Raw genomic sequence first — 72089 nt, 5'->3', positions numbered from 1 at the left:
CCAAACTTGGAATATGACTTCCTATATATGAATCTTATTCTCCGGACCATTCCGGAACTCCTCGTGATGTCCGGGATCTCATCCGGGACTCCGAACAAATATTCGAACTCCATTCCATATTCAAGTTCTACCATTTCAACATCCAACTTTAAGTGTGTCACCCTACGGTTCGTGAACTATGCGGACATGGTTGAGTACTCACTCCGACCAATAACCAATAGCGGGATCCGGAGATCCATAATGGCTCCCACATATTCAACGATGACTTTAGTGATCGAATGAACCATTCACATACAATACCAATTCCCTTTGTCACGCGATATTTTACTTGTCCGAGGTTTGATCTTCGGTATCACTCTATACCTTGTTCAACCTCGTCTCCTGACAAGTACTCTTTACTCGTACCGTGGTATGTGGTCTCTTATGAACTCATTCATATGCTTGCAAGACATTAGACGACATTCCACCGAGAGGGCCCAGAGTATATCTATCCATCATCGGGATGGACAAATCCCACTGTTGATCCATATGCCTCAACTCATACTTTCCGGATACTTAATCCCACCTTTATAGCCACCCATTTACGCAGTGGTGTTTGGTGTAATCAAAGTACCTTTCCGGTATAAGTGATTTACATGATCTCATGGTCATAAGGACTAGGTAACTATGTATCGAAAGCTTATAGCAAATAACTTAATGACGAGATCTTATGCTACGCTTAATTGGGTGTGTCCATTACATCATTCATACAATGACATAACCTTGTTATTAATAACATCCAATGTTCATGATTATGAAACTAATCATCCATTAATCAACAAGCTAGTTAAGAGGCATACTAGGGACTTCTTTGTTTGTCTACATATCACACATGTACTAATGTTTCGGTTAATACAATTATAGCATGATATATAAACATTTATCATAAACATAAAGATATAAATAATAACCACTTTATTATTGCCTCTAGGGCATATCTCCTTCGATCTCCCACTTGCACTAGAGTCAATAATCTAGTTTACATTTGTAAAGATATAACACCTTGGCCTTCTGGTGCTTTATCATGTTTTGCTCACGGGAGAGGTTTTAGTCAACGGATCTGACATGCTCAGAAACGTATGTATTTTGTAATTCATTTGCGTCTCAACGCATCACCCATTTCCAAAGGAGTCGGCATTAAATATGTTTGATCTTCTGGTGGACCTTAATTCAGCGGTCTGAAATATGTCACTAATATTGTCACACACAATATAGCTTCAAAGTTCTGACTCTGTCGGAACTACACCAAGTTCTGAAAGAACCTCTTGACTTTAACATCCTTTGTCATTGTCAAAACAATGACATATTCTGCCTTCTTTTGTAGAATCCGTCATAATATTTAGAACTCTTCTAAATCTAGCACAGACAACTTCTAGCTTATTTGTGCTATCTTTTAAACAACACTTAGTCTAATTTGAGATTGAAATTTTATTTTTTATATGTGACAAAACAAATATCGGTGCAACATCTTACAGCGATTTGTTTGTCATTTCCCATATAAAACTATATATATATATATCCTTAGTTCTTCTAAAGTACTCAAGAATATTCTTACTGTCGTCCAATGATCATCATATGAATCATTCTGGTATATGCTCATAACACTTTATAGTACATGACATCTGATTGTGTACATATTATTCGTGATCTATAATCACTCATGTGTTTTTACTTATTGAGTGTCAGATACACTCAAGTCTTGTTAAAACTTAACATGACAAGAATATTTTCTTAATATTTCTATATTGAACTATTTCAATATCCATTCTATGTACTTTGACTTAAACTTATTTTGTGTTTCAATCTATCTTCATAGATCTTGACACTAAATATGTTTCGATCCAAATCCTTTCATTGAAGTTAATTTTCAATGAAACCTTTTAATCAAGTATATAACTACATCATTTATAACCAACTATATGTCATCTACATAAGTATTATAAATATGTCTCAGCGCTCCCACTTAATCTCTTGCAAATGCAAGCCTCTTCATCGTCTCTGATGAAATCAAAAACTCTTTGACTATTTCATCTGGTGAAGATTCAACTCCGCGATACTTACTTCATTCAATTGAAGTTCGTATACCTATCTAGTATTCCACGGACCAGCAAAACTCTTGGTTGTATCTTGTATACACCTTTAATACACACTTCGATAAGTAATGTATTTTGCCATCCTTCTAACATATCTCATAAAAGAAATATGTAGTGATTACTAGAATAATCCATATAGACTATAAGCATTGCTACGGAAGATCTAATCTTGTCGTAGTCAACTCTTTGAACTTTGTCGTAAACAACTTTTCGACAAGTCAAGCTTCTTCAAAGATATTTCATCCAAGTCCATCAATTTTATAGATCCATTTACTTTCAAAAAGTATTCATCTATCTTGGATTTCATGGCGTATAGCCATTTTAACGGAGTCAGGGCCCATCATAACTTCTTTGTTTGTAGTTGGTTTATCATTTGTTCAAAATCAATCCTTTGTTCACAAATCATTTATTTGATCACAAAGTAAACCATACCTACAAGATTCAATATGTACTTCGATCTCCATGGCTAAAACACTTTGTAGTCATGGGAGCCATGATCGTTATGGCCGCTTCCGAAACCAATTCCGATGCTGCGCTACTCTGATCATTATGCTCGGGTTCATAAACCTTATCAAATTATATTGTCCTCCCACTCAAATACTTCACTAGAAACAATTTCTCGGAAATAAGAAACATTGACAAACACTTTTGTCTTTGTCTTGTGGGAAGAATTCCCAATTAAATCTCCGGGATAACCAACAAAGACATTCATCCGATTTTGGTTGTAAACTCTTAGACCAAAATTTAAAGAAAAGACTATTAGGGTTTATACCCATACCATAACTTGTATGGTGTCATTTCAACGGATCATGATGATGCTCTATTTAGTGTAAAAGCGGTAGTCACTAAAGCATAATCCACAAAAATATAATGGCGTCATAATATTTTATCTCATCATTAATCCAACAAGGTTTGGATACATATCTCGGATACTATATCATCATTATGATACTCCAAGAAATGTGAGTTGTAGAACAATTTCATAACTCTCTTAGATGTTCGCTAAAACTCGTAATTCTAATATTTCCACCATGATCCAATCATAGATATTTGACTTTTCTATTACGATGATTTCCACTTCATGCTGAAATTTATTTGAATCCTATTCAAATGTTTCAAACTTTTCCTTATTGAATATATCCACATATATACTCAATTCATTGTTTGAAAGTTTTCATGAAGTAGAAGAATCTTCCGCACACAACTATGCCCAGATGAACCACATATATCATTATGTATGTTTTCACTAAGTTAGTTGCCCGTTCAACTCTTCGGCCTATGAACGGTATTTCAGTCATTACCTTTTAGAAAAGATTTTGCAAGTGTCAAACGATTCAACAAATCGAATGACTCCAAAAATCCATTTGCATGGAGTTCCTTCATGCGATCCTTTCTAACATGACCTAAATGGCGGTTCCACAAATAAGTGGAATTCAAATCATTTGCCTTATGGCATTTTAGCGTCAGTGTTATGTATGTGTGTTTCACCATTAAGATTTATAATAACTTATCCATCGTATATGGAGTAATGTCATAATTTGAACAACTCATTGTTTTCATTTGACCAGAGCAAAATAACAATTATTAAGTTCTTTATTATAAATTCTAAGGGCTAGATAGAATGCCAACGACGAACATAATAACACTTTATTTTGTTCTAGACGTACATTTCTATCATATTCCTTGTCAGTCACTTAGGCCATTGTATTCTTGTATTGCGTTGTTTTGTATGACACTTCATACCAACCAATATAGTAATAATATCCAAGAATTTCATAGTGTGACCTAACTAGGAATACAACCATAACATGTATATCATTTATATACACCTGAGCTAGACTTTCTAGTCTTTTCTTTTCTTTTGCCAAAATATCTTTTGCAGTTTCTCTTTTAGCTTTCCTCATTATTCAGAAAAACATTTCAACATCAATAACTTCTAGGTTTGTTGGTCAAATACCAACAACCTTGAGGTTCTTACTTTGAAGTTGATCATCATATGACAAGTGTTTCAGATTTCACTATTAGTAAATTTGTAATACGATGAACAATTTCACTCATAATTTTATCCATCAATTCATGATAACTTTCTGAGACCATGTCCGTACATGCTAGGCTCATAAAGTTTAAACCTTAGTATTCGCATATGCAAATCTGGCTTGCACCCGTTGGAAGCACACGTAGAATCTATAACACCCGATCATCACGTGATGCTTCGAAACGACGAGTCTTAGCAACGGTGCATACTAAGGACAATCACTTCATGGATATGCGAATATCGTTAGTGCCCCAATAGTTGGAGGATTGGGACGCCTGGCGTCTTCAACCTTCATACATTCCCATAAAATATGAGTTTATGTAGTCTCACCAAAATATATTCTATCATCTTGCAATAAGGTCTTAGATATCACATATATCTCATACCTTGATTATTTCTGAAAACTAAATTTTCAGCTCCTTACTTTTCAAACAAATTTGAACTTCAAGTTTGACGGAGACAAGATAACTTTAGGTACTAATTGAAACCTTAGCTCTTTGAATTAATAATGTGAGGTTTACTAAAAGTTTGCAATAGGACTTAATCAATTCTTGATTCTTTAACAATACGGTACCAATCCGTAAAGTTTCTTGTCAGATTTTAACAGTATTTCTATCTCAATAACAAGACTAGCGCATAGTAGAAAACGGATGCCAATACTACAAAATTAATTCAAAATACTACTCAGATTATGTTTATGATAATTAGTTCATATTTTAATCTAATTACTAATGAACTCCCACTTAATACAACATCCCTCATAGTTGTTAAGTGGTACACGATCCAAATTCACTACATCAAAAACCGATCATCACCTGAGATGATGTAGCTTCAATGGTGAACATCAACATGTTGATCATATCATCCATATGACTCGTGTTCAACCTTTCGGTTTCCGTTGTCCCGAGGCCATGTCTGTACATGCTAGGCTCGTCAAGCAAACCCAAGTATTCCGCGTGTGCAACATGGCTTACACCCGTTGTATGTGAATCGTTGAATCTATCACATCCGATCATCACGAGATGCTTTGAAACGATGAACTGTTACAACGGTGCATACGAGGGGAGAACACTTTATTATCTTGATATTAATGTGAGGGATCATCTTATAATGCTACCGTCGCGTTCTAAGCAAAATAAGATGCATAAAAGGATTAACATCACATGCAGTTCATATGTGATATGATATGGCCCTTTTGTCTTTGCGCCTTCGATCTTCATCTCTAAAGCACGGACATGATCTCCATCATCAGCGGGCATGATCTCCATCATCATCGGCGTAGCGTCAAGGTTCATGACGCCGTCTTCATGGTTGTTCACCTCATGTAGCAACTATTACAACTACTTTGAAATACTACTCAACATGAAAATTAAAGACAACCATAAGGCTCTCGCCGGTTGCCACAATATAATAATGATCATCTCATACATATTCATCATCACATTATGGCCATATCACATCACCAAACCCTGCAAAAACAAGTTAGACGTCTCTAATTTGGTTTGCATATTTTACGTGGTTTAGGGTTTTCGAGTAAGATCTAATCTACCTACGAACATGAACCACAACGGTGATACTAGTGTTGTCAATAGAAGAGTAAATTGAATCTTCACTCTAGTAGGAGAGACAGACACCCGCAAAGCCTCTTATGCAATACAAGTTGCATGTCGAACGAGGAACAAGTCTCATGAACGCGGTCATGTAAAGTTAGTCCGGGCCGCTTCATCCCACTATGCCACAAAGATGCAAAGTACTCAAACTAAAGATAACAAGAGCATCAACGCCCACAAACCATTGTGTTCTACTCGTGCAACCATCTATGCATAGACACGGCTCGATACCCATCGTAGGATAACGTTGCATAGAAAACAAAAAAATTCCTACCGCGAACACGCAATCCAAGCCAAGATGCAATCTAGAAGACGGTAGCAACGAGGGGTTTATCGAGTCTCACCCTTGAAGAGATTCCAAAGCCTACAAGAGTAGGCTCTTGTTGCTGCGGTAGACGTTCACTTGCCGCTTGCAAAAGCGCGTAGAAGATCTTGATCACGATCGCTTCGGCGCCACGAACGGGCAGCACCTCCGTACTCGGTCACACGTTCGGTTGTTGATGAAGACGACGTCCACCTCCCCGTTCCAGCGGGCAGCGGAAGTAGTAGCTCCTCCTTGAATCCGGCAGCACGACGGCGTGGTGGCGGTGGCGGTGGAGATCTCCGGCGGAGCTTCGCTAAGCATATGCGGGAGAAGTGGAGGAGGAGAAGAAGCTAGGGTTTGGGGAGAGAGGGGGTTGGGCGCCGGCCCTCTAAGGGGTGCGGCCAAGGCTGAGCCAAAGAGTGGCTGCCCCCTCCCTCTCCTCCTCATTATATAGGTGGAAGCCCCAAGAGTTCTAGTCCAAGTCTTCGAATAAGACCCCAACACTAAAACCTCCCATATGTGGGAAACCTACTCAAGGAGGGAGTCCCACTCAAGGTGGGACTCCCACCTTTCCTTGAGGTGGGGTGGCTGGCCACCTCTAGGTGGAGCCCACCTGGGACTCCTCCTTTAGGGTTTGGCTGGTCAAGCTTGTGGAGTCCTTCCGGGACTCCACTTTCCATAGTGCGTTTCTTCCGGACTTTTCTAGAACCTTCTAGAACCTGCCATAAATGCACCGGATCATTTCCAAACTTGGAATATGACTTCCTATATATGAATCTTATTCTCCGGACCATTCCGGAACTCCTCGTGATGTCCGGGATCTCATCCGGGACTCCGAACAAATATTCGAACTCCATTCCATATTCAAGTTCTACCATTTCAACATCCAACTTTAAGTGTGTCACCCTACGGTTCGTGAACTATGCGGACATGGTTGAGTACTCACTCCGACCAATAACCAATAGCGGGATCCGGAGATCCATAATGGCTCCCACATATTCAACGATGACTTTAGTGATCGAATGAACCATTCACATACAATACCAATTCCCTTTGTCACGCGATATTTTACTTGTCCGAGGTTTGATCTTCGGTATCACTCTATACCTTGTTCAACCTCGTCTCCTGACAAGTACTCTTTACTCGTACCGTGGTATGTGGTCTCTTATGAACTCATTCATATGCTTGCAAGACATTAGACGACATTCCACCGAGAGGGCCCAGAGTATATCTATCCATCATCGGGATGGACAAATCCCACTCGTTGATCCATATGCCTCAACTCATACTTTCCGGATACTTAATCCCACCTTTATAGCCACCCATTTACGCAGTGGTGTTTGGTGTAATCAAAGTACCTTTCCGGTATAAGTGATTTACATGATCTCATGGTCATAAGGACTAGGTAACTATGTATCGAAAGCTTATAGCAAATAACTTAATGACGAGATCTTATGCTACGCTTAATTGGGTGTGTCCATTACATCATTCATACAATGACATAACCTTGTTATTAATAACATCCAATGTTCATGATTATGAAACTAATCATCCATTAATCAACAAGCTAGTTAAGAGGCATACTAGGGACTTCTTTGTTTGTCTACATATCACACATGTACTAATGTTTCGGTTAATACAATTATAGCATGATATATAAACATTTATCATAAACATAAAGATATAAAAATAACCACTTTATTATTGCCTCTAGGGCATATCTCCTTCAGATCTGTGTACGTGACTGGTTCGCCCACCACTTCATCCGCAGCTTTAGACATGGTTGCTGCAGATGTCGATGTGGTTGCTGTAGAGTGTCCCACCGGGCGTGCCAGAATGTGTTGCCTACCAAAACCCACCGGCGAGCAGCGACGGGCAACACGGAGAGCCGGGAGGCTCCCAGGACTGCTGGTGGATCCTGGTCCCTCGGGCAACGGCCCGCAATGCTCCGGCACACGTCCCGGCTGATGCAAGGGCGTGCCACCTGACCTATACCTGGTCAGGAAGGTGACGGATTGCTTCGATTAGTTTCCTGCATGGCAAACACGTAAACATTAAATACGAGCCCCGATCGGCTCTTAGGTTGCCTGTGGATCGGCTCAAAGAGCCGATTGCCCCATGGTTTATGTTGGATTTACAATGACATGGGGATCATGCTTAATCAATATCGAGTTAAACTAATCCACGATAGTCTAGGGTTTTCACCGCATAACCGGAACATCCTACGCGTAGTTGAGCCTAGCAGGTACGTAAGATGATGGAAAACCAGCCCTAAAGAGGCCTAAAAACCAACATGAAGTTGATCCCCGGAACAATCCCTCTAGGGCTTAATAAACCACACCTTACGCACTACCGGATCGTTCAACCCGTTTGTAAGGCCTAACCATGCGGATATCAAACCAATTCTTGAAGAACAAGGAACAACTATAACGGATTAGATCTACTAAATAAGAACAAGCAATATGCTGCCCTTACACCTAAGATAGGTGTAAGGGCAGCTAGATATCGAGGGGTAGCGTAGCTAAGCAAGTATATCGTGAAAGCATCGACGTCAGCCCCAAAACACCTAAGATAAGGGTGTTGCTCGCCATCAAAAAGGCTTCAACACGAGCAACACCAACAACGAATAAACTGATACTGCCTAGATTGCAAGATGCGATCTAGGCAGCATGTTGCTTACCCGGGAGAAACCCTCGAAACAAGGGGTGGCGATGCGCCTAGATTGATTTATTGTGAACGTGATCGTCCTCCTTTCTCAATAACCCTAGATACATATTTATAGTCCGTAGACTTTCTATCTTAGGAATAATCCTAGCTGCGTACGACTAAAGTCTATCTCTTAATGCTAAATCTACCATAATATACAGATACACGGGCAATCTAGCCCAAATTCCCGCTCAAGGCCGTGTCAGAGACACTTCGCTCGCATGTCCTTTAAGCCCTTCTTCGATCACGGCCCATCTTTGGACTTGTGTTAAATTCTGGTGATAACAATACCTTAATTTCCAGTAGATTCCCTAGAGGCCCGGCTGCCACCGGCTGGTAGGACAAAAGATGTTGTGCAAGTTTCTCATTGCGAGCACGTACGACTAAATATGGAACACATGCCTATTGATTGATTAGTACTTGGATACCGTTTTATTATTATCTGCAAATGCCCTATCTTGATTGTTACATGAGTTTCTCTCATCCATGCAACGCCCGTTCATCCATCCCTGTGCCTACAGTATTTTAATCCCGCTATTTACTATAATCACTACTGCTGTCTTTGTTACATCGCTGCTGATATTTCACTATCATACTTGCTATAAAACTGCTACTATCGATAAACTCTTGCGAGCAAGTCCGTTAACAGTGCAGCTGAATTGACAACTCCGCTGTTAAGGCTTACAAATATTCTTTGGCTCCCCTTGTGTCGAATCAATAAATTGGGTTTTACTTCCCTCGAAGACTGTTGCGATCCCCTATACTTGTGGGTCATCAGCAACCGCAGCGCAAGAGCCGGCTGACGCGTCTTCGACTGCTACACCAACGTCGGCCTACGCGACGGCGGCGGAGCAGACGGAGCATGCACATCACCAGGCAGACCGTGACGAGGTCATCGTGATCGACGGGCCTGCGTCGACTCAGGATACGTCGCCGTCGATCAACCCCTTCTTCTAATTTAGCATGCACTATGGTCTGTAATATGATCGCGCGCCTAGTACTTTGATCGCCGCTACTCTGATCGCGACGATTCGGCGGGAACGATCTCTTTTGAATGCAAAATTTGAATTCTTGATTGGGGGCGGCGTTTGGGGGACGCGACTGGGGAGTGCTGCGTGTAGTTGACACGTCCGTTGGGAACCCCAAGAGGAAGGTGTGATGCGCACAGCAGTAAGTTTCCCTCAGTAAGAAACCAAGGTTATCGAACCAGTAGGAGTCAAGGAACACGTGAAGGTTGTTGGTGGCGGAGTGTAGTGCGGCGCAACACCAGGGATTCCGGCGCCAACGTGGAACCTGCACAACACAATCAAAGTACTTTGCCCCAACGTAACAGTGAGGTTGTCAATCTCACCGGCTTGCTGTAAACAAAGGATTAGATGTATAGTGTGGATGATAATGTTTGTTTGCGAAGAACAGTAAAGAACAATTGCAGTAGATTGTATTTCAGATGTAAAGAATTGGACCGGGGCCCACAGTTCACTAGTGGTGTCTCTCCCATAAGATAAACAGATGTTGGGTGAACAAATTACAGTTGGGCAATTGACAAATTGTTATCACCAGAATTTGACCGGATCAGAGGTGGGCCGCGATTGAAGATGGGCTTGAAGAATATATATGGAAGAAATACATGAATCGGCCTTGTATACAAAGTTTGGGCTAGTTTGCCCGTGTATCTGTACCATAGTAGGATAACGTGTCGGTTAGACATAGTTTGGGCTCGTGCCCGGTTGGGATTATTCCCACGTTAGAAAGTCTACGGACTATAAATATGTATCTAGGGTTTATGAAATAAACAACAATCACGTTCACCACAAACCAATCTAGGCGCATCGCCAACTCCCTTGTCTCGAGGGTTTCTTCCGGGTAAGCATCATGCTGCCTAGATCGCATCTTGCGATCTAGGCGAGTACACGTTTATTCGTCGTTCATGCGTTGCTCGTGCTCGAAGCCTTTTTGATGGCGAGCAACGTAGTTATCATAGGTGTTTTAGGGTTAGCATTGTTCATCGTATCATATGCTATCGTCGTGCGACCCTTAGACATCTAGCCGCCCTTACACCTATCTTGGGTGTAAGGGCGGCACCCCGCTTGATCATTATTTAGTAGATCCGATCCGTTATGGTTGCTCCTTGTTCTTCAAGGATTAGTTTAATATCCGCATAGTTAGGCCTTACAAACGGGTTGAAGGATCCAGGTGGCGCGTAGGGTGTAGTTTGCTAGCCCTGGACGAGGATGTTCCGAGGATCAACTTCGTGTTGGTTTTTAGGCCTTGTCTAGGGTCGGTTTACGATCACCGTGCGTGGCCGCCGAGGCTCAATCACGAGTAGGATGTTCCGATTATGTGGTGAAAACCCTAAATCGTAGTAGGTCGTTTTAGCTTTGTTTTGATTAAGCGGGACCACCATCCGATCGTACACCTCGTACGCATCATGGGTGGATCGGCTCCTTGAGCCGATTCACGGGATAACCCGAGAGCCGATCGAGGCTCGTATTTAATGTTTACGTGTATGCCATGCGGAAACTAAGCGAGGCACATCCAACACCTTCCCGACCAGGTATAGGTCAGGTGGCACGCCCTTGCATCGGGATCGGACGTGCGTGCCGAAGGCTTTGCGGGCCGTCGCTCGGAGGGACCAGGGGCCAGCCGCAGTCTCGGGGGCCTCCCGGCTCTACGGTGTTGCCCGTCGCTGCTCGCCGGTGGGTTTCGACCGCAACACATTCCGGCACGCCCGGTGGGACCATCTTCGACATCAACCACATCGCCATCTACATCCGAGATGGCGGAAGGCACTCCGGTCAAGTACGAGGATCCGACCGAGGAGCTCAAGAAGAAGCATGACGAAATCAAGGCGGTCCTCGAAGCCGACCTCATCGGCTCTTTTCACGAGAACCCGCTCACATGGCATCGGGTGGAAAGGGTTCTCACCTGAAGGCGCGCTCGATGGAGTGGACCTGTCCACCCCGTCGGAAGAACGCACCAGGTCGCTGCGTCGGGAGATTAACTTCATGGTGGCTCATTCGCCGCACCGCCATTCTGAGAGCCTGGTGAACACTTTGGAGCGTGTCGCTCTGCGCGTGATCCAGGAAATCATGAGCCATCAGTATTCTCCGTCAGGACCAGCTCTCGGGACTCACCAAGGAGAAATGCCACTCCAGTCCCGTCCACCGCTGCCGTTCGCGTTGGCAGCACCAGAAGTGCCGAATTTACCGGCATCCGCCGTTAACATGGTGGAGTGCACTTACCCTGGAGGGTGCCAGCCAAGATTCTCGTTCAACATCAACATGATAGGGCTCGGGCACCACCCTGGTAAGGACAGAGACGAGGGCAGCTGCTCTCACAGCGAAGACAAGGAGGAAGTTGTTCCACGTGATCGGCCCCGACACCTCCAAAAAATCCTAGTTACAATCAAGATGAAGGCCGATTCCAGCGATCGGCCCGCATTATCCGTACCACACGCTCTCCCTGTATTTGGTGTCGATCTCACAGGTGACGGAAAGCTAGGATATGGGTTTACATCGGCTGATGAGCTAGAGGAAGTCGACATCGGTCCTGGGGATAAGCCGCGACCAACTTTTATCAGCAAGAAGTTAGATCCACATCTTAGGGGTCAGATGATAGCTCTGCTAAAAGAATACCCGGATTGCTTTGCATGGGATTACACAGAGATGCCTGGGTTGGACAGGAGCATCATTGAACATCGGCTTCCCCTTAAGAAAGGATTTCGGCCGTTCCAACAACGAGCACGTCAGATGAAGGCCGAAATTCTGGAAGAGGTCAAGAAAGAGATCGAGAAGATGTTGGCCGCCGGGTTCATTAGGCTATGCAGGTATGCTGAATGGATCTCCAGTATCGTTCCTGTAGAGAAGAAAGACGGCCGATGGCGTGTGGCCATCGATTTCCGAGATCTTAACAGAGCCACTCCAAAAGACGAGTACCCGATGCCTGTGGCAGAAACATTGATCAATGCAGCTGCTGGCCACAAGGTGTTGAGCTTCATGGATGGCAACGCCGGCTATAACCAGATCTTCATGGCTCCAGAAGACATACACAAGACTGCGTTCAGAGTACCAGGGGCGTAGGCTTGTTTGAATATGTGGTTATGACCTTTGGGTTGAAGAATGCTGGTGCAACGTACCAAAGAGCCATGAATTATATATTTCACGATCTGATCGGCAAGTTGGTGGAAATCTACATCGATGACGTGGTAGTCAAGTCTGTCTCCATGGAGGGACACTTGGATGATTTGCGACGCATCTTAGACCGAACTCGGAAGTTCGGACTGAGAATGAACCCAAAGAAGTGTGCCTTTGGCGTGACGGCCGGTCAGTTCCTAGGTTTTTTGGTTCATGAACGGGGAATTGAGATCGGCCTGAAAAGTTAGGAGGCAGTGCGTACCATGCAGCCGCCCACCACAAAGAAGGAACTCCAACGTCTTATCGGCAAGATCAACTTCGTCCGACGATTCATCTCCAACCTGTCAGGACGAATCGAGCCGTTCATGGCGCTGGTGAAGATTAAATCCGATGACGAGTTTCACTGGGGGGCAGAACAGCAGCAGGCGTTTGACGAGATCAAGCGGTATCTGACAACGCCTCCTGTGCTGGTTCCACCCCAACAAGACAGGCCGTTCTATATCTACTTATCAGTAGCTGACACGTCCATTGCTTCGGTGGTGGTGCAACTCCATGAGGGTGTTGAAAAGGTCGTTTTCTACCTCGACAGAAGGATGTTGGACGCGGAGACAAGGTATCCCGAAGTTGAGAAGCCGTGCCTTTGCCCGTTCTTCACCCGCACCAAGCTTCATCACATCCTTTTGACGGCAGAGATCATCGTCATATGCAAGTCAGACGTTGTCAAGCACATGCTGTCGGCCCCTGTTTTAAAAGGCCGGCTTGGTAAGTGGATCTTTGCATTGACGGAGTTCGATCTTCGGTATCAGCCTGCGAAAGCAGTCAAGGGACAAGCATTGGCCGATCTTATAGCTGAACGGATTAATACTAATATAGCGGCACTATCTGTACGTGCGTGGGCTATGTTCTTCGATGGATCGGCTTGTGACGATGGTTGTGGCATCGGTATCCTGCTCGTGTCGCCTCGGGGGGCAACATATTCTTTCGCCATCAGGCTATCTACCCCTTGCACCAACAATGTTGCTGAGTATGAAGCAGTGCGCAAGGGAATGGAGTTGCTTTTGGAAGCCGGGCGAGGCAGTAGAGCTTTTTGGAGATTCGAAGTTGGTGATCTCTCAACTCACGGACGAATACAAGTGCGAGAGTGAGTCACTTTTCCCATATTGGGTGGAGTGTCGTGAGCTGATGACACATTTTCGATACATCAATTTCAATTGGGTCCCAAGGTCTCAGAATACCGACGCCAACGATCTCGCACAGATGGCGTCAGGATATAAGGACATGCCGGACGGGACAGAAGTTCGTGTGCGGTTCCCGGAACAGGATGATTGGAGAGCCGATATCTTCAATTATTTGAAGGATTCGGCTCGGGGGGCACCCAAAAGGATAAGATACAAGGCTATGAAATATGTCCTTCTAGGAGATGACATGTTCTACAGGACGTTGGAGGGTTTACTACTCAAATGCCTGGGACCAACTGAGTCGAATTGGCTCTTACATGAGGTGCATGAAGGCGCCTGTGGAACTCACCAATCGGCCCATAAGATGAAGTGGTTAATTAGGCGATCAGGGTTTTATTGGCCTACCATGCTGGAAGACTGCTTCAATTACTACAAGGGATGCCAAGCGTGTCAGATGTTCGGGAAAATCCAGATGGTACCCGCGTCAGCCGATGAACCCCATCATCAAACCTTGGCCATTTCGAGGTTGGGGCATGGATATGATCGGCAAAATACATCCTCCGTCAAGCAAGAACCACGAGTGGATTCTGGCCATTACGGATTATTTCACCAAATGGGTGGAGGCCGTTCCCATGAAGAAAGTAAAATCGGAAGATGTTATCCAATTTGTCAAAGAACATGTCATTCATAGGTTCGGGATTCCCCAAACCATCACGACCGATGGAGGTTCGGTCTTTGTCTCTAAAGAATTCAGAAAATTCTGCGATGACATGGGGATTAAGCTAATCCGATCATCTCCATGCTATGCTCAAGCCAACGGTAAAGCCGAAGCATCCAATCAAAGCCTGATCAAGCTGATTAAGAGGAAGATTGAGGAGAACCCCAGGGTGTGGCATGAGACGTTGTCAGAGGCTTTGTGGGCCTATCGCATGTCATGCCATGGAGCTATAAAGACTTCGCCGTACCAGCTTGTCTATGGGCAGGAGGCCGTACTGCCTTGGGAAATTACGGCTGGATCGAGACGTGTCACGTTTCAGAATGACCTGACGCCTGAGGAATATGCAACCCTGATGAGTGACACTATTGAGGATGCAACGGAGCTTAGACTTTGGTCGTTGGAGAAGATTAAAGAGAACAAAGCCAGGGTAGCTCGGGCATACAATAAGAAGGTGAGACCGAAGGAGTTTCAAGTTGGTGATCTAGTATGGGAAGCCGTGTTGCCACTAGGAACCAGGGATAAAGCATACGGCAAATGGTCTCCTAATTGGCACGGTCCTTACAAAGTCATCCAGGTTCGAAGGGCAATGCGTACATGCTTGAACAGTTGGATGGTGTGAAGTTCCCGGTGGCCGTCAATGGCCAACATCTCAAGAAGTATTTCCCAAGCATGTGGGAGGATGGGCAAGTGAGATATGGAGGCCGATTCTAAATCGGCCGATAAAAAAATCACAGACCGACGCGCGGACATCGACTTGAGAAAACATGTAGAGACAACGATATGCGTACAGCCGATGCACGGGTATCGACTTCAGAATAATAAAAGCCGATGCATTGCCATCGACTCTAGAGGTACAAGCTCAATTAAGCAGATTAACAGATCGGTTCAAACCAGAAATCATGATATTTGGGATGAATCTCCTAGTGGTTGCTGAGGAGTTCAATCTGCACGCTTAAGATTGGGGGATGGTTTGGACGTGAGCTAGACCTGTTGGACCATGTGGATAGGCAACGGCTTGGCCTCTATACAGCGTTTATAGTACAAGCCGATGCCCTGCCATCGGCTCTCTATACAGCGACTTCGTTCGACGATCGGCAAAGTTGACAAGAAAGCAAGATTAATTGGGAATATTTTCTTCATTAATAATGGGATTTCTTACAAAGAAAGAGCCGATTGCCCGGGGAAGAAAGAACAAAAGCTGACTACTACTACTAGTCCCTAATCTAAGGGCCGTTGCTGCCCTCGTCGTCATCGCTGCCGTCGGCGCAGCTGCTGATAGGCTCCTCATCGCTGCTCCCGTAGCCTTCTACGGGAGCCTCGTCTTCCTCATCGTCGTCATCGCTGTCGTCGTCCCACCAGGCGCGAAGGCGCTTCGCCGGTGGGTATCCTTCGAGGGAGTCGTCGTCGTCCTCTTCCGCCTCTTCCTCGGAGGAGGTGAAGTCGTCCCGAGAGAAGCGGTCGTCCTCGCTCTCCGCCTCCTCCTCCCCGTCGACGAGGAATTGAAGGTCATCCTCTCCGTCGGTCAAGGATTTGTCATCCTCGGACCAGATGTAGGAATCGTGTTCCTCCTTGTCCCACGTCGTTGGGGCGAGGATGTCGTGCGCCGCCAACGAGCCCCACTCTGGCGTCGGCTCACGGAAGGGAGATGATACGTAGGAGAGGTTTGAGGAGGCAGAAGAGGAGGAGGAGGAAGAAGACATGGCTACGGAGGGATGGGGGTTTTTGCCGATGGCTAGTACGGAGCAGGAGGGTGAAGGGGCGAACTGCTCGACACGGTTAAATAATGTGATATTGGGGAGAGTTAATGTTACAGCAGTTTCCGAGGAAGTGGTGCCAAAGAGTTGTCGAATTGCGCATAGAAGTCAAGAAGGCAAGGCATCATGATGAAGGATACTGCGGCAGTTTTGCTCTGCCATGACATGACCCGACGAAAGAAAAGCATAATGATTTTGGAAATGTCATTTCCAAAACCAGGGGGCATGTGTTATCACCAGAATTTGACCGGATCAGAGGTGGGCCGCGATTGAAGATGGGCTTGAAGAATATATATGGAAGAAATACATGAATCGGCCTTGTATACAAAGTTTGGGCTAGTTTGCCCGTGTATCCGTACCATAGTAGGATAACGTGTCGGTTAGACGAGAGTTTGGGCTCGTGCCCGGTTGGGATTATTCCCACGTTAGAAAGTCTACGGACTATAAATATGTATCTAGGGTTTATGAAATAAACAACAATAACGTTCACCACAAACCAATCTAGGCGCATCGCCAACTCCCTTGTCTCGAGGGTTTCTTCCGGGTAAGCATCATGCTGCCTAGATCGCATCTTGCGATCTAGGCAGTACACGTTTATTCGTCGTTCATGCGTTGCTCGTGCTGAAGCCTTTTTGATGGCGAGCAACGTAGTTATCATAGGTGTTTTAGGGTTAGCATTGTTCATCGTATCATATGCTATGTGCGACCCTTAGACATCTAGCCGCCCTTACACCTATCTTGGGTGTAAGGGCGGCACCCCGCTTGATCATTATTTAGTAGATCCGATCCGTTATGGTTGCTCCTTGTTCTTCAAGGATTAGTTTAATATCTGCATAGTTAGGCCTTACAAACGGGTTGAAGGATCCAGTGGCGCGTAGGATGTAGTTTGCTAGCCCTAGACAGGATGTTCCGAGGATCAACTTCGTGTTGGTTTTTAGGCCTTGTCTAGGGTCGGTTTACGATCACCGTGCGTGGCCGCCAGGCTCAATCACGAGTATGATGTTCCGATTATGCGGTGAAAACCCTAAATCGTAGTAGTTCGTTTTAGCTTTGTTTTGATTAAGCAGGACCACCATCTGATCGTACACCTCGTACGCATCATGGGTGGATCGGCTCCTTGAGCCGATTCACAGGATAACCTCGAGAGCCGATCGAGGCTCGTATTTAATGTTTACGTGTATGCCATACAGGAAACTAAGCGAGGCACATCCAACACCTTCCCGACCAGGTATAGGTCGGGTGGCACGCCCTGCATCAGCATCGGACGTGCGTGCCGAAGGCTTTGCGGGCCGTCGCTCGGAGGGACCAGGGCCAGCCGCAGTCCTGGGGGCCTCCCGGCTCTACAGTGTTGCCCGTCGCTGCTCGCCGGTGGGTTTCTGACCGCAACACAAATAAAGAAGGCATAACAATGCACATACATATATCATGATGAGTACTATGAGATTTAATCAGGGCATTACGACAAAGTACATAGACCGCTATCCAGCATGCATCTATGCCTAAAAAGTCCACCTTCAGGTTATCATCCGAACCCCTTCCAGTATTAAGTTGCAAACAACAGACAATTGCATTAAGTATGGTGCGTAATGTAATCAACACAAATATCCTTAGACAAAGCATTGATGTTTTATCCCTAGTGGCAACAGCACATCCACAATCTTAGAACTTTCTGTCACTGTCCCAGATTTAATGGAGGCATGAACTCACTATCGAGCATAAATACTCCCTCTTGGAGTCACAAGTATCAACTTGGCCAGAGCCTCTACTAGCAACGGAGAGCATGCAAGAGCATAAACAACATATATGATAGACTGATAATCAACTTGACATAGTATTCAATATTCATCGGATCCCAACAAACACAACATGTAGGATTACAAATAGATGATCTTGATCATGATAGGCAGCTCACAAGATCTAACATGATAGCACAATGAGGAGAAGACAACCATCTAGCTACTGCTATGGACCCATAGTCCAGGGGTGAACTACTCACACATCGATCCGGAGGCGATCATGGCGATGAAGAGACCTCCGGGAGATGATTCCCCTCTTCGGCAGAGGTGCCGGAGGCGATCTCCTGAATCCCCCGAGATGGGATTGGCAGCGGCGGCGTCTCCGGAAGGTTTTCCGTATCGTGGCTCTCGTGCGTGGGGTTTCGCGACGAAGGCTTTAAGTAGGCGGAAGGGCAGGTCAGGAGGCGTCACGGGGGCCCCACACGCTAGGGCCGCGCGGGCCCCCTCTAGGCCGCGCCGCCCTAGTGTGGCGGCGCCCCGTGGCCCCACTTCGTATCTCCTCCGGTCTTCCGGAAGCTTCGTGGAAAAATAGGCCCCTGGGCGTTGATTTCGTCCAATTCCGAGAATATTTCCTTACTAGGATTTCGAAACCAAAAACAGCAGAAAACAGCAAGCGGCTCTTCGGCATCTCGTCAATAGGTTAGTGCCGGAAAATGCATAATAATGACATATAATGTGTATAAAACATGTGAGTATCATCATAAAAGTAGCATGGAACATAAGAAATTATAGATACGTTTGGGACGTATCAGGGAGCGATGTCCCCCAAAGGCGGCACGAACAAAACACGTCCCCCAAACGCTCAATCCGGCGCGGTTTGGGGGACGCTTTGGGGGACGCGGCTGGAGATGCTCTAAGGGGGTCTTTAGTCCCGGTTAGTAACACCAACCGGAACTAATGGTCCGGTCGGGACTAAAGGGTAGATCTTTAGTCCCGGTTGATGTTACCAACCGAGACTAAAGAGGCATGCGCCGGCCGCACCCTGCCATAGCTGGGATTAAAGGTCTACCCTTTAGTCTCAGTTGGTGTCCAACCGGGATTAAAGTTCTACCCTTTAGTCCCGGTTGGTGTCCCCAACAGGGACAAAAGTTTTTTCGGGTTTTTTTTACTCCCCACGCACTCTTCACCCCGCTGGATCGCCTTTTTTTCTTTGTAAAATATAAAAGAAAATGATTGAAATTTCAAAAAATAAAATCTTTTAAGATTCCTGTATGTTACGGAATCTACTATTAGGGAAAATTAACAAATTTAAATTCTAACTTTTTTTGCAAAAAAGTTTAGAAAAAAGTAATTTTGGGTTTACCCGGTTAGCCAATTTTTAGATTCTCAAAATTCCAAATGAAAATACGAAAGCAGGAAGATTTTAATTTTTGCTATAAATTATAGATTTTATATTTTTTTATTTTTCAAAAAATTAAAATTAATAATTGCATCCTGCATAAAGATTACTATCGCTTTTACCTAACTTTTCAAATTTTTAGGTTTTAGGTTTGCCAAAAAAATTAAAAAATAAAAAAATAAAACAAATTAAAAAGGTAATTTTTATTTATTTGTTCAAGATTATTATTACATTATTACTTTTGTTTATTAAAAGAATTATTTAAAATTGAAACAATAAAGAAATGTGATATCGACCCACATGTTAATATGATTGATATGATACTAGTATCACATACATGCGTGGGAGCACTTGGATGCGGGACAAAATAGAACTCGAAAATTAAGCGTGCTAGTGCTAGAGTAGTGGAAATATGGATGACCGAGTGGGAAGTTTGACCACGAGTAAGCAATTTGACTAGAGATAAGTATAGTTAGAGACTAAACTATGCAAATAACTGAAAAAAAGGAAAAAAAGGAGTGGAAAAAATAAAAAAAAATTCACCTGGAGGCATTGCCCCGACGCAGCCCACGTGGATGGACCTTTAATCCCGGTTCGTAAGCAACCGGGGCCGGCTTTAGTCTCGGGTATTTAGTCCCAGTTACACAACCGGGACTAAAACCCCTTATGAAACGGGACTAAAGGCTCTTTTTCTACTAGTGTAGCTTCTGAATTGATACATAGGTAGTTGCCGCTTCGGCCCCTCCGACGCTGCTTCTTCCTCAACATTTCCACTCTCTCCTTGCGTTTCCAAAGCACTGCCTCGGTACGAACCATGTGCAAGGGAGTATGGCTATGGAGGAAGTCGAAGGTCGTCACCGCAGCCAAAGAAGCAGCACACCCGCATCCCCATATGTCGCGTGGGCGTTGTACAACAATAGGACAAGTTGCGTGGGGTGGGATGATATCCACCTCCCTGGTGGCTTTTTTTAAACATAAGGCTTGAAAGCTCGAGTTTAAATTAACAAAGCCCTCAACATGCCAAGATTACACAAGGCCCTCCGTACCACACAACACCACACCACACCACACACTACGGCCGAAAGATACAAGGGAGCACTCTGAGAAGCTTACAACACTACGCTATAGCACAAGCAAACGCCTTGCAGAAGCGAAGACCGCCGCTCCACGGCACCAAGGTCGCCAAACCAGCGAGGCACGAGACGAGTCACTCCCAGGACCGAGAGGAGGTCTTGAGCGAGGAGAACAACCCGGGACAAAGAGTACCAAACCTTCCGGATCTCATGCCGAAGAGGGCCCCTACCCTCTCGCCATGGCTCGGAGGCGTCGAACCATCGGACATGAGAGAAGCTAACCCAAGAGCTGGAGAAGAGTGGGGCTCGAAAGCCAAGGACCTCCTGGAGCACGACCACCATGACAAGAAAAGCACACCTCACCGGCCACACTACCGCCACCCTTGAACAACCTAGAGCAGCAGGAAAGCCACCGGAGTGTGTGAGTACTATTTATGGGGACATTAGGACTCTGTTAATTCATATTGTCCTTCATGGGAATTCTGTGCTTTGAGTGATAATGAAATTCCCGACTTTAGATCTTTTTACGCATTTTGCATCCATTAAATTGGAATTGTTTTAACCTAAAGAATATTTCAAATGGTAAGCACCTAGCAGAAATATTAGTTTTCATATTTCTGTCTACACATGATGAAAAAGACCAGGTTCAATCTTACCCATCAATGTGTCATTGATATGCAAAAATGTGTGTATAGCACAGACTAATATATTGCTTTTGTGTATAATGCATTTAACCCCTCTGCATATCATATTCTTAAAATAGCTATTTGAAACTGACTTATTTAGATTTGGGAATGAAAGCTTGTCTTGAAGTAATCTGCAATTTGTTTGTATATTCGTAGCTATAGTGTCACTGATTTATGGAGAATGGAGACATCGGAAATTGCTGGCTGCACTTGAATATGTAGTTGCTTAAAGATTTCTTATAGCCCTTCCCAGTTTTAGTTTGTTCCCACATACAAGAGCAGAACAATAGAATCTATCAGTTTGCGCAGTGTCCTCTTTCTATGAATAATTGTTTGATCTATTTTTCTAGAGTGAACTGTATGATATCTCACTATTGTGTAGCTCCCTTTTTTCTCCCAGCTATTGTACACAATGATTTTGGTTGAGGAATGGTTACGATTTTATTGATAGTGCTAGATTTTAAAAACAAAAAGGTTTAGAGATATAGAAGAATCATGTACTCTTTTATTCATAATTAATTATAATGTTTCCTGAATGCTAATGTTCATTTGAATGATCACTATGGCATCTTATATTTTCCTGCCAACAAAGGAGGTATTATGTATAGTGTGAGTAGGAGCCAGAAAATACCAATGCATGTCAGCAATTCTCAAGAGGTAAGTTCACTACTAATACTGGAGTATGACTTTCGCTGTTTGATATATGAATGGTATCATGTGGCTTGATGTTATCCACAAAATTATTACTGTTGTACTAAATTACTACATGTTTGAATTGATGTAATGTATATGGACCTAAGATTTTAATTGTATCAAGTTTTCACCGGCAGGTAAAGACCATATAAGCACGGTGCTCTGCAGTTAAATCCTACTCCATCTCTGCCAAGACTCATATCCGACCAATCAAGAAGGTAGCAGCAGCTAGAGCAACTTGTTTTGTTTAATCTGGTTTCTTCATGTGGCTTGTAGAAGGATTCGTACCCATGTGGCTTGTAGAAAGCTGCTTAGACCTAGACTGATAGTCAATATCGGAAGCCTAAATTAGAACAAAGACATGCATGTTGTGCCACGAAAGGTTGAGATTATCTGATGTCAACAACCGAGCCATAAACATGCAGCTTTGATCTCACAATGCAGTGATGCTTCCTTTGCTGCTAGAAATGCCAAATATATGTGCACATGAAGACTGCACAATTCGAGTTTCCATCTTTCTCCTGAAGTTCACAACCTATAGTCCAAATAAATATCAGGCTCACAGGCTAAATCTCTGATGAATCTTGCATATAAGAAAAAAAAATTGAGAAATAATTGGCCACAACATGTAAATAGTTGTCCACGACATATTGTGAAATGAGTTTATTATTAAGTTTTTACACCATATCATGCGACTCTTCCCCGAATAGTTGTTGATTAAACCATGTAACAAATATAGTTGTTGAGATGGCAATGAAGATACACCTAGTGAACCTGTAGTGGTGCCAATGAAACATACCCAAAAAATAATCGTAATTAAACATGGGAAAGAAACGGTACGCATGCAGAAACGATATAAATTGCGCGCGTAATCTTGGTATCCTGGCCGGTTACTCGAGGCTTACATGAAACGTTTGTGAGTTGATTTGTGCGCAAGTTAATGATGAATTATCCTTCTAATGTAATATATAGTGTTATTTGGATTTTATTAATTTGTGGTTTCAAATCATTTTGACATGAGATTCATTCATATGTTTGCGAATCTGAAATGTACATCACCTGGATGGATGCACAGGATGGTGATGTAAAATGCAACATCATATCTCGTGGCGCACTTTCGGAGGAGAGGCGATGTATTTTACATCATCTGACTTGACTTTCGTGAGCAAAGACATGTGATGTAAAACTAGGAAAACGAGTAAAAACAGGTGACGTAAAAATACATCGGAGATGCTTTAAGCATGGATCTTACTCGCAAGCAGCAACCCGGAGGCAAACAGAGAGCTAGGAACCACCGGTGACCAGCGTCGGAAGGCTGGTGTGGTGCCCCTAGGAGAGGAGAGCAAGATCACTTTATCTGTGTAGCGGATGCCCACTTGGGATATTCACTTTGGCTCATAGGAGCATTTGCTCTCATTGTATGAATCCACATTTCGAAGTGTCAAAAAATTCTAAACTAAATTTTTTCATGTACATCTACATATTTTATGTTCGTACACAAGTTTTCAAAAAAAACTATAAAAATTTGTGACACCAGTAAAAAAGACAAATTTTGATGCTATAACACGACTACGTACAGGATATTTTTTTATCTTTTTTGTACACGCAACATAAAATGTTGTTTCTCCATGAAAACTTGTGCGCTAACATAGAATGTCACGATGTACAACAAAAAAATTATGTCAGAATTTTTTGACATTTTTAAAATTGTTTTTTAATTATTTTGTATAATAGGAGCATTTGCTCCTATGAGCCAAAACGCCACCTCCATGCCCACTTGCCCTATACATTCTAGAACCAATAGAGTCCCATGTTCTAGCTATTCCATGATGATGCTTTCAGCCATTTGTACTTACACGTGTTAAACATATATTTGTATTAGTTATTTATTTCTGTTTTAGTCTACTGTATATGGAGTAGGACTCCAATACGTGTAAGACTCTCCCTGTACAAGGCTTGATGGGCTTTACATCCTATATTAACATGGAACCGACGCCCTGGAGGGTACGTCGTTAAACCCTAGAATCATTATCGCTAATATGGTATCAGAGCGGCTCTTCCTCGACATCGCTGCCTGATCGCCGCCGCCGCCGTTTCCTGGCTACCGCCGCCGTCCCAAAATCAAAACACGCCGCCGCAGAGTTCTCCTGCCGCCGCCTCTACAACCCAAAACCAAACACCCAACAAACAGACAACCGCCGCCGCCGCAGACACTGCCGCCGCCGCGCCTTCCAACAAACTAGACAACCGCCGCCGCCGCAGTCACTGCCGCCGCCGCGCCTTCCAACAAAACAGACAACCGCCGCCGCCGCATATTCTGCTGTCGCCGCCTCTCAGATCATAACCAGCAGTCGTCTCCACTGCTGCTGCAATCAACAAACCCTAGATGGGTTCGTCATCAGCCTCGTCTGTCTCCTCCTTGGCTGCTGCCCTTGGTGCGCCCCCCGCACAACTCCTCACTCGCGACAATGCCTTGATCTGGAAAGCTCTTGTCATTCTGGCACTTCGCGGTGCCCGTTTTCTCAAGCTAGTTGAAGGAGAGGACAAGGCCCCTGCAGAAACTCTTGAAGTTGACACTGATGGCGTCAAGAGTGAAGTCGACAATCCTGCCTATGATGCATGGATAGCCCGTGATCAGCAAGTTCTTCTCTATCTCCTCAGCTGTCTGTCGCCTGACATGCTCTCCCATGTCCTCGGGCTTGAGACCTCCGCCGAGGTATGGAAAACAATTAACTCCATCACCACGTCTCAGTCAAAAGCTAGGGCTCAACATCTCCGCTCTGCCCTCAACGACACCAAGAAGGGAATATATCTGCTGAAAAATACTTTGCCAAGATGAAGGTTCTTGCATCGGAGCTGGCTGCTGTGGGCAAGCCGCTTGATGATGACGAGTTGATCTGGTACATGCTCCATGGACTTGATGAAGACTACAACAACCTGAAGACGGCTATTCGTGCAAATCCATCAACCACATTGACAGATCTCTACAGTCAGCTTCAGTCTTTTGATCAGATGCACAAGCTTGGAGATTCAATGGCGGAAGAATTTGTCTCCTCTACCAACCTGGTTTGTCGCAACTCTGACCGCCCGCCATCTTACAGTTCTCGCCAGGATGATCGCCGTCCTGATGAATACCGTGATCGCCGTGATGACAACCGTGACCGCCGTGATGATCAGCGCCCTCGCTATGATGACAGGCGTCCTCGTTACGATGACCGGCCCAAGCGTCGGGATGATGGCCCAAGACATGAACCTCGCGATGATGGGCGCCGCCGTGACAGAATTCCGACTCCCTTTGTTGATGTGGAGTGTCAGATCTGCAAAAAGCATGGCCATCCCGCCGAGGTGTGCTGGTGGAGGTTTCAGCGTGACAAGCGCAACGGTGGTGGTCGCCGAGATGATCAAGACAACAAGGGTGCAAACATAGCGTCTTATGGTGTGGACACCAACTGGTATTCTGATACTGGCGCTACAAATCACATCACAAGTGAACTGAGCAAACTGTCTACTCAGGAGAAGTACACATGACGTGATCATGTGCACACAGCCGATGGCAACGGTATGAAAATAAGTCATATTGGTCATTCTATGTTGCGTACTCCCCATAGTTCCTTTCATCTTTTAGACATTCTTCATGTTCCTAGTGCATCTAAAAACCTTATGTCTGTCCATAGATTCACACTTGATAACCATGTATTCATTGAGTTTCATCATTTTTTCTTTTTGATTAAGGATCTGGCCACCGGGAGCACTCTCTTTAAAGGTCCATGCCGTGATGGTCTATACCCACTAGTACCACTGTCGACTAGATCCTCCAAGCAAGCCTTCATTACAATAAAGCCAAGTTCATCTACATGGCATCGCTGCCTAGGACATCCATCCTCCTTTGTGGTGCAGCAAGTTCTTAGAAAGCATAGAATTTCGTTTTCTCCTGAAATAAACCCATACATCTGTGATTCTTGTCAACTAGCTAAGAGTCATCAATTACCATATCCTGTCTCTACTAGTGTTTCCACTATTCCATTGGAACAAGTGTTCACTGATGTATAGGGCCAACACCAATATCTGTTGGAAAACATTCATATTATGTAAGCTTTATTGATGATTTCAGCAAATTTACTTGGATTTATATGCTTAAAAAGAAGTCTGATGTCTATCAAATCTTTATTCATTTCCAACAGTTAGTCGAGCGCAAGTTTGATAGGAAAATTGTTACTATGCAAACTGACTGGGGTGGTGAGTATGAGAAGCTCCATGGTTTCTTTCAAAAAATTGGCATTACTCATCATGTCTCATGTCCACATGCTCATCAACAAAATGGGCCCGCTGAACGCAAACACTGTCACATAGTTGAAGTCGGTCTTACCTTACTTGCAAATGCATCTATGCCTCTTAAATTCTGGGATGAAGCCTTTCTTACAACAACTTTTCTCATGAATCTTCTTCCCAGCAAAGTGATAATCATGACACCCCAGTTGAGCATCTTCTCAAAACCACTCCTAACTATGAATCCCTTCGTGTTTTTGGTTGTGCTTGTTGGCCTAATCTACGCCCTTACAACAAAAGAAAACTTGCTTTCCGATCCACTAGATGTGTCTTCATTGGTATAGTTCCCGTCACAAGGGCGTTAAATGTCTTGATCCCTCCACTGGACGTGTCTATATTTCTCGAGACGTTGTGTTTGATGAGAATCTGTTTCCTTTTGCATCGCTCAATCCAAATGCTGGTTCTCGTCTTCGCCAAGAAATCCTGCTTCTACCCACACATTCATCCCTCACATCCACCCATGGGGAGACACATATTGATGACTATATGCCTTTACCATTTGTCCCTGTTGTTACTAATGATACTTCTGTAGATGTTGCTCCTGCAGATGCTCCTGATGAACAGCAGTTGACAGAAAAAAAATTGAGTGAAAATCATGAAGAATTCAGCTCAAATGGTGATTCTCCTAGTGCTGCACAAAACGACGAATTCGGCGGCAGATCCCAGTAGGATTGTCCCGCCCAGACGCCACAGACCTCTGATCGTGCGGTCTCGGATCGCGCGTCCACAGACACCGCAGGCACGTCTGGCGAGGCGTCAGGCGATCCACCTCGTGGTCGGCGCGCGCGGTCCTTGTCACCGCAGCGTTCTCCGCGGCTGTCAACTCGCCACGTCGCCTCCCCTGCACGGTCCCCCTCTCCGGCGCGTGCTGGCTCCACGCGAGCTGTTGGCGACAGCCCTACTGCATCAACGCCTGCCAGTCCTAACGCGACAAGTGGCAGCTTCTCTGCTGCTGATAATGACCCTACTGCTGATTTGTCTGGATCTGTTGTCTCCTCAGGATCTTCTGTGCACACCCAAGCCGTGGTAACTTCTGCTGCAACCAGTAATCCCCCTCCGACAGCATCTTTGCGTCCTCGCACACGACTTCAACAGGGTATTCGTCAGCCAAAACAGTACACTGATGGTACTATCAGATATGGGATGTTTGCAGCAACGGGGGAACCACAGACACTTAATGAGGCACTAAAAGATGCTAGATGGTGTGAGGCTATGTCTGAGGAATATAATGCACTTCTGCATAACAAAACTTGGCACTTAGTTCCTTCAAGTCCAAATAAAAACATGATTGACTGCAAGTGGGTCTATCGTATTAAGAAGCATGCTGATGGAACAATTGACAGATACAAGGCCCGTCTTGTTGCTAAAGGATTCAAACAGCGTTATGACATTGATTATGAAGATACCTTCAGTCATGTTGTCAAGGCAGCTACCATTAGACTTGTTCTGGCAGTTGCTGTTTCTAGAGGCTGGAGTTTAAGGCAGCTAGATGTCAAGAACGCGTTCTTACATGGTGTTCTGGAAGAGGATGTTTATATGAGACAGCCTCCAGGGTTTGAGGATTCTAAAAATCCACATTACTTTTGCAAACTTGACAAAGCTCTCTATGGACTGAAACAAGCTCCTCGTGCATGGTACTCAAGGTTAAGTGCAAAACTACAGTCTCTCGGTTTTTACCCTTCTAAAGATGATACTTCATTGTTTCTATACAATAAAAGGGGCATCATTGTTTATGTTCTTATCTATGTTGATGACATTATAGTCACCAGTTCGTCTCCAAAAGCAATTACTACGCTCCTTCAAGACCTCAACAGTGACTTTGCTTTGAAGGATTTGGGTGACTTACACTTCTTCTTGGGTATTGAAGTTAAAAAGGTTGATGATGGACTACTGCTTACACAAGAGAAGTATGCTACCGAGCTTCTTGCAAAAGTCGGCATGACACAGTGTACCACTTGTCCTACACCAATGTCTTCTACTGAAAAGTTGTCATTAACAGATGGTAATCCTCTTGGCTCTGCTGATGTCACCACATACAGAAGTATAGTTGGTGCTCTACAGTATCTTACATTGACTAGACCTGATTTGTCTTATTCAGTTAATAAGGTTTGTCAATATTTGCATGCTCCTACAACAACACATTGGACAGCTGTGAAAAGAATTTTAAGATATGTTCAAGGAACCTTGAAACTAGGTCTTACATTTCAGAAGTCTGCCTCTAGTTTGCTTAGTGCTTTTTCAGATGCAGATTGGGCAGGTTGTATTGATGATAGAAGGTCAACAGGAGGGTTTGCTGTCTTCTTTGGACCGAATTTGATATCTTGGAGTGCTCGAAAGCAGGCCACAGTTTCTAGATCAAGTACTGAAGCTGAGTATAAGGCATTAGCAAATGCTACAACTGAATTAATATGGGTGAAGCTCTTCTTAGAGAACTTGGTGTAGAACTCAGAGTAAGACCATGCTTATGGTGTGATAACATAGGTGCCACCTTCTTGTCTGCAAATCCAGTGTTCCATGCTAGAACAAAGCACATAGAGATTGATTTTCATTTTGTGAGAGAGCGAGTTGCTCGATGATCGCTAGATATCAAGTTTATCTCCAGTAAAGATCAAGTAGCAGATGGATTCACCAAAGCATTACCAGTGAAGGAGCTTGATAAATTTAAACATAATCTCAACCTTTCTCATGGTTGAGATTAAGGGAGGGTGTTAAACATATATTTGTATTAGTTGTTTATTTCTGTTTTAGTCTACCGTATATGGAGTATTACTCCAATACGTGTAGGACTCTCCCTGTACAAGGCTTGATGGTCTTTACATCCTATATTAACATGGAACCGACGCTCGTTAAACCCTAGAATCATTATCGCTAATAACACGAAGAACAATTATTAATTTTTTTTGACCAATAGTCATGATTTTTTTGTTGGAACCTGCCAAATAGCAATACATACGTGCGTGTTATCTCTACCACAATTTTAGCAAGAATTTGTTTCTCTGGTTTTGAACTAGGGATTGTCTAATTATCAGCTAGCTGATTTTCCATTTGGCCTCAAGTCACATTTTATTCGGGGTCAGTTCTGGCTTTTGGGTTTGTTCTTCCCAGTCTGAATCTTTTGGGCTTGATCTTCCGAGTCTGAGCCTGTTAGTTCATCCCTGCACCTTTGTCCTTCACACGTTTTGGAATTATGGGCTAGCTGATGATTGCGGTCCGTGCTCAATTGGTTTGTTCGGACCTACGGACAAGGCTAAAGAAGCTAGAAAACAAACAAAAGCACTGGCATCTCCTTCTCTTGCTCCTCATTTTGATTTTTCTTAGAACAACCAGTTTTCGATATAAAGCCAGATTGCAACCATGCTGAAATACGAAGAGCTAGGAAAAGCCAAGGCCTGAGCATTCCAACTACAATCCAGCTTGCTCGGACCGAGGCAAATTTTAGCTGCAATATGTGATGTCATGTTCATCTCTATCTTAACATATACACAAAATACTTGAGCATAATACAGCTGCGTGGTTCAGGATTGGTGATTCAGGATTGGAGTAATGCCTGCTCTGCTACACTCCATTGAGTTCCAAAAATGACACCAGGATCTGCGAGTTGTCTATTTTAAAGATTACCTTGTTCAGGCCAACATGGTGCACCAATTGAACACGTGAACCTAGTCCCTCCAAGACCATCATCTAAGTTGTGAGGGCACTTTTAAGAGCTAGGTACCAATGCCACCTTGCTGCAATGATGGCTCCCAATCTTTTCTCACCATAACACTAGAAACACCTTCATTTTCAGGAAAAATCAATTTAGACCATCCATTTCCAGGCAGAATATTCAAGAAGCTGAAGGAAGAAACTAAGAAACAAAACTAAAAGCAGAACCTTTCTACACTGTAGTTTCGTGGGAAAGGACACGAGATTGTCCCATAAAGACTCAATAAAGAGGGACTGATAAACCTGCTATTGCATGATGAAAAATGATTTGTACCTTGGCTGTCATAAGAAAAGCGGAAAAAAACCCTCCATCCAATGTTTGAAAATCTGCTGCAAGGCAGAGACTAAAAAGTACTGGAATTGCACCATAAGTGATACATATTGGCCATTGCTATGGATGATCAGAGGAACAAAAATGACAAGTTAGAAAAGCGAGTGTAACAACAAGAACATAGTGTTAGCTATTCAAATTAAATGGACACGCAAGCCTCATCCATGTCCAACTGAATAAAAACATAATTATTCCAAACAAATGCGATAGATATTTAGAAATGTTCAGTAGTTCCAAAAACCGAAAGATATAACAGGAACATTTTGTGTCATAGATTTGAAAAATTAGTGCACCAGTTAGTCTTCAAGTTGTTATGCGGTATCTTACTGAGAATGCTGAAATACCTCGACATTTCATACTAGTAAAGACAAAGTACTTTCTGGTATCTCACGCATAATAGACTGAACACAGTAGAATAGCTTCATTGAAAGAATGATCAAACTCACTTGAAGAAATAAGAAAACCCGCTTGAGCACTCAAAGACTGAGAAAATAACAATGAAAAACCTAGAAAATAAAGAATGAAAGACTGGGAAAATAAGAGATGACTGGGATATTAAACTGATAGAGGCTAAAGAAAGGAATACCGAGGGATTGGCACTGTACGTACTGAAGATGGCTGAGAACCGAACACGAACGAATTGACCGAGGAAGCGACTGAAGATAAACTAAAGAAATGGAACAAAAAAACGAAAGAGGACTGAGATAAGACTGAAGACTGACAAACAAAGAAAGAAGACTGAAGAATGAAGAAAGAGATACAAGTAAGATAAAAATGAAATAAAAAAGAATTCTGAGATAATACTGAAGACTCACAAAGAGAGAAGATGACTGAAAACTGAGATAAAAAGGGAAAGAATGATGTGATAATGAAAGAAGGATGACTGAAGAATGATAAATGATAAGATCACTGACTGAAGAATGAATTAGTGCTAGGAGGAACTAGACACTAAATGATATAGTAGAATTCCAGAAATTCGTTCCTGGATTCGAACTCTGGTCGTTGGGGTGCGCCACTGCGACCCCAACCACTGGGCTATGCCCACGTCCTCGCACTAACTGAAGAATGATACGAAATATCACTGAGGACACTTTTTCTGCATTGGAAAACTGAGATACTAAGTAAATGAAGAAACAAAGATTGAGATGACATGGAAATAGGGAACAAAGACAGAACACTAGACTGGAAAAATAAAGACTAAGAAAGGAGTAACTGGAAAGCTGAAATATTAAGTACTGAAGAATAAATGAGGATCTATTTTAAGTGTGAGACATAGTCAAAGTTTCCCTTCAGGCAAAGCAAGTGTTTGTGTCGATGCACATTTGCAGAAGTAGATAGGTAAACAGTAAGTAAATATCACTCAGGGTAGTATGAAATGGGCTTCGAAAGAGAGACCATTTTGTCCGATCTTATAACAGTACTCTCTTTTCCCCGCAGCAACAGCGTCAAAAACAAAACTTGTATTCAAAAGTATAATATTATCAAACAGAAATTGAAAAAAAAAAGAAATAAAGTTGAACGGAATCAGAACACATCAACCATGCAAGAAATAGTGGAGTGGTGACTGGTGGTTAAATGTATGCATAGAAAAAAGATAGAAAATGAACATGATCAGTTCTTGCTCCTAGTTCCTCAAATAAAAATCTTGCTTCCAATAGAGCACTATGATCTTTTGTCAGTATATTTTTTTTACAAGACAGTAGTAAAAATCATAAGAGAGCCATCACAAACCCAAACCGTACACACAATGACACTTACAGCCCGCTGCGATCATTAATCTGAACGAACAGTGATAAAGGTGCAGTCCAGTTCTCTGTTGCTAAGCAGATTATACAGGAGACGAAAATTTTGACGAAATGGAAACCTGATAGCTGAACTCACACATCACTGGAATGAGGCAAAACATAAATAGTGAAAACAAAACCTTGTATGTCAAATGACGAATGATGAAGCCAACATACCAATACTAGTTTGCATCTACTGAAACAGCCCGAGATTGAACTTCAGACATCGAGTTCATAGAAAGACATCAACTTAGATGATCACAGAGTAATGCACTGCACAACACAACCAACTAATCCAATCAAGTCCAACCAATTCGAAAAAAGCTCACCACACAATTGGCCTGCAGTAACTCCCGTCGCACTTCATCCTTCCAGCCCACGGAGCTGACCTCGCCCAAACCACTACCGGTAACCACTGATTAGATGCGCAAAGTGGCCACCAAGTTTTGCGGACAATACTCCTGAGGTGTACCCCGGACCCGGAGCCCCTTGGCGACTAGCCATACTCGCTGCGCGACGAGAAATTAGGAGATAAATCACATAGTACAAAGAACGCCGCTGGCGACGTAGCTTCCAGCTGCCACCCCCCTTTGCTCTCGCCGTGCGCTCTTGTGGAGTAATCGTCGACGACCCCTCCGCCATGACCAATCTCCTCTCCGACGCGCAGACTCAGCCTGTGGTGGAGAAAATGAGGAGACACAGACTCAGACAGAAGAAAAAAATCAAAAACAAAAATGACACACGGCGCCCCTTTTTTTTACAAGAACACACAGCAGCCTGGAAGCTGGAAACTAAACGGGCCTGAAGAGTGACGAGCAGCCCGGTCCACACGAGGTGAGGCCGAGAGGGAGTCCTCTGGTGCAAAACCCCGGGAGCTCCTATACATCGTTTTAAGCGATGCGATCCGACCATATCGCTAAAGCCAACTTGATCTGGGCCAGACCCATTACATACGCGATCGCACCAGCAGAACTTGTTTCGTGACTCGATCGCTAGGATGCAAGCGCTGAGATCGCGCCGCGGCTTGAGGAATCAGACGCAAAAAATCTGACCGATGGTGAAATCAAATTTCAGCTAGCTGAAAACTAGGAGACCTGTTGAACTAACTTCTCTCAGCCCACACTCCACTACTTCGATCGGTCTGCAATTCTCCATGCATTGAATGAAATTCTACATACATTGTTCCCTGTAGATCGAGCCGTTTTATTCCATCTAAATCCGGCCAGCCGCAGTTGAATAGTCTCGAGTTACCGGTTCATCCATGATCACTGTCCAGGTCTTCCTCACGCAGTAACACAACTTCAGTTACACGTCAATGGAGGAGAAGCATGCATGACTGCACGAGCTGTGTACAGCCACCTTCGGCGGCCGAGAGCCCGTCACATGCACATCAATACATTCCATCACTCTCGTCGCCAGAGAGCCGCTACCACTGCCAAGTGCCAGCGCCGCGCTGATGCTGCATGTGCGACCATGTACGCCTTCTTGTCTTCGCCTTAGCTCCTCGAGTTGTCTGCGTCTCTTTCAACTCTTCACCAATTTTCATCATGCGGTTTTGACATTAATCTCGTGGACGTCTTGCATAGTACTTGTCCATCTTTGTATCCATACCCAGCATACGACAATACACAATGATAATACGTACGGACTAGCTAGCTACCGCATGCGATGCATGATGAAGACGTATTTGAGATGGCCATCTGGTGATGTACTTGCTACGGGCGGCCAATCTAGAGTGATATACCTTTCAACTTTTCAAGCTGGCCATTTCTGAGTGAGTGTGACGATAACACAGGAGCCAGCTCAGAAATTTTGTTGTCATCATGGGCTTGGGAGACCTTAAGCTTGTGGCCATTTTGTGCCCTACTTGTCGATTGTACGTCCATACCTAGCATACGACAATGTACAATCATGGAAGAATATGAGCACGTCTGCAGGCCGTATTAAGGACATCGCAAAAGTCGACAAGTCGTCTACTTTTAGGCTTTAAGTCCCAGACATGTGCATCGATTCATAACGAACGAGACATGCCATGTCAACAAACACTATTAACGTGATAGCACAGATGTTAATATCCCCAAGGATCGAGCAACAAAAATCATGTGTGAGAGATTATGTAGCAATCGGGTTGCACATGCTATACAGAATATATGTTAGCGACACATCACATGCATGCCGGAGGCGGAGACTCGTATTTAAGCAGCAGGAGTGCCTATGCTCATGCTACCTATCCATCAACATTACTTACCACAAGCACTTGCATTCGTCTCTGCTCAAGGCAAAACAGCAGACAAGTTCAGCCATGCAAGGCCCTAGCACCATGTCCTTCAGGCAAGCGTTCCTCGAGAATCTCCTTGTAAGTCTCCAGCTCCAGCAGGAGCACACGAGCAAACATGATTCGTCATCACTCGGTGCCACCATGAGCCTTCATGAGAGGAAGCTCGCTGTCAAGTCCTCTGCCGATGTCGCCATGGCGGCTGCCCGTGGCGCCGGCGCGAGGTGGACAAGAGCCATCTTGGCTCCGGCGTCCAGTGCGTGCAAGGTGCAGAGATGTAGGAGGATCGTGATCAGGTGCCGCGGCCGGAAGAGGAGCTTACCGAGATCAGCTCGTGCTGGCGACGGCGGCACTAGTAGTGGGGGTGAGGTTGCGAGGAGGCTGGTGAGGAGAAGGACTATGGCGCTGAGGGAGGTGATACCGGGAGGCCGGGACGCCGCCGTCGACGAGGCCACCCTGCTACGCGAGGCCATGGACTACGTCGTCCACCTGCGCGCTCAGGTCGACGTCCTCCGCCAGGTGTCGGAAGCCGTGCAAAGATCCGGCTCGAGTATCCTACAGGTGCGTAACAAACTGACTATCGATCGAAATAATTTCGTTTCCCTGTATTTTCTATGTACAGTTCTGCGGTTCTGCCTAGGTGTCTTACTAATTACTTGCTTCAATAACTATCTTGCAGTGATTCGTGCTCTCCTTGCGTACCTCAAGAAAAAGGAAATAAAATTAGTTAGTGATCCAGTGTCTTCAGACGGTGGTGCCCTGGTGGGTGTAACGGCCTTTGGCAAAGAAAAACATGGTCTTCATGCAGCAATAGATGCAGGAATGATGAACAGGCGCACACACACCTTGGATACTGGTGAAGAACATATCAGGATTTAGTCCGGCTCTTCGGAATGTTCTGGTCAGTGTGAGGACTTGTAGCTACCTACTAGATGTTGTATCTGAACTTCTGAAGGGAACTACGGAAGAGAATACATGACAGTACTCTTGTAGATCAACCGTGAATGAACTGGGATTATGTACCGCAACACCTAGTTTAACCCGAGGAGGTGACTCGTTGGGAGAAGAAACAAGCAAGAGAGATTAAAATGTTGCTTAAATCATGCGTGCTTGTGTAGTTTAATCCCAATACCTGTTAATGCATTTTTTTTGGAAATGTCTGCATAATTTCTCACTACTTGCGTCAGACTTAGAGAGATGCCCACCATTTTTCATAGTTAAGCTTTCAACATGACAATAGTCAATTGATAAATGTTTTATTATTAAGATATTTTCTGTGGAAATTTTATTGCCAGATTAACTTATCATTTTCCAGTTTCCATAACAATTTCCCTAGCAAGCTGATGTTCATCAATCTCAGTTGGAACTCCGAATCTCCAAGGGAACTAGGTCTGCAAATAGTTTCCCAGTTAATTAAATAATATTCTCTAGCGCCCAAATCTTCTTGTCATTACGGTATTTTCCTAAACAAGTCAAAAGTATTGCAAACACCGAGAAAATTATCTATGGTCAACAAGGAAAAGATTGAGAGAAGATACAAGAATAAGTCAAAGGACATGCCCAAGGAGAAAAAAGTTCGCTATAGTTGGAGATGACACGGTCTTGTCCACCATAGATTATGCTCTCCCTCTCCCTCTCTATTTACTGCAACATAGACTACCAAATTAAAGTGTATTATTGCGGCCCCAAATGGCAGAGTTGGTCTTCTTTTTTCTGAGTTTGAAACAATTTATGTTTATGCCATCCATGCATTGAACGCTAGCCTATATTCAATATAAATGCAACAATTACATAGTCAGCTTTTGTAGAGGACACGCAATATGCTCAAATTTTAGTTTATATTAAAATTTAAATGTATTGGAGGTTAGATCTGAATTCAACCGCCTACGAATATTTACCGACTTTTTAGATTCCTCAAATTCAAAAGGATACTTAAAGTTCTTTTACCTTTTAGATTTTAGTGGGGAAAAAATCGGGTATACCCGAGAAGCAGTAATCTCCTCTTTCTCTTCCTTATTTCTCTCTTCCTCTTCTCCTCCTCATTTCCTTTCTCTTCCTTCCCTTTTATATTTCTTCTTCCCCTCCTCTTCCACTTCTCTTATTCCTTCCCTTCGTCGTCCTTCTCTTCGGGTTTGTTCGGTTCTGGAACAGCGTGAAATGGAACGAAATGGTTCCGTTCCAGATGAATGGAATGGTTCCATCCCCGTGTTCATCTTGGACAACAAGGAGGAACGAAATGGTAACGTTTTTTGTTCGGTTTGAGGAATTGAATAGCAGAACGGAATGAGGTTAAACTAAAATTTGTCTCAAAATCGTAATTAACAATGGCAAATGGTCATTTTAATCTAAAAATCATAATTAACAACGCCTAATGGCCTTTTTAATCTCAAAATCGTAATTAACATTGTTTTTTGTTTGGTTGGGGGAATTGGAGAGGAGAATTGAATGAGGTTAAACTTTAATCTTTTATCTCAAAATCGTAATTAACAGTGGATAATGGTCTTTTTAATTTTAAAATCATATTTAACAACGGCTAATTAGTTTTTTGGTTGGATTAGTGGTATGCTTCATAATAAACAGCGGCCAATTAGCAGTCGTTCCACCACATTCCACCAATTCGGTGGAATGGGTGCATTCCGCATATAGAGAGAATATTCCCTTTTGAGAAACTACTCGGTTCCATTCTATTCTACAACCGAACACAAGAACTCTAGGTGCGGAATGGTTCCATTCCATTCTACTTGGTTCTGGAACCGAACACACCCTTCTTCTTATCCTTTTCTTCTACATGCTCTTCCTCTACCTTCTATTACCCATCTAGCCCTACTCCTCCAAGCCGCGGGAGACTACGAAGATGGCACCACCAAGACCGCCGCCGCCTCGGGCTACTCCTCTCTACCAATGCCTCGAGCTCCTCCGCTCAGTCGCCACCTCGAGCTCATCCTCTCCTCTGCCACCTCAAGATCCTCCTCTTCGTCGCTGCCTTGAGGGCCACCTCTGCAGCTGCAATCCATGGATTGTCGGCGACGAAATTGAGTCATGGACTCGATCGCTTTTTAATTTCAAACTGATGGTGATGTTTGTAAAGTAGCCAACCGACGACAACATTTTTTGATTCTAAAACTACTTATCTCCAGCACACTTGGCTGGTGCGCTGGCGGTAAATTTCTCTACCACCAGTGCACCTGGCTCGTGCAATGGCAGTAATGCGTTACCACCGGCGTGTTACCGCTGGCGGGCGCTATTTTCCTAGTAGTGTTTAGTGACACTACTAGGAAAACCCTTATAGGTAGGAATGTATTCTGTGGCGCATTTAAAAAGGCATGCTCCACAAAAATGTTTATGTGGCACATAAAAAAATATGCTCCACAAAATTGTTGGAATTCTATGGCGCATGCAAACCATATGCGCCACAGAAATGTGTTTTCTGTGGCGCATATTGATATGCGCCACAGAAATACACAATTCTGTTGTGCATATTGCTATATGCGCCACAGAAATGCACATTTCTATGGCGCATATTGATATGTGCCACAGAAATTCACATTTCTGTGGCGCATATTTCTATATGCGCCACATAATTTTTTTGGATTTTAAAATTCTAGATTTTTTAAAATTTTAGATTTTTTTTGAAATTTTAGAATATTTAGAATCTTTTCCAAATTTTGAAATTTTAGGGATTTTTTTATTTGTTAAATTAGTTCTTTTTAAAAAAATTAAAAAATATTTTTAAAATATTTAATTTTTTCCTAATTTATAGTTTTTTATATGGTCTTTTTATTTTAAAATTTCAGACTTATTTGAAGTTTTAGAATTTGTTAGCTTCTTTTCCATTTTCGGAAATTTAAGGATTGTTTTGTTTTTTTGGGAAAAATTAGTTTCTTTGAAATTTTCGAAATAAATTTAAATTTTGAAATTTGGACTTTTTTGGAATTTTATGAAATTTGTAATTTTTGTAATTTTAAAATTTGAATTTTTTTTGAAATTGCTTTTGAATTTTTTGAATTTTTGAGAAATTTTAGAACACACATATATACACATATCACACATCAACACAAACAAACCTTTAGAGGGTTGATATGATAGTAATATCAATAAGAACTTGACTAGTACAAGGATAGCTCAATCAAATAGAACCCAGAAATTATGCGTGCTCAGGTTGGAGGAGTGGGAGGATGGTTGACCTGTCGGGAAGTTGCCATTCCAATATGATTTGAGATATGTTCGAAATGTTACTAGATGTTCTAAAAAATTCAAAAATTAGTTTTTTCCAGATTATTACATTTTCCATTTTTCCGATATTGTTTTGAATTTTTTGAATTTTTGAATTTTTTTGAATTTTTGAATTTTTCGAGAATTCTGTGGAGCATATAATGGATATGACAGAAATGTGAGAATTCTGTGGCACATAAATATGCGCCACAGAAATAAAATTTAGTGGCGTGACTATGCGCCACATAATTCCAAAAACTTGCGCCACATATAGGCAATTTCCTAGTAGTGTGAAAGAAACTGCTCACGACACTCCCAATAGAAATCCACATCATCTTGAACGTAATATAAGCTCCGGCAAACCCAAAGAATCATGTAGGAAGGGAGGCTTTGGGACCCACCGGCAGCTACTGGTCACAAACTCTACGTAGAAAGATCTCCACCAGCCCACACGTCAGCCTCTCTCCCCACCTACCCCTCTCTCTTTATAATACCCATCTACCATCGAAATACACACACACTCTCTCCTCTATGTTATTTGCTGCCGGTGCATGTTATTGGAGTTAATCGGTTTGTGTAGTTTTTTTTATCCGGCATTCGCTGCGAGCGTTCCAAAATAGGTAACGGGTATATATGTGCTGGCTAGTATTTGAGAGTCCGCTAGGATGGAGGGGCCAGGAAGCATGCAGGTCAACACATCCACATCCACCTCCCTGCCAAGTGCTAGAGCTAGGTTGACGCTGCATGTTCGGCCACGTGCATTGTCTTCACGTTACCTTGTTTCTCGAGCTTTCAACTTTTCTACCCATATTGTTCCTGTGTGATCGTGACACTGTAGCAAGCACAGGGTAACACTGGTGGAAAAAGGGCCTTTGGTCGCGGTTCGCAACTGCCATTAGTCGCGGTTGCGCAACTGCGACCAAAGTAGCGCGACTAAAGCCCCCCCCTCTTTAGTCGCGGTTGCTTACGAACCGCGACTAAAGGCCCGTCCACGTGGGCGCCGGGCAACCGTCGGGGCGGAGGCCCTTTAGTCGCGGTTCTTCGGCCGACCGCGACTAAAGGCCGCCGCGGGTTTAGGGTTTTAGGCCCCCCTAAACCTGCCCCCCCCTAAACCTGTTTTCTGTTTAATTTGTATTGTTTTATTTCTTTTGTGCTTTATTGTAATTTTGAAGGAGTTTCACATATTCTACGGTACTACATACATGCATGCATATGAATGTACAATTTCAAACAAATTTGAAATTAGAACAAAAAAGAATTCAAGAGGAATATACAATATATATTCAATATCATCGGATGACCATATACAAGTTAGAACAAGTTTCCATACATAATTTAATGCATGTATAGTTCTATGTCCTCGTAATGGTGTTCTCCTTTAGGATCGAGGACTTCCCTCCGAACCATCCAGCTAGTTCCTCTTGAAGTGGTCGGAAGCGAGCTTCTGGACTAAGCATCATCCGGAGGTTATTCCTCTGAGCATTGGTATCACTCGGAACGCGCTCAGTGGTGTATCTCCGGATCATCTCACAGACATAGTATCCACATAGATTGGTCCCCTGTGGCTGAATATCGCCACCATTCTTAGCCTTTGACCGCATGAAATGTAGCTCTTTTTTGAATTCACCGACCTTTGTATCTGAGAACCGTCTCCAAACCCTACGAGGCAAAGAAAATTAAATGAACAAGAGAGTTATTAGTTAATTACTTGAAGCTTAATTAGGAAATGAACGAAATAGGCCGATCGATATATATAGAGCGCAAATGAATGAAAACAATTACTTTTGAAGCATTTTTCTCATGTCGGCCCAAGTCGCCGCATCCATATTCAGAGAGTCGTGGATGAGACATTCTGATTTGTCAATTTTAATTACTAGCAGAATCCGGTGGAACTCGCGGACAAAATACATGCACGGTACGTCATGCATAACTCATCGATTAGCCGGCCACATACCATGCATGGAGTAAACAAAAGAGAATGTGCTCAAGACATAAACACTCACCCAAAATGGTAAGGAAATAGAATATCACTTTTGAGTTGCTGCTTTGTAAGAAACCGCCACAGGTCTGCCTCCACGTCGGTGGGGTGATGCTGTAACGTATATCCATTAACGATGTGTGGGTCAATGAACCCAACATCATGGATGTTCCTTACTCTGCATTCCTTAATCTTCAATTTGCATATATAATAGCGGACACAACAATATAGTTAGGACATATATATTGTGCAGGCAATATGAACGAGATGGGGTAGAAATAAATCACTTACGTAACGTAGCAACCGATGATAGATTTGTCGAGCTCGCGCAGATTGAAAAGCTGGAACAATTCACTCGGATGAATTTGTACGGAGTACTTGTTTGAAGTGATGCTCATATCCAACTTCCGCAAAAATATATTCTTTGGCGTTTTTATTTTTTATGTAACCCTTGTACCATTTCAGCGAGACCTCTCATTTGTGGAGGTAGATCCTCTTCTGCGCGAGGCTCGACGAGAGGCCCATTCTTCACATATGTAAGTACTACCTCCTGCACCGGCGCCTCATCAAGGCCTAACGAGTTCACGAAGAGTAATACCTAAGTTGGCCGCTTGTTCTCCGGCACTCGTTACACTCAATCCTCTGTGCTGCCGCAGCTTGTATGATTTCGGGGGCATCCGGACCGGCGGCTGTCACTATAAGCGGGGCAATCGATTGTTTACTTTGTTCCCCGAGCTGGGCAACAACTCGTTTCCCGCTTTGTGCACTTTGTAATTCCGCTTTATCGGCCTCCTCCCGCTCTCTCTTCTCCTTGAATATGCGTGCCTGATTCTTTAGTTCACGTGCATAGTCGTCGAGCGATTCTTTGCGGCTTGGGACGGTGTGTTCAAAAATGACTTAGCCCACTTCTTTTGCTCATCGGAAAATACTGGCTTGGGCTCGGGCTCGTTTTCTTCTTGCAGCTCGCCTTCCATTTCTCTAAATCAGCAGCCGCGCCCGCCTCGACTTCCTCGGCACTACATTCCCAAGGCCTCGTGGGGAGAGGCTTCGGTGATACCTCCGGTACCTTTGTTTTCTTAGGTACGTAAGGGTCCGGGTTAATAATCCAGGACTGCTGCTTCGCTTCTTCGCCGGAGGTGGATTGGGGGCGGCGTTCGCTTACCCGCCCGGGCGGACTAGGGGCGGCGGCTGCTTACCCGCCGGAGGTGAATTGGGGGCGGCGTCGGCCCTCGTGAAGGAGGTGTAGGTGAAGCACCACCACAACCACCGCCACCGCCGCCACCACCACCACCGTAGGGGGTGGACTTGTTGGCGCCTCGCCCGGAAACTTGATAAACTTCTTCCGCCATAGAATGAGTCGGCGCTTGACATCTCCAAGTCTTGTCGCCCCTTCGGGTGTAGCAATGTCAATGTCCGGGTCCTCAAACCCTTGGACTATGTCCTCCACCGTGACACGAGCATAGCCATCTTGAAGGGGTTGTTGTGGTGGAGTGCTCCGGGTGGTAAAGCATCGCCGATGGCTACCTTCATGGACATGTTCCCGATAGGATAATACGAGATGACACGCTTTCATCTCCTTTATATCGTCCACGGGGTAGCGAGGAGGCTCCGGTGCAGTAATTTCGACCACCAGAGGCTCCGGTGCAGTAATTTCGATCGGTGCACCAGCCGATGGGGCCTCCGTGGAAACCACGCTGCTTCTCCGCTGCTGGCCGCTTCCGAGATCCAATGGATGATCTTCATGCTGCGCCCGAGCTGCATCTCTTTCGGCTACTAGTACACTCACGGTTTTCTTCATGACATCCATTTCCGATGCCAACCGCGCCACAACATCCGCTTCCCGATCCATCTTTCTCTTACGGCTTCTATAACCGTACGGGTCATCGTTACGGGGAACCCTATTTTCCACGGAATGGGCCCCATGCCTCGTACACGTCCTCCGTGTTCGGGATTCCCGAGGGCTTTTGTCGGGCGTCGTTCTCTCGTTGAACTTGATCCTCCCCTCTTGAGCATCCCTCATTGCCTCAATAAGCTTTTGGGTGGGTGTAATTATTTTGCCCTGGTAAACACACTCCCCTGTCTCCGGGTTCGGCGATCCCCCATGCCCGTACCACCAGCTTTTGGCCCTTGGGTCCCATCCCTCCGTACACGGACGGATTCCTCGCGCCCTCGGCTCGTTCTCCATCTTCTCCCACCTAGGCTGCCAAAAGCGATACCCTCCTGGCCCCATTTTATGATTGTACTCCTTCTTGGCCGCATTATCCTTATTTTTTTCGATATTTCAAGGAACTGCTCCGATTTCTTTTGCTTCACAAATTCTGGCCAATCATGTTGCAGTTTCTCATATTGTCCTTTGAAATCCGGAGTCTTGCCCGGCTTGACAAAGTCATGGGCTAGATTTTGCTTGTATTTCCGGAATGCGTTGGCCATCTTAGAAAGAGCGAACTGTTTGACTAGCTTGCACCTCTCCTTGTTTTCCGCAATCTTGTTACCCTCCTCATCGTATTTGCGGTATTCCGGAGGTAGAACGAAATGTTCCATAAGCTTTTTGAAGCAATCTTTTTGTTCTCTTATCGACAAAAGTGAAACCAACACGTGCCTTCTTTGGCTCATTCCACTCCTGGACGGTGATCGAGACGTTGTCTCTAACAACGGCTCCGCATTGGCTGACAAACTTGGTGGCGTTCTTGCTGGGCTCCAGCGGCCTGCCGGTTGCTTCCTTGACAACATCGATGGTGCATGTTTCTCCTACTTTCATCGTCTTGGTTGCGCCACGCTTTGACGACGACGTACTCGATTGTTTCGACGATCCGGCCGAGGGCTAAAATAAGAAAGAGAGTCGCGCGCGTTAGTACACATATATTTATTCAAATCAGTTAGTTTGTATCACCAGAGGCTCAATGTATATATATATATACCTCGGCGCCGGAGGTGGTTGCTACATCCAATTGAAGATCGTCGTTTATCGACGTTTCTTCGGCACCATCTTGCTGACCATGCCCTTCATCTTCACCCTCAAGGTTCAGATAAGAATCGATATCATCTTCTTCTTGTCCGGTCGGCACATATAGAACATCGCCTTTTATGATGCCGAAGATATGTTCTTCAGCGTCCGGATCATAGTTGTCCATAATCGGGTCAGCTCTATCGTCCGCCATATGTCAGTCCTGAAAACATGTAGTAAAAACAAATTAATTAAGTGCAGAAGGGGGGCGGTGGTGGTGGCGAAAGGGCGGTGGCAAAAGGAGGGGGCGAGGAAGGGGTGGGAGAGGGTGTCGCGGTAGAGCGCGAGACGGGGCGGCGATTAAAGACGTGGTGTCGGTGACGGTGGCGGTGGCGAAAGGGCAGTGGCGGTGCCGAGGACAACACACATAACCCTCGCCGCCCCCTCTCGATCCAAAAAAAACACCGCGCGTATACGAACGGGGCGACGAGGGGATCGTTGCCCCCTCCATATACGCGCGCGGTGGTTAAGTCAAATTTGAGTTTTTTTTAAGTCAAATTGTAGTTCTTTTTTGAGACATAATTTTTAAGTCAATTTTTTGTTTTTTAAAGTCAAATTTTAGTTTTTTTAAATCAAATTTTAGTACAAAATAACATCCCAAATTTTGTTAAATTTATAGAGTTAATGTCAAAACTAAATATATAGTACATAATTCAAATTTTGTTAAATTTATAGAGTTAATGTTGTTATAATTCAAATTTTGATACACGCGGGGTCGGCGGGCGATCGATGGAGCGCGGCGGCGGGGCGGACGCGGCGGGGCGTGCGAGGACACGAGACGATGTACAACGTCCGGGCGGCCGGGGCGCGCGACAACGACGCGGCGAGGGCGACGGGGCGACGACGACGACGGCGCGAGGGCGACGGCGATTTAGTCGCGATTTCTCTTAAGTTACAAATTTTTAGTTACAATTTAAATTACAAAGTTTAGTTACACTTTAATTACAAAGTTTAGTTACAATTCAAATTACAATGTTTAGTTACACTTTAAATTACAAATTTCCGTTACAATTTAAAAAAAAGTAAAAAAATCCTCTCTCCTCTCTTCTCTCTCCTCTCCATTTTCGGTTTCCCGCGGAAAACGACCTTTAGTCGCGGTTGGCCAGGCCAACCGCGACTAAAGGCCTTTTTCAAAATTATTTTCATTTTCTAAATGTGAAAATAAAACTAATTCATTTCTAAATGTGAAAAATACAAATAATATATCAAAAAATCAGAAAAATAAAACTAATTCAATTTAAAATCTTAAAAATACAAATATTATATCAAAAAATTTAGAAAAATAAAACTAATTCATTTCAAAATCTTAAAAATACAAATAATATATCAAAAAATTCAGAAAAATAAAACTAATTCATTTCAAAATCTTAAAAATACAAATAATATATCAAAAAAGTCAGAAAAATAAAACTTATTAAATTCAAAATCTTAAAAGTACATATAATATATCAAAAAAGTTAGAAAAATAAAACTAATTCATTTCAAAATCTTAAAAATACAAATAATATATCAAAAAATTCAGAAAAATGAAACTAATTCAATTCAAAATGTTGAAAATACAAATAATACATCAATAAATACATAAAAATAAAACTAATTCAGTTCAAAATATAAAAAAAAAACAAATAATACATCAATAAATTCAAAAAAATAAAACTAATTCAATTAAAAATCTTAAAAATAGAAATCTTTCCGCCTCCCTCTTCCCACCAGTTTTTCCCACCAGTTCTTCCCGGCCGCCTCTGTCTTCTCGTTGGCCCCCTCTTCCCGCCTCTGTCTTTCCGCCGACCCCCTCTTCCTGCCTCGTCTTCCCGCCACTTTCTTCCCGCCTCTTTCTTCCCGCCACTTTCTTCCCGCCTCCTGTCTTCCCGCTCCCATTTTTCCCGCCATTTGTCACTACATATATGTAGCCCGGCTTGGCCAGCATTATCACATCTCTACAATCTCTCATCACTCTCTCATGGCTTCCACCGCACCCACTCTAACCTACCGGCGAGGTGGAGGAGCTTTGCGCCTCGAACTACCCTTGCCCACCGGGCTACCGCGTCCCCGCCGGCTGGAGCCTAAGCGCCGGCGGCGTGCCGGTCCCTCCCGTCCCTCGAGTGCTGCGCGCCGGGCGGCCATCACGAACCACTACTACCTCGACCTCACGCCGGAGCAGCGGATGAATCCCGCCGGCATCCCGATAACCAGCATACTTGGGACGCCTTCTTCATCAATCGGCGTGAGAGGGCGCTCGCCGAGTATGAGCGGGACGGTCCGCCTCCTGGAAACTTCCACGAGGCCGGCCGTCGGCTATGGTGGTACGGCCGGACTGCGCAGAGCGTCATGGACTACATCACGGCCGGCGATATCCCTCGCCTGCGCTACCCTCAGTTCGAGCCACGAGCGCCGCCGGACGACAGCGACGACGGCGGCGACGACGACGGCGGCAACTTAGAAGGCGACGACTACCGGTACAACGACGGCGGCTATGAAGACTACGAGTATGCATATTACACGCCTAGGCAGGAGTATGACTAAATCACTCCAAATTTCATGTATGCAGGAGTATGACTTAGTCACTCCAAATTTCATGTATCATCAGTGCTATCTCGAGTCAATTGAATCATTCGAAAAAGGACACCAAAACACATCACGGGTAATATAATTCACATGATCCATTCAACAAAGTTTGGTACAATAAATTATTACACATCATTTCTTTCCTTGTGTCCCTGCTTGCTTACGATTGTGCCGTATCCATGTAGCATCCTCATCATTTAACTTAATGCTTGGGTCGGTGTTCACTTTGAAGGGCGGAATTTCAGCAAACATATTATAATCTTCTGACATGTCTGTCTTGTCCTCCACTCCCACGATGTTTCTTTTCCCTGAAAGAACAATGTGGCGCTTTGGATCATCGCATGATGTACTGATCGTTTTCTTATCTTTCCGTTTCCTCGGTTTGCTACTCATGTCCTTCACATAGAAAACCTGAGCGACATCTTTCGCTAGGACGAATGGTTCGTCAAGGTAACCAAGATTGTTGAAATCCACCATTGTCATTCCGTATTGCTGGTCCACCTTTACCCCACCTCCTCGTTAGCTTGAACCATTTGCACGGAACAAAGGAACCCTAAAGGAGGGTCCATAGTCAAGTTCCCATATCTCCTCTATGTAACCATAATATGTGACCTTTTGCCCATTCTCGGTTGCTGCATCAAAGCGGACACCACTGTTTTGGTTGGTGCTCTTTTTATCTTGGGCGATCGTGTAAAATGTATTCCCATTTATCTCGTACCCTTGGAAAGTCGTTATAGTCGAAGATGGTGTCTTGGCCAACATGTACAGCTGATCTACAACATGTTCGTCATTCATTAAATGTTTTCTCAACCAAGCTGCCGAAAGTCTCCATGTGGGCCTTCCTAATCCAGGATTCGGACTTCCCGGGGTTGTCCGAGCGTAAAATATTCTTGTGTTTCTCAAAGTACGGAGCCACCAAGCTAGAATTGGTCGGAAGCTGTGTGGTGTGCTTCAGTCAGAGAATGGTCGTCCATACATATCGTTGATTTCCTTCCGATCGTGCCTTTTCCACTTAGTCTCCCCTCGTGCCGCGATCGAGGAAGACCAATCGGCTTAAGGTTAGGAACAAAGTCAACACAAAACTCAATTACCTCCTCATTTCCATAGCCCTTGGCGATGCTTCCTTACGGCCTAGCACGGTTACGAACATATTTCTTTAATATTCCCATGAACCTCTCGAAGGGGAACATATTGTGTAGAAATACGGGACCGAGAATGGAAATCTCATCGACTAGGTGAACCAGGAGGTGCGTCATAATATTGAAGAAGGATGGCGGGAACACCAACTCGAAACCGACAAGACATTGGATCACATCGTTACGTAACCGTGGTAGAACTTCTGGATTGATTACCTTCGAGAGATTGCATTGAGGAATGCACATAGCTTCACAATGGCTACTCGAACATTTTCCGGCAGGAGCCCCTCAAAGCAATCGGAAGCAATTGCGTCATAATCACGTGGCGGTCGTGAGACTTCAGGTTTTGGAACTTTTTCTCCGCCATGTTTATTATTCCCTTTATATTGGACGAGAATCCGGACGGGACCTTCATACCTGCTCGGGCATTCAAAAAAGATGACCTTCTCTTCTTTGGTGAGAGCGTAGGCTGGCACGACCTTGAAACCGTTCCGGATGCCGGTCATCAGGGTCTTTCAAAATTTGCTGGTCCTGCCGTGCTTCCTTTGTATCATTTGACTTCCCATACACGCCCAAGAAGCTTAGGAGGTTCACGCAAATATTCTTCGTAACGTGCATCACGTCGATTGCGAGCGGACTTCTAGGACTTACCAATATTCTAGCTCCCGGAATATAGATTTCTTCTTCCACATGGTTGCGTGCCCGTCGGCTCCCTTCGGAACTCGATTGTCCGCCAGGACCCTTTCCAAAGATGACTTTCAAATCCTTGACCATATCAAATACCTCAGCACCGGTGTGTTCCGCGAGCTTCGGCCGGTGATCTGCCTTGCCGTTGTAATACTTGCTTTTCTTTCTTCTTGGATGACCTTTCGGAAGAAATCGACGATGCCCAAGGTACACGTTCTTCTTACAATTTGGCAAATGTACACTTTCGGTCTCATGTAAGCGGTGCGTGCATGCATTGTATCCCTTATTTGACAGTCCCGAAAGGTTACTAAGAGCAAGCCAATCGTTGATGGTTACGAAAAGCAACGCTCGTAGGTCAAATTCCTCTTCTTTGTGCTCATCCCACACACGGACACCAGGTCTGCCCCACAGCTGTAAAAGTTCATCAACTAATGGCCTTAGGTACACATCGATGTCGTTGCCGGGTTGCTTCGGACCTTGGATGAGCACCGGCATCATAATGAACTTCCGCTTCATGCACAACCAAGGAGGAAGGTTGTAGATGCATAGAGTCACGGGCCAGGTGCTATGGCTGGAGCTCTGCTCGCCAAAAGGATTCATGCCATCCGTACTTAGACCAAATCTTATGTTCCTTGCGTCCGCTGCAAAATCTTTGAACTCTCTGTCGATCTTTCTCCATTGCGTTCCATCTGCGGGGTGTCTCAACTCCCCGTCCGACTTACGGTCCTCTTTGTGCCATCGCAACAACTTGGCATGCTCTTTGTTCCTGAATAGACGTTTCAACCGTGGTATTATAGGAGCATACCACATCACCTTGGCGGGAACCCTCTTCCTGGGTTTCTGGCCCTCAACATCGTCACCGGGGTCATCGCCTCCGATCTTATAACGCAATGCGGTGCATACCGGGCATTCATTCAAATTCTCGTATTCACCGCGGTAGAGGATGCGGTCGTTGATGCATGCATGTATCTTCGGAACCTCTAAACCTAGAGGGCAGACAACCTTCTTTGCTTCGTACGTATTGGCGGGCAACTCGTTATTCTTTGGAAACATATTCTTCAACATTTTCAGCAAGTTTTCAAATGCCGAGTCAGCTACACCTGCCTGTGCCTTCCATTTCAGCAAATCCAGTGTGCAGCCCAGCTTTTTCAGACCATCATCGCATCCGGGTACGGCGCCTTCCTGTGATCCTCTAACATGCGATCCAAATTCTCCCTCTCCTTTTCAGTTTCGCAGCGTCTCCGTGCATCAGCAATGGTCCGACCAAGATCATCAACGGGATCATCACGTGCCTCTTCTTCACCTTCCCCTTCACCTTCCCCTTCACCTTCAGCATCCTCCATGAAAGTATCACCGAAATGAGCAAGATAGCTTTCATCGATGAAATCATCCCCTTCTTCATCTTCTTCCATTATAACCCCTCTTTCTCCATGCTTGGTCCAACAATTATAGCTTGGCATGAAACCGTGCCGAAGCAGGTGCATGTGAACATCTCTTGAGGAAGAGTAACCCTTCCGATTCTTACGGTTAACACATGGACAGATAACAAAACCCCCCTGCTTGTTCGCATTAGCCACTACGAGGAAATCTTTCAAACCCGTACTGAACTCGCCGGAGAGTCGGTTACCGTACATCCATTGCCGATTCATCTGCATTATTATAATATAAAATATACAATTAACCATCATGCATTTGTTAAACTAACTAGCTACAAACAATATAAATTAAACAATGAACTACACACATGCATATTTTATCAATGACACATCAAAGGTTCAAGTTGCTAACCGCGATCGAGGAGGAAAAAATAAATGAGAAAGCTCAAGTGTGGCTCCAACACTTCATATCATGTTTGTTTCATGCTCTTGGGGCATTTCATCAAACACCTTATGTGCATAAGAGGAACCAAAAGCAAACCTAACACTCACTTGTGAAGTTTGTGAAGAGAATGGCTCCAAATGGCTAAGTGTTGGCTGCTGGATGGGTATATATAGGGGAGGGGCTTTAGTCCCGGTTGGCCCAGCCAACCGCGACTAAAGGCCTTCGGGCACCTTTAGTCGCGGTTGGCCCAGCCAACCGCGACTAAAACCCCCCACGTGCACCAGCTGGCCACCGTGCGCCCTGGGCCCAGGCCTTTGGTCGCGGTTCGCCACACGAACCGCGACTAAAGACCCCATTAGTCGCGGTTCCTATAGCTTCGCGACTAATGGGGCTTCCTGGAAGCCTGTTTTTCTACCAGTGTAATTAGTTCATCATCATGCGCTTGAGACATTAAGCGTGCACATTGCATCGTACTTGTCCATCTTTGTATCCATACGCAGCATACGACAATACGTAGCTAGCTAGCGCATGCGATGTACGATGACGATGTGTTTGAGATGGTCAGCTGCCAGCTGGGTACTTGTAAGGTGTAACACGCGTTTCTGTATATAGTGTGCTGAGCTCTCTAACTAATTCCTTTTCAACTTTTCAAGCCATTTCTGTGTGATGACGATGACACGCACGGGAACCAGCTGCCCAGCTGCTCACCGTAACTACGCTATCATCACGCACTGTACGTACTTGTGGATATATATCTTATACCGTACTTGGCGATTCTACGTCCATACCTAGCATACGACAGTGTATAATCATGCATGGAAGAATATGAGCACGCCTGCAATGCAAGCCGTATTAAGGCGGTCGAAATGTCAAGGAGGCTTTTATGCTTTAAATTCCCGACAGATATATTGTAGAGAAGAGGAGAATCATATGCATGTCGGCGCCTATTAATCGTGATCATGTCTACAAATGTCAATATGCATGGATCAACAACGACAACAAAAATCATGCATGTGCGAAAGAATATGTACCCCTCCATTCATTATTATAAAATGTTTGTATTTTGATGTGGATATATATAGACATAAATTATTGAACCTACACACTAAAACCCATCTAAATAGAAGCATTTTCATATGACAATAAAACATCTTATAAATATACTCACTCTGTCCTAAAATGTAAGACATCTAAGGATTGATCAAAAGCCAAACATGACTAACTTTGATCAAATATTTAGGTAAAAATATTTACATCTACAATGTTGAATAGACACATTACGAAAATAAATTTTATGGTGAATCTATTGATACTGATTTATCATTGTAAATTTTCATATTTTTATGTATAAACTTGGTCAAACTTAAAAAATGTTGACATTTAGGTAATCCTTAGGCGCCTTACATTTCGGGATGGAGGGAGTAATAATAGTGAAGTACTCATCATGGTAAGGTGACACTTTTAAAAAAATGGAGATTTACCCGGCCTTTGAATCAAGGAATCAAATAGATGCACATACAGCCTTGATTTATTTCACAAAGAGTGAAAAATCCTTAAAACAATCATACAAGCTGAAGCCGCCAAACAACGTGAGAAAACACCACCAACTATGACAACGATCAAGGATATCGCTGTCTCATCCGCAAACTCCATAGATAGCGCCTCATGTGCAATGCTCCAGCAGTCGACTCCATCATCTTGCGCCTACCCGTCTCCAGGGTGAAGACAGAAGCGACGGCCCTCACCAAGCCTATCCTCGATGCAACCACGACGCCAGATAGCTCCACCGCCATGCGCTCATCCACCAACACGCATCCTACGTCAAACCCCTTGCGCCATGCCTCCGAGACTCACTGTCGTTGATGCGGTAAATGTCACGCCGCTCCACCGTTTGACTCTGCTCCAAAAACGATGCTCCCATGAGGGAGAACGACACTGAGCGTCATCATCATCTAATCCAGGAGATCTGAGACCTAGATCTGAGGTTTCCTCGGAGCAACCCAAGCGAAGAGAAGAGAGTTGTGATGACGATGCATTCATGATAACAGTGCAAAAACGCCTCCATCATCCACCATGACTAAACTCAACTCGGTTTTCACCAGCAACCGCGCCTCCCTTTCCTCGCCACCGGCAATCGGCAGACTTGAACGGGCCGGACCCGGCTGAAGCGAGCAAGACCACAACCCCTCCATCGCCTGTTAGGACCTCCACGACCCCATTGGCGCCGAAACCAGGGCCGTCCGCCACCTCCAAGGAAGGTGGTGAAGGCCACCGGCCGCCGTCAAAGAGGCCTCTATCCATGCCACCGGGCCGAGCCACTATCCCCAGTTAGATCATACCACGGTGTCGTGGTGGGGCCGAGCAGCATGAGGGGAAGCCCTGCCATGCACCGCCGTTGGTCTCGCACACTTCGCCTGGTGGTGTCCTCCAACGGTGGTGGGTGGCGGACGCTGCAGAGGATCGGGGCCCGAGGAGGAGCTATGGTTTTCCACGCCGCTGCCTCAAAGAAGACGGCGCAGTCAGACGGCACATGTTATGCTAAATATGTGTAAGACTGTTAGTGCTGGTGACACCACATGCATGGTGCCCTAGACTCTACTCAAGGAGCAGGAGCGCTACTGTTTCAGCTACATAACCATAAACCATCATTCAGTCTGATAATGTACAGGTCATTGAAACTTTGATGAATGGATGCTTCTCGGCCACGTCTTTTTCAGCTATTTTTGATGATTGTGGGATGCTATCCGATAGGGAAATTCACTTTGAGCATTGTAATAGGGAGGCAAATCAGGTTGCTCATGAGCTAGCTAGGCATAGTGTCATTAATCATGTTGATGAGTTCTGGGATAATGATCCCGCTAGCTTTATTATACCAGCAATGGTGAATGATGTAACTACTATCTGATCCAAGGGCAGCAAGTTTTTTACGCACTTTTTTCCTTACCAGGTTACCGAAGGGGGCTGGAAGGTTTTTAATGAGGCGGTTTGCTTGCCTGATATAATATATCTGTGTTAAAAAAAATCATAAACCATCAAATATTGCCGCAACTTCACAAACAAGTACACCTTGTCATTACTCAACCGAAAGTGAACTCAGAACATGCAAGGCCCTAAAGCCAACACCAGCACCAAGTCCTTCAAGCAAGCCTTCCTCCGCGGACGTTGCCATGGCGTCCGCAGGCGACGACTCTAGTGACGCTGGAGCCGCAAGGTGGCCCAAGGCTATCTTGGCCCGGGCGTCCAGGAGGTGCAGGAGGATCGTGATTAGGTGCTGCGGCCTGAAGAGGAGCTTGACGAGAAGCCACGCTGCCGCCGCCTCCGGTAGAGACGGTGGTCATGCTACGAGGAGGGGCTGGTGAGGAGGAGGACCATGGCGCTGCGGGAGATGATACCGGGAGGCCGGGACGCCGCCGTCGACGAGGTCACGCTGCTACGCGAGGCCATGGAGTCATGGACTACGCCCTGCATCTGCGCGCTCAGGTCGACGTGCTCCGTCAGGTCTCGGAGGCCGTGCAAAGATCCAGCTTCATTGCTCGGCAGGTACGTGAGAAACAGACTATATTGGTTGCTTTCATTATGTTCACCGGCGATCTTCTATATCTTACTAGATTTTACGAAACTTATGCCTCTAAAATTATTGTGCAACCATTCACATCCATATACTAGTTAAGGTTAACTAGTTAAGTATGTCTATGTGTGGGTTCTTCATTGTCCCCGTGACCTTTTTTTTCTTCAACAGTTAACATACAGGCCAGGTTATACAGTTCAAAAACTAACAGTAAAAAAAGAGCCACATTTCGTCCTTTGAAAAATTATTGTGCAACCATTCACATCCATATACTAGTTAAATAGTTAAGTATGTCTATGTGGGGGTTCTTCATTGTCCCCGTGACCTTTTTTTTCTTCAACAGTTAACATACAGGCCAGGTTATACAGTTAAAAAAATTAACAGTAAAAAAAGAGCCACATTTCGTCGTTTGACCAACACAAATACTCCAGTCGATAGTGCTGCAAAGGCACATTCTATTACTAAAGGGTGCAGTAATTCTTGAGATAGTAGTACTAGTAAGCATTTCATCCAACAAGGACAATAAGCAATCAGATTTTAACTGTCCATGAGGACCACATGTTTTAAAGTATCTTGGGCATACAGCTCACATTTGGTTGACTACCATTTTAGTAGACCAAGACGTACTAGAAACTTGAGCTGCTGAAAATTTTAAGGTACATAATGAGTAGGTGAATACCTTAAGTTTACTAAAACTTCAGGATGTGTTGGGCCAGTAACCCAAGGCACAAATTCATAATAAGCCATTGATGAAGTGAGACAAAATAACCCTAGATGCAGATTCAAAGCAAAGACCTATTGCCAATGAAATAAAAAACAGTGACTGACTTAGCAGCTTCTGTGTTTGTACATACTAGGGAATCCTGCAAAATTGACTGTGGTCTATGGGTTTCCAAGTTGCAAGAATCCACGGAGGTTCGGCAATGCATTTGCAGAAAAGAGTTCAAGAACATGTAACTGCAATGCAATAGACCAGAATGAACATATGCAGCTTATCACCATATCAGGATAATAGGAGGCCTCCATACACGATCATCTCAGGGCAAGATAGCAGCATGTGCAGGCTATATATGACACATCATCAGAGATATAGGATAAATGTGCATGCTATATATGGTTCACTCATCATCGGAGATATATGATAGATGATAGTGGTGCTTGACACACGACAGTGAGCCAATAGCACTAGACACGGGCCTAATTACCTAAGCATCGCCATGCATCTCATTTCCAGGCTGGGTGTGAGTTGTCCTGCCGGTTGTTCCTGAAAGCGCAGCACCCAACAGAGTAGACGACGATGAGGAAGATGAGGAATATGATGTTGACGGTGGCGATCTTCTTCCAGTCATTCTTCAGGTTCGCGAGCACTCCAGCCTTGCATGACTGGCAGCCATAGCAGAGAGCACGCGGATCATTTGACCACGTGTTGCAGTCGGGGTCATCAGTAGAGTTGAGGCCGGCAGGTTTGATCCAGACAGTCTCACTCTGGTAGGTGAAGTTGCATCCAGTTGGGGGCTTGCAGCATCCGGACTGGACATACATAGGTGTGTTAGTTGCAGAAAACACAACCGAATAGATTGACAGCAATTTATACTGATAAAACACAACTTAAAGCCTTGAATCAATCCGCAGTATATATACAAAATCTGTAGTGGTCTGTACGTAGGAGTATTGTTGACACATAGAAGTACTACACAGGGTCAGGCAAAAGATCATATATCGGTATATTATATCCTGAGAAAATATAAAGTTCCTCTAAATGGCAGAAGCTTCACACATGGGGTTGACGTGATCCTGAATACCATAAAGTGCAGGCAGTAGTACTTACGAAGGCACAAAAAGTGGTATAGAAAGGTAAGATGCAATCTGTAATTGCACAGGGAAACCCAAATTGATAATCCAAAGAGAACACATCAAGCAAAGGCAAATCACAGATGCAGCAAGCCACACAGTGTCAAAGGTCTTGTGATGTGGTAAATTTGATGGGTACACTAAATCCACAATCGAGCTAAGTTTACAGATATTCTGTCACAGGATCATTCTGGCACCATAATAGTTCAATTCAATAGTTGCTGCATTAACAATTACAAAATGTGGTGGACTCTAGTTGGGTCGATTTTGTACTGAAACATGGCATGACAAAACTTAACAAACCAGCTTGAATTGCTCATTTGCATTACTCACTACCAGATAAGATAACATGCTCAAATCTTCCTTGAGTCTTACTAGTCCCCTTCTTGCAACACCATGACATGCAGGCACAAAATACAGGCTAGCTGTATCTACTTCAAGGCAATGGCAATGGCAAGAGGGGTAACAATAGCAGGAACATAATCGAAGACAATGCTACAGAAACAAAGCAAGTAATCGACAATGTACCATATAAATCGGGAGCAATTATTCATGCAAAGTGAAATGTCACAGTCAACTTGCGCATATTGAATCCTACGATTCCCCTACCGGTCCTACGGAATAGGCACAATCTGTACCAAATCCACACGGACTGCCTGCCACTCGTTAGGTACAGTTATCCAACATGCTACAAGCCATTTTGTTTTGGGGTAAATCTAAGTACAAAACACCGAACGGAAATATAGGCCCTAATCCCCCACCCACCCACACACCCACCTGAATTTTCATATCGCCCGAGATCAATCCCCCCAAAATCCAACCGACGGGGATCTTAATTGTTGAACTAAGAATGCTGACAACAACTCCGCACTAAGTAGCAATCTGGCAACGGATAGAGATAATCAGAACAGGAAGAGAGCAGAGGGACAATTCGGACCTGGATCGGGGAGAGGTGGCTGGTGGCGAACTGCTGCAGGGTCTGTTTCCTGGCCGCGAGCTTCCGGCAGACCTGGCCGTCCTGGAGGCAGCTCCGGATCCTGGCCCAGTTCTCGTGGTTCTCGACCCGGCGCTGCAGCCAGGTGGAGTACTCCCCGAGGCGGTACTCCCTGTACCCCCTCCCGGAGACGACGGCGCCGGCGCCGCGGTTGGTGACGGCGAAGGCGAAGACGGTGAAGACGAGGAGGAGCGCGATGAGGAGGAAGAGCGCAACGAGGTAGAGCCAGAGCAGGCAGGACGCGCGGCAGAGGGACCCCGCCAGCCCCGCGAGGGAGAGCGCGAGCAGGAGCGCCCCGAGCGCGATGACGGGCCGCTCCAGGAACCGCTCGCAGTCGGTGGTGGCGGCGCGGTGGCTCAGCCAGATGCCGCCGCCGAGGACCGCGAGCGCGAGGACGAGGACGCCGGCGTTGAGTAGGCCCAGCAGCCCGTTGCTGCAGCGCGCCATTTGATTGCTGCGGTGCCGGTGCGCCGCCGCCGCTCTGGCTTGGAACTTGGTGGGCTGTGCCGCGCGTGCGGGGAGGCGTGCGTGCGTGGCTTTGCGGCCGTGGGGTTTTTAGCGTGGTCTCCGCTGGATTTCGAATTTGGAATTTGGAGTCCAAAACAAAAAGGAATTTAGAAAGGCAGTTCGCCTTTTTCACTTCTTTATTAAGAGACGATCTTCTCTGCCGGGCATCTCCAACGGTGCACGCAAATTAAACGCTAAAATGGACGTCAACCGTTCATTTGCATCTGCCCAAATGGTCGAAATCGACCACGCGTCCGGTTGAATCTAGGGGTGTTCCGGTCCGAGTGTATAATTTTTTTTATTAAAAACCCATAATTTACATAATTCTAAAAATACATAAAAAAGCTAAAACCTAGCTACGGACTGCTGCTCATCATCGCTGACGAAGTTGATGAACTCCGGCATCGCCATGGGAGCTAGTACGCCGCGATGGAGGAGGAAGGCGGCCTCCGGTGGCTGTTGCCAGACCGTTGGCGGAGCAGGAAGCTGTAGTGAAGGTGGCCACGGATCCTAGATCGTCGAAGGAGCATCAGACGGTACGCGCCCTTGGGTACGTGTCGGCGTGGTCGGAGGAGTCGCTGGCCTCCCCTGCGCTGGTTGGTCGAGCTTGCTATTAGCCATTGCGATGGCAATGGCCTCCTCCTCGCTAATGTCCGGCGGCTGGGTCTCCGGATTCCACGCCGGGCCGCCGACATCGTGGCCGTTGTCTCCGCCTTGGACATGGCTGTCCGACAAGGCCTCATACTCGGCCTTGGTGGCGTCGTCGTCCTCGGCGCCCTCGTCCTCGTCCATGTTGCCGTCATCGTCGTTCTCCGCGGCGAGCTCGCGGTCGACGTAGTCGACGTCGCCGAGGTATCCCGCTCGGCGGCGCGCGTCGAACTCCCACGTCCCGAACGAGATCCAGTTGTAGGAGTTGAGCGCGTACATCGGATCTTCTCAAATATCGGTCGGCATGATGGCTCGCTAGCAGCGTACCTCGTCACGGCGCTCTCGGCCCTTCGTGTGGCACGGGAGGGACCGGCACGCGCCTGGAGTTGAGGTACATTGCGATGGCAATTTCCTTCTCCTCGCTCATGTCTGATGGTTGGGTCTCTGGATCCCACGCCGGGCCACCGACATTGTGGTCGTTGTCTTCGCCTCCTCGCTAATATCAACTATTTTCCAAAGCGGTCAAACCATACATACCTGAATAATTAAAAAATTAATAGAAATTTCAGTTTGTGTGGAATTTATCTGCCAACGCAAACAATTGTTGCCTGAAGTCTGTAACTATTTTGCAACGATTTGTACCATTCGTTACCAACGGACCTATATGCGTTGCATTCTAGCCTTGTAACACCCAAAAACACAACGCATCCTAATCCGTTGGTGAAATCTCTAGCATCGCCTGTATCGATGTTTAGATGCAGATAAATATGTTGCTATCGGGGGATAACCCCGGTAGGCTAATCAGGGCTTAGATTAGCCGGCATAAGATAAGTATGTTGGGTTACCTTGAGATTAAGTCGTAGTACATCATAAACTTTACCGGAATATGAGGGAACCCGGGGTTCACTCATCCGGAATATCAACAGGAGATAGGGATCTCCAGCTTGGTGGAACCTGCAGCTGGAAGCAAATCCGGCATAAGAATGCTGGATGCGGGTTACTAAAGCCCGGGATACCAGAGGTATGCCGGAACTGTGATCCGGAGCGAGGCTAACGGTCCTTTGCAGGTCAAAGATTCGGTCGTCCGGTACAAGACCAAGGTGATGTATGTGGATCAGGTTTAAACGAAGCTCTAAAACCAAAACAAGTAGCTGACATTTAAACAGCCGTACTATTGCAGAATAGGCTATTAGTGACATGTTCAAAAGGCCCATTAGTAACAGGTAAAGCGCATGTCACTAATAACTAGTCACTGGTATGAGCTTACTAGTGACAGGCAAAGCGCATGTCACTAGTATGTGCATACTAATGACAGTCAAAAAAGATGCATGTCACTGGTTTTGATCAAAAGCAGCAGGCCTATTATCATGGCCATCACTGGTTTAAATTTTGGCACTACAAAATCAAATACTTTTCCTAGAAATATTTTAGATAGCATGATAAGATGTTATAAAAATAAAATGTATTTTTCAGGAATATTTCAGAAGCACAAGATGTTGTACAAATGATACACTCACATCACCTAATACGACATAATGGATAGCTTCTTGATCAGTTATGTAGAAAGTAGTTTGCACTCCGAAGAACACCACCATCATAGTACATGTATTATGTGCATATGCATAGCCGCAAGATCCTTTCACTATTCTACATTTCTATCATATTGTTGAGCTGCAAATTCTTTCATTACTTCTTCCTTGAATTGACCTGAATGGCGCGGGACACTGATAACGTGCTTAAACTGGTACAAACAAGAAAATAAGCATATAATGTTGAGCAACGGCACCCGGTGGATAAGCATATGTTGGAGAATAAAGAGATTCTAAATAGAAAATCAAATTGTGGTAGAAAAATCAGATTTCTCTATTATTTGTCCCTAAATTCAGAAGAGTGGACTTAGCGGCGAGGAGGTAAATCATGGAAAGGTATGTAGATAAGAGTACACAAATATTTATAAGAAAACATAGAATTAAAATGGAAACATTGTCATTAGTCAACCCAAATTGTCATACTCATTAATAGATCAACCCAGCAAAAAATGCTTAGTAAATGCTAACAGGTAAATAATTGACTTGCATGTTTGTTCCTTGTAGACAAGCACTATTTTCAATCAAAGATGGTTAGATGGAAGCAGCTTTCAAGCTTCCACTTTTAACCATGCCAGAAGCGATCAAAAAGAAAACTTACTTGTAAAATGGTTTGCGTCATTTATGGATTCTTCTTTGATGGAGTTGCACTTGTATTATAAATGAAACCATGCTTGTCTGCAAGCCAACCACCATGCATCGGGAGAAAACAAAAGTGTAAGTTTCAAAAGAATACAAACACTGTACAGTACCAATAAGTGCTTTCACTAATGCATCTTTGCTAGCAAGTGCAGACTTGGGATCAAGTGTTTCAACAATAATTTCCTCAGTGGTAACCATAAGTCATATAATTAGTGTCTTCTCCAATTTATTAAATCACACCTACAACTCTACAAGAAATTTTAGCGGACAACATTTTGATATGTGGTCACACAGAAAATGCAGGAAATAAAAGGTACAAGATGTCCTTTGAAAGAAGAAAATGTACCCGCCGTCCCGCAATGTTAAGATTTTTTTTCGATAAAGGGAATATATTAATATCAAAAAGACACCAATTACACCCAGCCTCAGCAACAACGCACCACCCTAATGGCACTATGGATGCACACGGCCAAAAAAGGAAAAGAAAACTAAGAAACAAAAGTCCCGCTACAGCATCTCGGGCCTAACAACAGCAATACATCCACCGCTAGGACAACACCTGAAATACAGACTCTCCAAAAACGACACCTCCAAGAAGGGAACGTTGCTCTAACACCGTCGTCGCCCGATCATAGATCTTAGGTTTTCACCCTAAAGATAGTCCCCGCTCTCAAAACAATGCCTCCAACAAGGTCATTGCCAGGCACAACCAGTTAAGGCCAGACCTCGGGTTTTCACCCTGAAAGGTAGGACTCTGAACTTCACCAGTGTTGTCGCCCCCACTTTCATACCGCTGTTGTGAAGCCCGGAACACCAAGCAAGTCTCTCAACAGCACGGAGACTTGAACCTCCCTTAGCTAGTCCTCCCCTTCGGCCTTCATGAACTTCTCTTCTTCCGACTTTCATCATGGATCCATAGTCACTTGATGTCAACACAGAAAAAGAGCTTCACGCCGCTCCCTCCAGAACCAATTGGTCGGAATAAAAGCATGGGTGCGCACGACCGAATACCACCGATCCAGCAAACTCCAGGCAAAAAGCACTGTTACATTCGTCGGCGGAGCCTTCCGGAACTCAACACACCGGCCAGACATCACGAGTCCAGGCCTCCGGTAGATCTTCCTCTTCACGCAAGAGAGACCCTAGGACCGCCGCCTTTATTCAGGCCGGACCCCCACATCGGCGACCATCCCGGGCTGGCCACTCCAACCCTCCACCGGCGACACCGTCGCCGGCTTCCATGCTCCTCCATCACACCATCGGAACACTGTGATAGCTTGATGGATCCACCCCCACCAACCGCAGGCTGACCCTCTCCGGCGAAGAAGAGGGCCACCTCCACCATCGTACCCAAGGCTGCTGCCCCGGGCGACCTCGTGTCGCGGAAGAAGCCCGAGATCGCCTCCACTCATCGGTGGGAGGCGTGGGGGGGGGGGGAGGGGATGGTGCAGGCCATGGGCCTGGCCGCCACCCACCACCAGCCCCTGCCGGTGTGCTGCGGGGGAGAGCCTACATGAGAGGGGTCCGCAGCGCAGAGCCGCCACCGTCCATCACCCGCGCTGGCCGATCCGCCGATTGCGTCGAGGAGGAGATCCCGTCCGCAGTCACCCACGTCGACGAGGAAGGGCCCCCGCCGCCGCCACGCCCCGTGGGTCTTTGCCCCAGCGGCGCTATCAGCGGCGGCGGCGGCGGTTAGGGTTGGGGTGGGGTCGGGAGGAGAGGGGTTGGGGAGGGGTCGGGAGGAGAGCATGAAACGCAATGTTAAGATGAAACCTTGATTTATCATCCTTGATCACAGATGAACCATCTATTGTTCCCTTGGTAAAATTTATATTTTCAGCATGAAGTACGGCTGCTACAACCCTGAATATAGCTTCCTACAAAATAAATCAATACTTGTGTATGTCTTTATTACTGAAACTGGTATTCTCAATAGCTTCAGTATAATATGACACAGACCTGTTCTTTCTCATTGATTCCAATTATGTCCAATGGCCCTCCTTATTACTAAATACTCTTATGCATCATGAATTCCATAGACCTCAATACCACTTGACTGATTAAGGTAATGAAAAGATGTATCATCTAATCATCAATCAACGTATATCACTAGGTATCCTGCAAGTTACGGGAATCCTTTGGAAGAAGTGGACCTTTAAAATTGTTAGGATTTAATTAATAGGTTAATTAAAGGGGTAATCCTCCCTCATGTAATTCTCTATGTTGATTGGTTTGTCAATAGACACAACCCTTCCTCATAGCTCTTCGAACGGACGTGACCCATATTCGCGTCCCTTCTTCTTGTATATAAGTTGTGAATCATCAATGGAACATAATAGTTAAATCATTTGTTGTCTCTCTCATTTGCTTCTCGATACTACTTTCAACACGTTATCAGCACGTAGATTCTACCGTGAGCAGTAAACCTCATCGGAGATTGTTATGCGGCGGCGCAATATGCACATGCATCAACTTGGATTCTAGGAACAATCCCACAGGCGTGACGACAATGCTGAGGAAAATCTGATCGACATGCATCATGTAGCATGCTGTTGCATGCACGGATTCCATACTCACCGCTTTCGATTGGTTAGTTTAATGTCCATTTTGTTGGAACGGGTGAACTAACCATTGCACTGTTTGCCTTGCATCAAATAAGCGAAACGGATGAACTGGTGCGGTGGCCTTGCCTTCGCCGAGGCGACACCGACGGAGGCCATCAGCGGCATCAACCACTACCGGAATTTCACGGAACTTCATTCGGCAGCAGTGGTAGCGCCACTCCACTAGCCTGTAGCGACACGACCATCGGCCTCAGGCAATGGCGGCCGGCGTGCTACCAACCTGGCGCACGTGCTCGTGCGCGGTGGTGGCCAAGGGCTAGCACGACATCAGTGTAGCCGCGGCCAAGAATGACGGCGCTGGAACACGGGATCCTCCCGGCCCGAGGCAAAGGCCGTAGTCCAACGCCGGTGCGGCGCTCTCCACGGCGCCAAGTGCGCTACCGAACCGGCGCGGGTGTTTGAGCCCGTCGTCGGCTAAGGTCCTGCGCGGCGCTGCTAGGCTCTCAGGGCGACGGCGTTTCCTCCGCCGGCGTCTTGTCTCCAAGAGACATACAAACGAGGCGCGGAAGCCGACGGCCACCCCGAGCGGCAGCGTGCAGCCGTGGAGACATGGCGGGTATGCGGCCTCAGGAGAGTGGTCAGGTCGACCACGGCCTGCCCGTGGCGTAACGGCCTCATACAGACCAGCGGCGAGCCGATGAGAGCCCGTCCCGGCGGCGGCGGTTATTTCCCATTGCGGTTATTTCCGTCACGAGAGAAGGATGGAAAAAGCCTATCCATTTTGTGATCAGCCCATGAATTTTTTGGTAATCACAAAAGTCCATGAAATTTCTGATTTACCACCAGATTTTTCAGGTCTTGTCTACCTCTTAGACTTACAGAAATTGCAATCGAGTCTCGTTGGACTCTTGCTATTTTCAACAGTTTGACCATGAATTTATTGTTATTTGCGAGACTTAAGAGCAAATATGCATGATAAACCATTGTGTCCTGTTGAATTGCATAATAATTGATTATGCATCATTTTACATGTATTACGTGAGTAATACTGTTGCAATGCAATATGTTAAATCCATTATTCGAATAGAATATGGAGTTTTGCTTGCAAATTTGAAAAACATCACATAGCAAATTGTATGACACTTGCATAACTATCTCAAGTTTATACTTGTGAATTAGAAGGTAATTGATAAGTGGCATCTAATACTTAACCGTAGATTATACACTATTGCCTTGAGGTCTATATTATGTCATTAAGATATAATGACCCCTTCAACTTTGCACGCAACTTATGGTCGCATTAAGGCGAGCAATTAATTTCTTTATCAACTGTGAGGTCTACACCATCATGTGGTGATTACCTTCTACGTGTTTGTTGACGTCAGAAACCCACCGGCGGGCAGCGACTGGCAACACCGTAGAGCCGGGAACAACTAGGGCTGCGGCTGGCCCCAGTCCCTCAGAGCGACGGCCCGTAAAGCCTTCTGGTCACACGTCCGATGCTGTCGCAAGGGCGTGCCACCTGACCTATACCCAGTCGGGAAGGTGTTGGATGATGCCTCGCTTAGTTTCCTGCATGGCATACACTTAAACATTAAATACGAGCCTCGATCGGCTCTCAGGTTATCCTGTGAATCGGCTCAAAGAGCCGATCCATCCATAATTCGTACAAGGTGTCCGAATATATGGTGGTCCTGCTTGATCAAGATAAAGCTAAAGCGATCTACGACGATTTAGGGTTTTCACCGCATAATCGGATCATCCTACTCACGATTGGGCCTCGCGCTCGCGTACGGTGATCGTAAGCCGATCCTAGACAGGGCCTAAAAACCAACACGAGGTTGATCCCGGAACATCCTGTCTAGGGCTAGCAAACTCCACCCTACACGCCGCTGGATCCTCCAACCCTTTGTAAGGCCTAACTATTGCGGATGTTAAACTAATCCTTGAAGAACAAGGAGCAACCGTAACGGATCGGATCTACTAAACTATGATCAAGCGGGGTGCCGCCCCTACACCTAAGATAGGTGTAAGGGCGGCTAGATGCGTAAGGGTTGCACTACGACGAGCATATGATACGAAGAACAATGCTAACCCTAACACATCTAAGATAACTACGTTGCTCGCCATCAAAAAGGCTTCAGTACGAGCAACGCGTGAACAACGTAGATAGGCTTATGCTGCCTAGATCGCAAGATGCGATCTAGGCAGCATGGTGCTTACCAGAGAAACCCTCGAGATGAAGGAGTTGGCGATGCGCCGAGATTTGTTTGTGTTGAACGTTGGTTGTTGTTTATTTCATAAACCCTAGATACATATTTATAGTCCGAGGGACTTTCTAATTGAGGCGTGCACCTAACCGTGCACGGGCTAAACTCTATCTGTTAAATCTAAGATACGACCTACTATATTACAGATACACGGGCATGCTAGCCCAAACTTCGCACATAAGGCCGATTCATGTATTTCTTCCGTATATAATCTTTAAGCCCATCTTGATCGCGGCCCACCTCTGACCCGGTCAAATTCTGGTGATAACACATGCCCCCCTGGTTTTGGAATTGATAATTCCAAAATCACTCTACTTTTTCTTCGTCGGGTCATGTCGTGGCAGAACCATCGCAGTATCCTTCATCATGATGCCTTGCCTTCTCAACTTATCTGCACGATTTGACACTGTAGTTCCTTTTTCGTGGTAGGCGGCTTCATTGTGCGCACTTCCTCCTGACTTTTTAGGCCGATCTCAATTCCGCGTTCATGAACCAAGAAGCCCAAGAATTGACCGGCCGTCACTCCAAATGCACGCTTCCTCGGATTCATCCTTAGTCCGAATTTCCTAGTTTGGTCCCGGATGTGTCGGAAATCCTCCAAGTGTCCCTCTACGGAGACAGACTTGACCACCACGTCGTCAATGTAGATCTCAACCAGTTTGCCGATCAGATCATGAAATACGTAGTTCATGGCTCTTTGGTACGTTGCACCAGCGTTCTTCAGTCCAAATATCATGACTACATATTCAAACAAGCCCACTGAACCTGGTACTCTAGATGCAGCCTTGTGTATATCTTCTGGACATTGTCAACATAAAGTAATATAACAAGTGCAATATGCAAGTATGTAGGAATCAATGCACAGTTAACACAAGTGTTTGCTTTTTTAGATAGAAGGAAATGGGTAAACTGACTCAACAATAAAAGTAGAAGAAAGACCCTTCGCAGAGGGAAGCATGGATTGCTATATTTGTGCTAGAGCTTTTATTTTGAAAATAAGAAACAACTTTGTCAACGGTAGTAATAAAGCATATGAGTTATGTACATTATATCCTACAAGTTGCAAGCCTCATGCATAATATACCAATAGTGCCCGCACCTTGTCCTAATTAGCTTGGATTTACATGGATTATCATAGCATAGCATACGTTTTAACCAAGTGTCACAAAGGGGTACCTCTATGCCGCCTGTACAAAGGTCTAAGGAGACTTTTGATTATTCTCAACTTAGACATCCATACCGGGACAACATAGACAACAGATAGTGGACTCCTCTTTAATGCATAAGCATTCAACAACCGATAAAATTCTCATAAGAGATTGAGGTTTGTTGTCCAAACTGAAACTTCCACCATGGATCATGGCTTTAGTTAGCGGCCCAATGTTCTTCTCTAACAACATGCATACTCAAACCATTTGATCATGATAAATCACCCTTACTTCAGACAAGACGAACATGCATAGCAACTCACATGATATTCAACAAAGAAATAGTTGATGGCGTCCCCAGGAACATGGTTATCGCCCAACAAGCAACTTAATAAGAAATAATATGCATAAGTACATATTCAATACCACAATAGGTTTTAAGCTATTTGTCCCATGAGCTATATATTGCAAAGATAAAGAATAGAAATTTTAAAGGTAGCACTCAAGCAATTTACTTTGGAATGGTGGAGAAATACTATGTAGTAGGTAGGTATGGTGGACACAAGTGGCATAGTGTTTGGCTCAAGGATTTTGGATGCATGAGAAGTATTCCCTCTCGATACAAGGTTTAGGCTAGCAAGGTTGTTTAAAGCAAACACAAGTATGAACCGGTACAGCAAAACTCACATAAAAGACATATTGAAAGCATTATAAGACTCTATACCGTCTTCATTGTTGTACCTTTTGAGTCGATGGTCATGTATCGGCTTCCTATCCTTAAGTCGATGTCTGCGCATCGGCTGTGCTTAAAAATTTTGAATTTTTTCCAGCCGATTTATGTATCGGCCCCCATACTTCAATACCCATCATCAAAGATTATCTTGAGCTGCTGGGCATTGGGAAGACACTTTCCCTTCGTATCCTCGTGTTTTATCCACCTAGGTGCCCCCCGAGCCGATTCTGCCAGGTAACTGCTGAAATCGGCTCTATGATTAGCCAGGGCACTCTATGTGAACATCGGCTCCGTTAGGACCAGTGTGGACGTCCCACCGGGCGTGCCAGAATGTGTTGCGGTCAGAAAACCACCGGCGGGCAGCGACTGGCAACACCGTAGAGCCGGGAACAACTAGGGCTGCGGCTGGCCCCAGTCCCTCAGAGCGACGGCCCGCAAAGCCTTCTGGTCACACGTTCGATGCTGTCGCAAGGGCGTGCCACCTGACCTATACCTGGTCAGGAAGGTGTTGGATGATGCCTCGCTTAGTTTCCTGCAGGGCATACACGTAAACGTTAAATACGAGCCTCGATCGGCTCTCGAAGTTATCCCGTGAATCGGCTCAAAGAGCCGATCCACCCATGATTCGTACAAGGTGTCCGAATATATGGTGGTCCTGCTTGATCAAGATAAAGCTAATGCGATCTACGACGATTTAGGGTTTTCACCGCATAATCGGATCATCCTACTCACGATTGGGCCTCGCGCTCGCGTACGGTGACCGTAAGCCGATCCTAGACAGGGCCTAAAAACCAACACGAGGTTGATCCCCGGAACATCCTGTCTAGGGCTAGCAAACTCCACCCTACACGCCGCTGGATCCTCCAACCCTTTGTAAGGCCTAACTATTGCGGATGTTAAACTAATCCTTGAAGAACAAGGAGCAACCGTAACGGATCGGATCTACTAAACTATGATCAAGCGGGGTGCCGCCCCTACACCTAGGATAGGTGTAAGGGCGGCTAGATGCGTAAGGGTTGCACTACGACAGCATATGATACGAAGAACAATGCTAACCCTAACACATCTAAGATAACTACGTTGCTCGCCATCAAAAAGGCTTCAGTACGAGCAACGCGTGAACAACGTAGATAGGCTTATGCTGCCTAGATCGCAAGATGCGATCTAGGCAGCATGGTGCTTACCGGAGAAACCCTCGAGACGAAGGAGTTGGCGATGCGCCGAGATTTGTTTGTGTTGAACGTTGGTTGTTGTTTATTTCATAAACCCTAGATACATATTTATAGTCCAGGGGACTTTCTAATTGAGGCGTGCACCTAACCGTGCACGGGCTAAACTCTATCTGTTAAATCTAAGATACGACCTACTATATTACAGATACACGGGCATGCTAGCCCAAACTTCGCACATAAGGCCGATTCATGTATTTCTTCCGTATATAATCTTTAAGCCCATCTTGATCGCGGCCCACCTCTGACCCGGTCAAATTCTGGTGATAACAGTGTTTTAATTAACACAAGGTTGTGAGAAATGCCATAAGAGTGAGATCTACACTACTTAATAGTGATTATCTCCATGTGTTTTAAGCAATAGTGAAGGCACAATAGTTATGGCATGGTATCATAGCAACGGAATAATTTTCGTTTGCAACTATGATGTCTACACCGTTGGTGGCTACCTTCATGATGTTTTTTCTGAATACTTGACAACTTCATAGCATTGTCATTGGTTGTGACTTTAGTATCACATACTCCATCAAATGTGGAACCAAGACATTTGCAACGATAACATCGCATGTTATGCTATGAAGAGAATTATGCAAAGTACTTGCATAATTTGGTGATTACCTTCCATGCATACACAATTTATGAGACACCATCATAGATACGAATTAATTTTCGTGCACAACTGAGGGGTTTATCCCATTTTATGGTGGTTTCCTTCATGTGTTATAAATAATATAAGGTTGTGGAGGCTATGATCGATGAGAATGTCCGTAAGAGTGAGGCACCACTAGGTGGTTAACTACCTCCATGTGTTTTAAGGAAATTAAAGGTTTGTCCCTTTTGAGGCGACCAACTTTAATTTGAATATCTACACCATATTGTGGTGTTCTTGTGGAAGGCTTGACCTATGAGTCACTACGAATCACCATGATCATGATTATGCTCAGCCATAGCATTTTCATTCTACTCAATCTACAAAGTGTCACACGTAACAATTTGAGGTTCACGCTAATAACTTCAAGCCAATTTCTTGAAATTATAATTAATTTTGCAAAGTTCGTTGCAACATAACCATGATGGTTTTTAATTTACCAATTGTAAATTAATAATCTCTGGTTCACCCATGTAAGTAAATGATGGCTGGAAAGGAATCTGAGGCATTCGCCCTCGATGGCCACTACTACCATATATGGGACATGGACATAAAGATCAGTCTTGCGTCCCATGAAATAGTGCGTGCAATCCAGGCCTCGAATGATCCACCTCCGGCTGGAGTCAGGCCGCTAATAGAAGAGAAAAGGTATGGTGTCTTGCACATCATAAGACATCATACATCCAGATCATAAGGGTCATGAAAGGCATGGCAGGGCACAAGTTTGACAAAACTAAGCTTTGCGACGAGTGTGGATGCTATACGCATACCACGTAGGAGTGCTACACCCCACATCATCTGGTTTTTCTGTATCAGCAATCGCTGATATGCAAATGACCTTAAGGGAAAAGGTTTGAAGCTCACTTCAACCTTCATCCAGACCGCACCAATGGAGCTAGTTGTTCGCCAGACGTTCCTCCGGGACGTTGCAACACCATGCCTCTCTGGCAGTCATAGAACCCTATGGGCATGGAGAACATGATGATTGAGAATGCCTCAGTCGACATGTTTGGAGACTTTGAGTAGTCCCATTTTCTCCTTATCGATTGATTTATTTATGTCCATTTATGTTTTTGCAACATACATATATTGTATCAGCACTCTGATATAAACAAGATTGAATGTCCTCTATATATTTGATAAAGATTTCCATACTAGAAATTCTTGAATTCGATATATAGATTTCCGCGGGAGCCAATCCGATGGATGAGGAACAAGTATTTGATAAGGTACCCTCTCTATTGTTTGGATTGTACTACACGTACAACCAACCTGTCGCACATGTTGCCTATAATCAATTCCATCGGTCATGATTTGCATGAAGTTAAGTTTTCTCAATCATCAGATATGTAGCTCATTTTGAGGTTCTCATATACCTCAAGATCAAAGCTAGATCACTTAAGTCCCTCGTTTAAATGCATTTGAGGTGATATTTGTGGTCTCATCCAACCATTGTATGGACTAAAAAAACGAATTATAATCAATTCAAATGGATAATGATGCAGAATTCTCTTCATGTGCCTCCAATAATTATTGCACGGCTTTCGAAGATTGAACTTCAGCACTTTGTCATATATGTTCATACACAAAAGGTTGGTTGAATATCTAAGCAAGAGGACCAGGCTCCTTGCACGACCTTTGTTAATGAGTTGAAATTTTAACAACTTCACGTTGGAGTCATGCGGCTTTACACACCCTTGACTTACTAACTGCGTAGTACTTCCCCTCTGCAATTGATACGTGGAAATCCTCCGAGAATTTCCCATCTGCGTAAGTTTGGAAGCGCTTCACGTGTACCAATCTCACCACCACAACGTACATCATAGGACCACATACTAGGGATTTATGTGGGGTACAGATCTTCGTCGATCACTAAGTACCTTGAACTCCTCATAAGGGATTTGTTCATAGCCTTGTACGTTGATTGCAAATATTGAAGGATGGATATTTCCAGGCATTAGGGGGAGATTTCAAGTACCAAATAGAATGCCAGGGAATCATTTGGAACTCCACGTTCCTCTCCATATCCACGTACTCAAGAATTCACAAATTTGCAACACTTTGCAAATAACCTGCCATATTCATTTACTGATTAAAAGGTGTTATATTATCCTTTAATCCAGCTAGAAATGCGCCCGAAAGAGTGGAGGTACCAATAAAAACCACTCAACTCCGTATCTCTGAAAAGAGGAGGTGTAGTACGGCCTCTAACCAGGATCTAGCTTCCTACAAGCAACAAGGTAAAAACGAGAAGATATCCTCTGAATCAGTAAATACATATCAACCTAGCGTTGACTAACACCTTATGGGTAGTATACACCAAGTGGAAGGGAAACCTCCACAACCTAGCTTCAGCTTGCACACACTGGCTGGGACATCGGAACACCCAGACTCACGCGTATTGGGAAATCACGAAGAGTCATCATGGGTGCTTGAGATTTCCTCCAACTATATCGATTATGGAGAATCATATGACTAAAGCCTACAAATGTCGACAATATTTCTCTTGTATGATTGCAAACATCCTTCACAATGATTCAGATCCAAAGACCATGGCCATGGCAGAGTGTAAACCACTTTCTCGGTCTGAAACAAACGAAGGATGTAATCCAAGCAGATTTAGCCTCGCTCCTCGAAATGAAATCCCTGTGCGGTTCAATATGTTCTCTTCCAGAAATGGAACGAGATAACAAGGTGGTGAGAAAGCAAGGCTTGTAGTACAAGGTCGGGTTTACGCAGAGATCCAAGACCTAATCTCCATAAGCGAGTGGAATCCTATTTCCGATACATTATATCATTGGCAGTACAAAATCATCTATCTATGCAGTTGATAGATGTAGTGACTACATATCCATGTGGATCACTAGATTTGGACATGTATGGTCCCTGATGGAATCTCAATCCGAATCGAAATGCAAATGTAACATGTATTGTGTAAAATCATTAAGTCATAACATGCCTTATTGTTGTCGGTATATTTTGGTACAACCGACGTAGTGAGTTCCTTATACACAAGAATTACTCCTACAATGATGATTACTCATGCGTTTTTGTCATACACAAGTATTTCTCTTGCAATGATGAAGCACGTGATCATCCTAAAGACGGAATTTGAGATGTAGAATTTGGTTTAACCCAAACAATGCTTGATACTACAAGTCGAGCTACTTCACTCAAGTATTATGGTACACCAAGTTGCCTATATTATAAATATTGGAGAAACTTAAAATGGACAAGTCATATCCATCTCCCATGCTGGTTGTTCGATCTCTAGACGTAGAGAAAGATTCAGTCAAACCACGGGATGATGTAGAAGGGATGTTGGAACTTGAAGTTCCATATCTCAGTGCCATTGGACCCACCAACGCAATTGGTTGGGAATCAAGAATATCTTTCGATATCTCCAAGGCACCACACATTACTTGACATATTCTTGTAATTTCAGAGAAATCTGAACTCCAATATCATCAGGATACACTGATGTTGGCTACTTGAATGATCCCCACAATGTGTATCAACATGGTAGAATTGTCGCTCCATTGATGTCTTCGAGACAGACTCTGGTGACTGCACCTACCAATCATTCTAAAATACAAAGCCGCGTTAACACGTGTAGCTTTACGAAATGATAAACCACATATATGAGTCATGTGGTATTGGTTCTCTTGAACCATCAATCATTATCTACACAGATAATGTTGCTTGTGTTGCATGGATGC

At 44.7% G+C, this 72089-nt stretch overlaps 1 protein-coding gene across 1 annotated transcript; it reads right to left on the bottom strand.

Moving 5' to 3' along the window:
- Positions 1-54422: 54422 nt before the first annotated feature.
- Positions 54423-56841, bottom strand: LOC124684364 (tetraspanin-8-like). The gene is made up of 2 exons (XM_047218692.1): positions 56338-56841; positions 54423-55079 (listed from the first exon to the last, which is right to left on the bottom strand). Exons 1-2 carry the CDS (start codon positions 56839-56841, stop codon positions 54774-54776), a joined length of 810 nt encoding a protein of 269 aa, XP_047074648.1. The 3' UTR covers positions 54423-54773.
- Between the last annotated feature and the right edge of the window lie 15248 nt (positions 56842-72089).

The sequence above is a fragment of the Lolium rigidum genome, chromosome 1, assembly GCF_022539505.1.
Source record: "Lolium rigidum isolate FL_2022 chromosome 1, APGP_CSIRO_Lrig_0.1, whole genome shotgun sequence".
Taxonomy (NCBI): Eukaryota; Viridiplantae; Streptophyta; class Magnoliopsida; order Poales; family Poaceae; genus Lolium; species Lolium rigidum.
The sequence above is the reverse complement of the archived record's forward strand: the minus strand, read 5'-3'. Positions and strand labels throughout refer to the sequence as shown.

Bases quoted from the DNA above. Each gene is read 5' to 3' on its own strand.
- LOC124684364 (XM_047218692.1), bottom strand. From the start codon at position 56,841: ATGGCGCGCTGCAGCAACGGGCTGCTGGGCCTACTCAACGCCGGCGTC. The intron at 55,080-56,337 runs GTCCGAATTGTC...ATGTATGTCCAG, and splicing joins GCCACCTCTCCCCGATCCAG to TCCGGATGCTGCAAGCCCCC.